Below are 72089 nucleotides of genomic sequence, written 5' to 3'. Positions count from 1 at the left end.
AAACTGAACTGATAATATAATAACTTAAAGTACCTGGGAGTCAAATATAATTGAAGATATGCTTACGTGCTGATAGTGACTCATCTCTCTCTCTCAATATAGTATGTAAAATGGCTGTCCGGCCTTATAAGGCTCGGTATGTATAATTGCTCTGCCATAGTAGGCTCTCTCATAGGTGCTCGGCCATACTAGGCTCTGTATCTCGGCCATTCTGGGATCGCTCATAGGCGCTCAACCACAGTAGGCTCAGTATATAACTTACCATCTGATCAGAGGTTGCCCAATTGGGGTTTGCCCATCGATTATAGCTCGATGGTGGTGTAAATACTATAATACTGTATATATATATATATATATATATATATATATATATATATATATATATATATATATAATCTCTACTCTCTTGGCTAAAAGAATACAAAACTAAACTGAATATGAAGTCCCGATAAGGGAGAATGTTGTAACTTATGAGACTAGGAAAATGTACATACATTCAGGAATATGAACTTCTCTTTATATCTCGTTATCAAACACATGTAGTTATTGGATCATGCCAAAATGAAGAAAGGGTTTAGCCTTAGCATACCTTAACTCCGTTTAGTACTTAATACCTTCCAAGCAATTCTTCAAAAAACTCAACTCAATCTACCACAGTATAAGGAGATTCAAAATCAGTGCTGAATAAAGGCTAAGTCCGCAACTTAAACTAGTAGCTCGTTTACGTAAATTTGGGCAGCATCTTCCCTGTAACAAGGCCCTTCTCCAATACTATATACCAACAATAATAAGAACACAACAATAACAACATGTATGCATCATTTTCCAACCATATCTCTATCACAATATACCACAAAACAACCCACACACCCTAATCACTTCATACATAAAATGACAACTAAAGTAGTGTCAAACAACCTAAAAATGTGACGACGAACGACCAACCCACCATTATGTCATTATGTGGTGTTTCTCCGCACCTTTCTCCTCCAAAACTCTATAAAACATCAGCACAAGAGGCCAACATGGGTGGACTACAAAACAGTCCACTAAAAGTGAAATAAATCGAACTGACGGCTTTCGATCACCGTCTTGTGAGTTCTAACTATTAGGAAATGAATTATCAACCTTCCTAGACATTTAAAAGCTTAAATATAGAAAGTAAGCATTTTCTTAACTATGAAGTACCTTCCAAAACTCAAACTACAAAGAAAAAGAGAGGCGATATAGCGATACTTACGTTGTAGGGATCGTTCTGATGTTATCGCTTCTTGATTTTATATCCGGGATGTTAATATTCTTTGGAACCCTCATAGAGAGCTTAAGGGTAAGTTTTGGGGGGTTCTCTGGTCGTGTTCTATGAAAAATGAAGAGAAAGATGATTTGAAACCCTATATATATCAACTTTTGGAAGGCCAAAGAGGTGCTAGCTTGGCACCCTATCATTGACCCTTCTTCCGACGCTTATATCTTTTTATCCGCATGTCGTATGAACGAACGGTTAAGAGAGTTAGAAACTAAATTCCAAAACCTTCAATTTGGTATATAATATGTACCAAAAGACCTCATATAACACACGAAATGTATTGCTAAAAAAGCTTCAGTGGCACACCTACTTATCACCTATGCAGTCTGCGTAGTCTCGCAAAACTGCACATATCTCTCTACTATGATACCGTATCGACGAACGGTTAAATGCTTTAGAAACTAGACTCGTATATCGTCAATTTGATATATGGATCATCTCGTAATTCCAAGTACATTGGGAGAAATGCTCAGCTACATTTAACCTAATTTTTAGCATATTTATGAATGTAACTTGTGATGATCTTTGCCAACTTTTGTTCCACAAGTCGCTTGACTTCAAAACATAACACACGACTATCATAAGAAAAAAAATAACTCATAGCATAACCTTCTTATCATTTTGAGCACCCTAGTCTCACCCCAAAAGTACATGTTATAACATTCCCTACTTGTCGACTTTCGACGAAACTTATTTTCTTCAATTAGTTTAGCTTCTAAGCCTTCCAACCCTCTTAGTACTTGCAGTCCATGATCTTAAATATTTGTAACCTCCAAGTTAACATGATTAACTTACTTTATGTACTTTCAAAGATAATCTCATTTCAGAGCTTACATCAATTGACTTACAACGTACTCTCACGTACGAAACTATGGGGTGTAACAATATTATTCAAAAGAGAGAAATAAATTTAAATATTTATTATAATGGGATTCAATAAAAATAAAAGATTTTTATCAATGTAAAAAATAGTTATTCCAAAGCAATAATATTAGAGGTATCTAGTATTGCATATTATTCATATAATTATTTAAATATATCAAAATACAACATTTAATATAAGTCAAATATTTACTCTTATAAATATTCAAAAGAGATCCATTTATAGTAGAAAGAATATTCAAAAGAGGAATATGCGAAAAAGAACAAAAATATGATACAAATAAAAAAGAATAGAAAGGTATGGCAAACTAAAAAGGAAGAAGCAAAGGTTAAAGTAATGAGAGACTATTTAAAAAATATAAATTTATTGTAAGAATATTATTGTCGTGAACACATTAATCTTTTACTCATGCTTCTTGAATAAACTAGAATTTGTATCTTCTCCCAAACGCAAAAAAACTAATTCTCCTTTTGCTCAAAAGCACTTTTTCGTTTTGGCCAAACATCTCAAACTTTTCCAAAAGTCCGAGAAGCTAGGCCAAAAGGCTTTTAGTCAAATATTTAATGCTGCTCAAAAGTACTTTTTAATTAATTAGCCAAACACAATCTGCTTTCTAGCAAAAGTATTTTTTTGAAAAGCACTTTCGAGATTGTTTTCTTCAAAATAAGCCAATTTTAGAAGCATGGCCAAACAGACTATTAGTTTAGTTATATTGAAACTATATTCTTTTTAAGTAGACTGTCAACTAATTTAGTTTTGATTAGTAAATCTACACAGTATAATCGTCTCTCAAAATAATAGCCGTATATATATATATATATATATATATATATATATATATATATATATATATATATATATATATATTAATTTACTATTGAGCTTGGAAATAGGCTAATAGCATGTTTGGCCAAGTTTTTTTTTGGGCCAAAAATACTTTTGGCCAAAAATTGAGGTGTTTGGCCAAACTTTTAGAAGGAAAAAAAAAAAAGCTTGAGGAGAAGCAGAAGCAATTTTTGAGAAACAGAAAAATGTAGCTTCTTTCAAAAAATTCTTTTTTGAGAAGCACTTTTGAGAAAAATATACTAAGAAGCAATTTTCAAATACTTGGCCAAATATTAATTACTGCTCAAAAGTACTTTTTAAATTAATTAGTCAAACACAAATTGATTCTCATCAAAAATATTTTTTTAAAAATATTTTTTAAAAAAATACTTTTTAAAATAAACGAATTTTAGAAGCTTGGCCAAGGTATAATATGAAATGGATGTATGGACATGTTATGTTTGGTTTAGTGGGTCCTTTCCATCGAACGGCATCACACCCTCGGTAATTACCGAAAACAAATTAAAAAAAGAAACATAAAAAGGAAAAGCGGTGAAAGCATAAACCCGCCGGCGGAAACGCTAAATCGGTCTTTTCTGTCAGTCTAAAAGCTCACTCACTCTTCCTTACCTCCCGGAGTTAAATCAACAGCGATCTGCAGAACTGAACTCCGGCGACCGTCCGTACATTTCTCAGCCGTGGTGAGCTTCATGTTTCAGTTTCGCGTTTTTCACCTTTGTACATTTATATAACGTAAAATACACACACATATATTTTATGTGTGAGTTTGTATGTATAGATGTTTTGTGTGTTGAATTGTAGATAGAGACGGCGACGGCGACAGCGGGTAATTGGATGGGATATGGCGGAGCCACTATCGCCGCCGGTGAAGGACAACAAGGTGCTCAAAGGAGCTTTTGCAGTGGGTGGAATCATGTCTACTCTCGTCATCTATGGAATCTTACAGGCATGTTGCTTAATATCGTGATCTTTATTATGCAATTATGTGATTAAAAACAAGCATGATCAACACACACACGAGATGTGTTTATGCTTTAATACAAATGAAGATGTTTGACTAAGCATGAAGTTTGAGATATTTTTGACTAATGTATTATATTAGTGGGAGTAAAAGAAAATAGTGAATTAACACCTAAGGATGTGATCTCGTGGTCAATGAAATGGGTCAAAAATTATAAGGGCTCAGCTTTAAATTTTAGCTGAAAAAAATACTAGATGATTTCTTTCCATCTGTCTGAGCCTTGGTGTACAAACTTACCCGCTATCTGTGTTGGTGGAAGGTAGCAGGTATTTCGTGGATTTAGTCGAGGTACGCGCAAGCTGACCCAGACACCATGGTTATCAATTAAAAATAATAGTAGTGAAATAATGGTTGCGATGCTAGCTTGATAGAAAAAGGCATTACAACAAAGTTTAAGATTTCACCCCATGGCTTTGGTCTAGTGGTAATAGTACTACTTGTGATCTGTGCGTTAGGGGCACGTCATAGGTTTGAACTCTGTTGCTAACAAAAGTCTAACATTTAAACGGAGTACGGTGGAGGGGCGGACCTATTATCTACTGAGTCTCAAACTGTGCGCAACTGGTCCTTGAAGATTTCTAGGTTATTAAAAACTGTTTAAGATTTGAACTTTTAATGGATTTCATTTACTGGAAGTTGTGAAAGTTGGATAGAAAAAGAATGGTGTTAAATATGTTGGAACATTCTAAAACAGAAAGAATGTTATATAAATTGAAACAAATAGAGTATGCTTTTTAACATTATGAAAATTTCTAAATGCTTTGAGATTCACTGTATTGCTCCATGCTTATTTTGGTCGGAGAGGTAGTTATAATAATATAATACTGTTGAGGGTTTTAGAAAGAGGGTGCTTGCATGATTGCATGGGAAAAGGAAAATGAGAGGAAACACTTGCCACTTAGGTTATTTATTCATTAGTGACTGAAAACTGGAAAAAAAGCTTTAGTTATTAATGTATACTGCATAGAGCAGTGTAAGATGTCTTTGTCTAATGCGCGTCGGATTTTGTTGAGTTGTACATAAAAGTCCAACATCGGATATACAAAGAAATTCAAAGAGGATTTTGAATGTCTTGGACAACTCGACACATCGCTGATCGGTTTTGTTTTAAATATTTGGATTATTTACTATGGTATAATAGGCAAGCATCGACACACTAATTCTCACACTCGTAGGTCTGCATGGAAGTCCATGTGTGAACCTCAGGTTTGGATTATGTGCAGAAGGGCGTTCACCTGTATATAAAAGTCTCTCATTGGATAAGCAAGTGTATCTAAAGGGGTTGAAAAATGATCGGGCAGCCACTCCACTCATGGGTCTTAAGGTTTTGGTTTGAGTATGTAGATTCTTTTACTAATTCGATAATCCTAAAAGCTTTTGAATGTTTAATATGCAGTTGGAGCAAAGAGAGGAATAGTTTTGGGTATTTAAGCTAAGAGCTTTTGGCAAGTTCTTGTCATATGTGCTTTCATTTTGCTAATTCTATAAGTTTTGAGTGTTCCATTTATTATTGAAAATGAATAAAAGAAACGCTTTTGGTATTATGTTCTAGTATGAAACATTTCCAATTTATGTATTTTAAAAGACTTATCCCCTCATGACTTGTCTTCGGCTCACTGAAATTTCAGTCCTTTATGGGATTGAAACAGGCTTATACATGTGGGTGTAATAACATGATAGAGAGTCTATACAATTTGAAATTGCAGTTTCTAAATGGAAGCGTATGCTGAAATGGTTTCGCGGCATAGTTCCAAAATCTGTTAGTACTCAAGATAGTTAAGATTTGTGCTTACAATGGGGCCCAAAGGAATTTACAAAGGAAGCCATAAGGTGCGGAAGTCCTTCAGAACAAGCTCTGTTCTCACGGCAGTTTTTGATACTTAAATTATAGTCACAAGAGGGACGACGATCTCACATACGAGAAATATACATGTAAAAGAGCTATCGAAGATATAGCTCTCCGCAGAGATTGTGGCGATACAAGTCAGTGTGATTGAGGTACTTCACTTTATTCATCTGCCCATACAGGATTTTGGATGTATGACATCAGTCTGCTGTCTCATGTAATTGAGTACAACAACAACATACCCAGTGTACTCCCACAAGTGGGGTATGGGGAGGGTAGTGTACTCCCACAAGGTAGAGAGGTTGTTTCCGATAGATACTCGGCTCAAGGAAAGCATTTCAAAGCAGTTTTGAAAAAGAAAACCGGTAGTGAAGAAGCCATGGAAAAATAGTAAGGAAAGCATTAGAAAGCATTTGAAAAAAAAGGAGCAATAACCACAGCCGAATAATAAGATAAACGAAGCACATCTGACGTGCTCCTTTTAAGAGGTTTACTTGAGTATAGCTATTGAAATTCCCATCACTAAATGTGTGAAGTGTCAAGAAGGATTATTCCTCAAATCAATCCATAGATGACAAGGATGGAACTGTTTCAGGGGGGTAGCCAAGGATCCTGGCTGTTCAGCATTTCTGTTACAGGCATAGTGTTGGGCGTGACTAGAATGGGGAGTGACTATGAGATCTATGTTGGGTACAGTCAATTTACGTATGGTGTCATGTCTTTTCAAAACGTAGCAAGCAGTTATAAATGTGTAGCTCCTCTACAAGGAAAAAAAAGGGAGCATATGGAGGAGAAGAATAGAGCATAATATTGTATTTGGCAAACCATAACTTATCACAAAAAAATGTATTTAGCAAGCCATAAAACAAATACTCATAAAGGAAAACTATGAATTTTAGGATTTTTCTTCTATCGATAAATTGTCTACATTCGCTTATTCTCCGTAACAGTTTTAATTTCTGCTAAATTTTTTCTATGCCCATATCCTAAGTCTAAGGGCTTAAGGCAAATTAGCACCTACTGACAAGTGACAATATACCTGAATCTGTGTAACATAGGCACCATTTGAGTTCTATGGTGGGAGCCACATAATATGTGTGTGTGTGTGTAACTGTGTACATTTGATAAGTAGGGAGCCACATCATATGCGTAAAACGACTCTGTAAAGTGCATGTTTCTCAGTGGAACTGCCATCAGACTATTCAGAAACAGGTTAAAGCAAATCGTTCTTATGGTGTATCATATCTTGGCGAGTTGTACTTATCTCAGCACCTACAAGGTCGAACATGTCTTCAACTACATCATGGATATGCATTTTTTATTAGTTAATTAAGAATCTATAGCAATGAAGTCCTACTTTAAGTACTTAGACATGTTGGCGTGCTCGTTTAGGCACTTGATCAAAAAATGATTGACAGCTTACTTCAGTTACATAAAGCTGTTGAATAAGTGTTTTCTTTTTTCATGACATCCTTTTTGTTTTGTGCATTCTTATTAAATATGACTGCTACTGAATAATAATGACCCCTCCTGGCTCTGTGATTTATTTATGAACTCTTTTATGTTTTCTGTTGATTCTCATGTAAAATCTGCTACTTCCATAGTTTACATGTTAAAATAGACACATAGAAACATATAACCCCCCCCCCCCAAAAAAAATAAAAAAAATAAAAAAAGGACTGATTTGATTATGTAAGAAGCAACTGTTGACAATTACCTCTGAAGCATCCAGTTCCTTGATCTTTATCCTGCTTTCCAAATTCTTTAATTGAAGATGTAACTAAAAATAAGAATGGGGATCTTCTCTATTTAACATATGTTCTTTTAAGGTTTCGTTTGCACTTTCTTTCTTTAGCTGCATATTTCAGAGAAACGGCATAAAATATATAATAATCTATGCCCTGTTCAATTGGTCACTTTGATTTTATTTTAGTCCCATATTCATAAAGCAACACAATTTACATTCACTTTGGATATTGTGTACTTTTTATTTCCTTGACATGATGATGGAACTTGTACCTGCAGGAAAAGATCATGAGAGTTCCCTATGGCCCTAATAAGGACTACTTTATATACTCATTATTTCTTGTCTTTTGCAATCGGATTAGCACCTCTGCAGTCTCTGCTGGAGTTTTACTGGTAATAGAACACTTCCAGGCTATAAGCTCAAAAGACTTATTCATCTAGTACTGCAAATATACCCTAACATGATTCTAATCACTTGACTTCTGAGAGCCTCTTGACGAGGCAGAGAATGAAGTCTTCAGTATTAGATGTGATTCTTAGGAATTTTGCCACACACTACACTAAGCATTTACCTCCAGTTCTTCTCTGATTTGCAGGCAAGTAAGAAGGCATTGGACCCAGTAGCTCCAATCCATAAGTATTGTATTGTTTCAGTGTCTAACATCCTCACAACAACTTGTCAGTACGAGGCAAGTTTTTTCTTCTTCCTTATGATTACATGAAGTAATAGACAAAGGAGAACAAAGATATTAAGCCTTAAACAAAGAAGATTGTGAAAAACAAACACAAATACGATTTGAACAAAAAGGTTGTTGAAATTTTGGCAGTTGTCAAGTAACAACTAACAAATACTGATAATTTTGATTAATTCTTGCGCAGGCTCTCAAATATGTCAGCTTTCCAGTTCAAACCCTGGCAAAATGTGCCAAAATGATACCTGTAATGGTAAGTTAACTTGCTGTAGACTGTTGTAATTGCTGGAAAAGGAAGTACATAGAATTCCTCTGTGTGAGACTGGTGTAGAATATTTCTAATCAGTTTCTAAAACATTTTCTGTTCGAGTGTTGGCATTGCTGTTTCGAGGCTTCTAGCTATGATGTTTTGTTCCTCAAATTCATCACGCACGTGATAATCGTATCCGTCTACTTTGAATGCTTCACATTTGGAATAATTTTTCCTAGAAATTTGTCCGTCCTTATGAAAATATAACTAGTAGAAGCACTAAAACTAAGGGGTCGGTTGATTGGGGAACAAGTTTTATCTGGTGATTATAAATGACGGGATTATAATACAAGGATTAAATAATGAGGGTATTATTTAGTGGCCTTCACTTTTATTGGTAGATGTTTTGTTCATTGGACTAAAAATGAGATATACAGGGTATAATACACAACTTATGTGTTGGTTTAAACTAGATAAATTGGGGTAAACTTTTTTTCCCAATTTTAACCTTGTCTTGCTTAAATATTTTGGAGAAAAGCTTTTGAGAAGGGTAAATGTGTCATTTTTTAATCCAGGGATTACTAATCCCAGGATTGTTATCCCACATAGAGTGTGGTATAAGAATTATACCACGATTGTGGTATAAATAATCCCAGGATTGCTATACCCGGAATCAGAAATGGTACCAAACGTGGGATACTATAGTCCTATAATTTTTTCCGAGATTATAATCCCTTATCCCTCCAACCAAACGACCCCTAAACTTATAAGGTATTTTCTATGTAAACTTATAAGGTATTTTCTAGGTTTTCTTTTGGTTATTTTAGCACATAGTATATCAATAAAGAAACACCTCATTCGCTGAAGCTTCTAAAAGTAACCTATTTTTCTGTATAATTTATCCTTTTTTTCATCTCGTAGTTTTCCTTTGTCTCTCCTACAATGTTCTGCTTATACAAATTACACTATTGAGTTATGCTTCCCATTTGATACCCATTTCATTTTTCCTTTTGTGTTCATGCAGATATGGGGCACTATCATCATGCAAAAGAAGTACAAAGGGCAGGACTATTTCTTTGCATTCATAGTCACACTTGGCTGTTCGTTATTTATTCTGTATCCGGTAATAACTAGTGTCCTCTTTTCAATTACGTGTTGTGTTTCTCCGAATTGCCATTAAACCAAATTATAACAGGAATTGTTTTCAGAACGTATTTTCCGTGGATCTTTCAAAAATCATGTGCTTTTGTTAACCTTGTAGTAGCCATGATTCATCAGGAAAGGAAGTTATCTAGAAAGACCTACAATCTCATGGAATCCCTATAGATTTAGGGGAGAATAGAATACGCTGAGAGAAAAAGATCCATATAGGCGATACCAACTATTTGGATCAAGACTAATCATGAAAGCAAGCTTCCAATAGGTCCAAGTTTTGCTAGGAGTCCTTTTAATCTTGGTAGACATTCGTATATCAGCAGAAAATATAAAGAACTGCTAATACAAGACAATCTAAATCATTAAATATTGGAAATATGGTTTCAGATGGAGCAAAACGGATAGTGAGGATTGTTATGAGTTATGGCCAATCCTAACTAGCTTGGGATTGAGGCTTAATAGTTATTGTACTGGATCACTAACTACAGAGAGATATGACAACATACACATCCAATGGACAGATATAACGGCCTAAATAAGGTACGAGTACTGAATGGGAGATTACGGGGTTGAAGTTCCTATACTCTTTTTTTTTTTTGGGGGGGGGGGGGGAAGACATCAACGTTTTTAGGCAGCTTGTACTGCAATTCCCTGGAACTTTCATGCTGACCTGAAACACGAGAATGAATATTTTAATGATTCCATATCTTTGGAATTAACTAGAATTGTGTGACGCTAATGTTGTTTACCTTGTGAGGACTGTCTTTTGAGGTCAGTTATTTACAGAATTTACTAGCACCAAACAGAATTATGTACTTCTGATTTTCCAATCTAATACAGGCTTACTAACAGAATTATTGTTTCTGGTACTTGTACTTGTGTTTGGGTTGCCTAGTATCTGCAGTATATTAGCTTGTGCAGTTGTACCCTCGAGGTAAAGTTTTTTACAGTTTGTTTTTGGTTCTAGGCAGAAGGTGATATTAGCCCTTACAGTAGAGGAAGGGAAAGCACCATTTGGGGAGTTTCTCTTATGATGGGTTATCTTGGGTATGAGTTGACATTATCCAACATTTTAAACTTTGGTGGTTATATTAATGAAATGTTAAGTTAAACAGCTGGATTTGCTTAAAATTGACACTTTCTTGAGAATGTGTTCTAGAGATCTAAAAAACTAATTTGCAAGCTTTCTATATCGTACCTTGTACTTTAATGATGTTGTTTAGCATTAAACGTTTCTATAATGTTCTCTCTTTTCCTTCTTTGATATACTGTCTTTCACCTTATTCTGTATGATTTATTGTTAGATATCGAACTCCGAATGCTCTATGCTTGGAAACTGCTATGTTGATCCAAAGTTGGAAGAAGATCACAATGTGCTTTGTACTAACCTTTTGAATGATTAACATGTTATACGTAGAACTCATATTTTGTTAGCTTTACGGTGTACAAAATCTATGTTACTTGGCATATGTACCTATTTCTCAAATTTTAATCCATCTGTTTTGCTCTCCCAATAAATTCTTACAATTCCATTTGCCTAATGCTATTGCTCAACTAGCTCTTTTAATTGGCCCATAGCAGAGTAATACTAAGATAATACCTGAGTCAAAGGAAAGATATCAAAAACTTCACCACCACTAGCAGATACAAAATTTTAACCTAAGAAGCAAATATGCCCCTATCCGATTTTCTCTTTCATTAGTTTTTGCTTATATGACCACTTTGTTCTAAGAGAACATGTGCTTACCAGGGAGAATTTGAGTATTAGCTCCTGTAACATTCACACGGATATGTTGTTGCGTCTTTTTTGCCCCTTGAGATCTCCACCTGTTTAGATGAGTAAAAGGAGCAATGTGGTTATCACCTATTAAAATTGAATATTAATTTGTTAGCTTCTGAAACAAGGCTTTAATAAGCATTTGATCTCACAGGTTTGATGGATTTACGAGCACGTTCCAGGATAAACTTTTTAAAGGCTATGAGATGGAAATACACACTCAGATATTCTACACAACTGTCTGTTCTTGTCTTCTTAGTTTCACTGGTAAGATCTCTTTTATTGCAGTTGAGAAACAGGTCTCTGTTTGAGTGAATATTAAGGAATTCAATCTACGTCTCTAAAAAGATAATACACCGGACAAGCTGTTGAATACTTCTCTAAAGTTAACTATTCTGCTGTTTTCCATTTCTTCTTGCTAAGCTTGCCATCTCCAATAATTTCCATGGTTTGCTGGGAGGACTCACAGTTCTTGTGCTCTATATATTTGTTGATAGCCTTTTAATTGATTCTATAAATTGTCTCAAATGCAAATCTCAAACAACAGCTTATGAGTAAGAAGACTTAGTTTTCCAAGCTTCAGTGTGTTTGGCCTTGAATTGCTTTTCAGTTTAGGTCCGAGACTTTGACTATTCATAGCACTACGCACCAATCAATTTTCCGCAATGTTCTGAATAATATCCTTTCTGTGTACTGCATATTATTTGACCTTTCTGTTAGAGATGATTCTGGATGAAACTCTGGCCAAACATCTGCATTCACTAGGAAAGAAATTCTTGAGAGCTAGTTAAGAACTTAAGATCCAATGATATGGCTGCAGCTCTAGTGAGTTATCATTTTCTCTTAGGATCAGTATGTGGTTGAATGACATAGCTTTATATGTTTATAAGGTGATGTAGGGTGCCCCAAGTTTGTATTAAAGGCATTTTTCTGGTTTATTTTCCGATGACTATATATGACTAGAATTTGCTTTTTATTTTCCATTTAGGTCTAATCATGCAGGGCAATCTTCTCATGGCAATTGATTTTGTATCTCGCCATCATGATTGCTTCTTTGACATTGCTCTGCTTTCGACTGTAAGTTGTTTTAAAATATGAAAATCCTGATTTGTTTAAATAGAGATTCTCTGTTCTTGCTTAACAAGTACTTGTCCAAATTGTGTAGAACTCGTTTCTTTCATTAAAAATGTAACTATCCGTTTGGATTTCTTTTTGCAGGTAGCAACAGCTAGTCAATTCTTTATCTCGTACACAATCCGCACATTTGGTGCTCTAAGCTTTGCCACCATAATGACCACAAGACAGGTAATAAGAAATAGTTTGAGGGTTTGAAAAGGAATGATACTCACCACTTGGTGGACATGTGCCTAACTGATATTGGTGCTGAATTTCATTTTAGTTGGTGAGCATTTTGCTGTCTTGCTTGTGGTTTGCTCATCCCCTCAGCTGGGAGCAATGCCTAGGAGCTGTAAGCATTAACTTCTTTCTCTCTTGGCTTTGGAAGCTGAAACTTCAGTTTTTGTTTTCTGTGGAGAAAAGTTTTCACATTTCATTTAAATTTTTTCAGGTTATTGTCTTTGGGACCCTTTATGCGAGAAGCTTTTTGAATAATAAAAAGAAACTATTAACATCGGACAATACGGAAAATAGAGCTTCAAGTCCACCAAAAGGGAATCCATAACATGTCCTTGAAGGATTCTGACCCTTGCAGTAACTAATTTGTAGTAGCTCTCGGCAACTTAAGCTGCTTTGATTTAAATCTAACTAAAGATGGAATAGATAGGAATTTTATTTTTGGTTACTCCGTGTGGAAGGCTAGCGTGCTGGTTCATAACAACCTGCATCAATGATTTGATATGCATTTGAAAGAAACTTTGAGAGCCTGCCTCATATATTTGCTCTTGTTGAATTACACCCTCGTCAGCTATAGAAGCTATCTGAATTTTGTCCTTCCAAGTCTCTATGTATCCCCCCCACCCCAAAAAAAAAAAAAAAAAAAACACCCCCTATGGTCCTTTAGAAGGGCTTAGTTTTGGGTAGAAGAAACATATACTCTTATCTACTAAACAAGTTGTGAGTTGTGAGTTGTGACCACTTTCTGTATATCTAGACTTCTTCAGCTTGTGGCTTTCTGTGGGATCATTGCTTGTACGTTATCATGTGACTTTTATACAGGGTGTACGAAACCAAACGTCTTGAATTAGCTTACGAAAATTGAAGGATATAAACATGAATGTTTGAAACTACTGTAGCAGATTGGTAGGGAAAATGATAGAATTTATCTATGGTTTTGGTTCTGAATCACTGCTCTGGGCAAATATGTTGTGGATGGGACTAAGACTAATGCGTCTGCTCTTATCGAAAAAAGAATGTCTGATTTTTCGTTCAACACTGGAAAATCTATATGTAAATAGTCAAGGTGTTTGATAACATGGAAGGGGGATTTAAAACCTGTTCTTGATGATTTAAGTACATAGGACAGAACCGCATTGATTCTCAAGTTGGAGGACGAGGTAGACAATTTTATTCCTTCATCTAAAGGAAGAGAGCATTCCTACTCTGAGTAAATGGATGCAGAAAACAAAATTAATTTCCACGTATTAGAAAAGATGTTAGGTGATTTTTACCCATATGTTTAATAGAGTTACTTGATAATTTTTGTTGATGGAGGTAGTTAGGAGTCCATCACCAATAGAACTTGGTCTTGGCCAATCTAGCAGTGCTAACATATTGCAAGTACTAGGAGTGCTAACAATTAACAAATTGCAAGCAAATGTAGTATAAGTTTCAGCAACGAGTTAGTTTCCCTCCATAGATACTTCAATTTAGCATGAATAATTCCCCCTTGAGCTTTTCTAACAATAAAAAGCGTACCTCTTTGACTAGGTCACCTTGAAGTACAATCTATTTAACATTTTTGCCATCATTTATGAGTTTATGTTATTTTTCAGTCTACTGGTGGAGCTGTCTGTTTTGGACCTAAAAGTTGTAAGGATTAGTTTGATTTATAACTGCTAAATAAAAATTTAACCAAGAGATCTAAAAATTGTAAGGATTAGTTTGATTTATAATTGCTAATTGAAAATTTAATTAGTCATAGTTTCAAAATTAATTGAAACTTAGCCACTTTTCATGCGAAAATTTAATCTGAACAAAAATACCCTTAATTAAAATTCAAAAAAAAAAAATCAGAATAATATATTGGAGTTTGAATTTTTTACATATGAACTTTCAGCATAATATGCTGGAGCTTTATATGCAGGAGTTTCATAATCCAGTATATTATGTTAGACTTTTTTTCGTATTTCAGCTAAGGGTATTTTTGTTCAATTTTTTTCTCCGTATTAAATAGTTGATATTTTTCAATTACTTTATAAATAATGACTATTTTTTAATTAGCAATCTGAAAGCTGGCAAGCCCACACCATTTTGACTTTAAAATGTGTCATTAACATCTAAGTATTGCTCCCTTCTTAGCAGAAGTGTACTCAACATCTCTATTTTACCGATACAAAATTGGGTGAAAATCATCTGCACCCTTTAACTTTAGTTTAAAAATCAGCCCCCCCCCCCCCCCCCCAACTTTGAACAATTATCATTCACCACCTTTATCTTACACAATGTCTAATTTGCCCTTCTCATTTTTCGATTTCCTCCTCTATGTGTAATACTCTTTTTTTATTTTATTTTACATGCTATTTTTTATGATTTTTCCTATAATTTAAATGAATTTATACCTTATTATAAATTATTCAAATCATAAATGGAACATCCTTTATATTATTTGTCACATTTGATCGGCCTTCCCCATACCAGAACTGAAAGGAAATACCAGCTCCCAAAGGATTATTTGGTATTTCTTCATAATTTAATGTCCATTTAGTATATATTTAATTTAAAATATCTCAGTGATAAATAGACAATCCTTTAGGAATTTGTTATAAAATTTGCCTTTACTTTTAATAATTATAAATTTTTATATTACTTGCATTGAGGATATGTTTAAGGTTCTGACAATTTTTTATTCTCGATTGTGTAAACAGCTTTTTGAAATTAGATTACTTTGAATACAATTATTGATAAAACAAAATTATTTTATTTTTATTTTATTTTGCTCATCCTTTTTATTATTCAACATCAATGAATTATATGCTTGGTTATTATTTTTTATTTTTTTATTTTGAAAATAGAAGTTAGCCACTACATAATTTGGGGGTGCAAATGATTTTCACCCATACAAAATTTGCCTAAGTGTTGATAGTTTCATCCACATAACCCCCCTCCTGGTCGTCTAAGAAGAATTAACCTAAACAATCGCTCATCCAACATCTTAAATTAAAAATAACCGACATATATATAGTATAAGTATGATTTATATATAATTTATGTATAATCCTGTATACTCAGTAAAAAAAAAAATAAACAATGAATATGACCAGCTATTTGTATATAAATCCATAGAGTTAGAGGTAACCATACACTAGTTGATGAGATTCAACACTAAAAATTTCAAGAGGTAACCTATTTTGGTAGATCCCATTTTGTGCTCACTTAAAAAAAAAAAGTTTAACCGATACCTAAAATAAGATAATTTCAGACAAACTGCTTCTTCTTTGCTTTTCCTCATCGTCCTCCAGTTAGTTGCTATGAAAATAGAGGTGACAGTGAATATACATGTGTTTGTGAACAAGGTTTTATGTGCTTTAATGGTAGTGAGCTGCTATGGCGTTTCTTTTTTTGCTAATGCTTAGAGTTTCTTTTCCTTCTTCTTATTAGTTGTAAAATGAGTTTGCTAGATTTGTTGTTATTTTGACAAATTGATGATTGAGGTTTGTTCTTTAGATATTTGCAAGTTGTGTTTCAAATTTGAGCTTACTTGGAGTAGATTTGGGCGTTGAATCGTGTGCTGAATTGTTGAAATTTGAAGAATAAGTTTTTATTTCTAGGCAATCTACTCTTAAGTGCATGCAACAATTGGGATTCACTTCAGACTAGTAAGTTTTAAGTGGATCTTATGTGTAATTTTTGCGCTTTGAAGTTTACACTAAATAACTTCAGACGTGGTTGTTTGAAGTTTGTACTACAGGGGAGAGAACTTCAAAAGGGAACAATACTTGAAATTTGTAACTTCACATTTGAAGTTTGCACTATCACAAGGACAACTTATGCGAAAACTACCAGAAATGTCTTAGTTCAGATATTTTTGAAAGTTCAAACGTCGTCAAACGCGACGTTTGAAGTGTGTTCTAAAGTAGATAAAGTTACAATTTTTTTTTGCAATGAGAGTATAAGTTAATGATGTCCTAAAATCAAATAAATATGTTCTTCCCCCGATTCAACATGCTTTTACCAGTTTAGCCCACTCCACCGTAGGTAGCATAAACTTGGCAATTTTCTTCTTTTGTTGTCGCCGGATTAACATTAGCAATTGCATGTTTTCTTTTATGTCTGATAATCCAAAGCTACCAGCATAATTACTGAGGAGACAATCTTATAGATGACTCAAAGTAATACTGCCTCCGAGTTAACCTTCATATTCCACAAATTTCATATTAGTTGATAATTGTTTTGGCCATGCAAAACCTCACAGCACCAATTGAAAAATGCTTCCAAACCATTTTAGCCACTGGTCCCGAAAGAAGAAGTGTTCCATGAGTCATTGGCAAATTCCTTGGCTTGTGAATTGTGAAATATCATCTGGTGGTGTAACCTATATGTAAATGAGTTGATTTATTATGATCTCTACCTGCATAATAGGTATATTGTAAGTTATGTATATGCAACGATAATGCGTTTGATATATAAAATATGTTGGAGAATATTAGCATTAAGTGGCTGTAGTTTAGTGGTGAGAATTCCACGTTGTGGCCGTGGAGACCTGGGCTCGAATCCCAGCAGCCACAAATTATTAGTTTTTCGCTATCCACCTTTTCAGTTTGGGCTTCTCTTTTCTTCTTCATTTAGGGTTTTTCATGCTACATTAGTTAGGGCATCTCCAACCCTTGCACCATTTTTTACACCAAAATGGTGCAAATTAATTCCAATCCATTACACTATTTTTTACACCAAAAAGGATATCCCTTTTATATTCTTCTCTCTTCTATATTATATTTTTTTTATTTAAATTTAGTTTCTTATTTCATAAAACAAATCCCTTTAATATAAAATTATTTTATACCATAATTTTTTAAATAATATAAACTATAAGAAAATATTATACATTATATATATTAATGGATAATTCAAATAAAAGTGAAATCATTGATACGATATAATTAAATAAATATTACATTATGATAAAATTTTGGTTTAATTTCTACATAAATATTCAACTTCCAGGATTAGTATGTTGCTCCCATAAATGCTCTATTAATGCATTATGAAATGCAAAATGAACATCTTTGTCCTTATTTATAAATTCATTTTCAGAGGACAAATAAGAATATTTGATTTGATTTTGAAATGAATTGGAAATCCTTAGTTATTTTCCTAAATGATGTTCATTTTTATAGATTGAAGAATGTGCATAGTTATTTACCTAAAGATAAATTTGAGATTATGATGAAATCCATATGACAGTTGAGATTAGGTTGAAATCCATCTGATGGTTGAGATCAAGATAAAATCTATCCTATTATTATCTGGTCAATAATTGTGTCTATTTTATCTTTACAGTAGAGATATTTTACCTAAAAATAAATTTGAGATAATGATGAAATCCATCTGAGGGTTGAGATTGGGATGAAATACATCCGACGGATGAGATCTTTCCTAATATTATTCGGTCAATTATTGTGTCTATTTTATCTCTACACATTGAATAATGTGCAGAGATATTCTACCTAAAGATATATTTAAAATAAGGATGAAATCCAGCCGACGGTTGAGATTAGGATAAAATTCATCCAACGGTTGAGATTGAAATCTAAGTATGTATTAACTCAATTTTTGGCTCATATATATATATATATATATATATATATATATATATATATATATATATATTAAAGTGTCAACATACCCATCCATATTAAGTTGGCTTTTGTTTTTCTTTAACCATATAATCCACTTTTTCTCCAATCACTTGCAAAAATATTTCACTCGATCTGTAAGATACTCTACCAATGAAGATATGCTATTATGCTAAGTTTATTTAGATGATTCCACATCATCAGAACAACCTATTGGGGTGAATAAAGTAAAATTGAAGAGAAAAATTGATGAAGATTTTTATCGGCTACGAAAATGGTTCAATCAGAAAAATAATCGGCTTGTTGAGTTGTTGGCAAAGTCAAGTGAAGACAGACAATGAGATATGAAGATAAAAGATAGAAGTGTGAAACTAAAAGAATTTAAAGAAGATAATAAAATTTTATTGTCGAATTTAGATTCTATTGATGATCCAAATATTCGTAAATTTATTCGACAAGAACAAAAACGCCTAATGAATAAAAGAAGTCAACAATTTCAACAGTCACGGCCACAACAATCCTCTGCCGCATACACTCAATATTTTAATGATATTGGTGGATCTGAAAGCGATCTACCAGAGTATTAATTATTGTTGTAATTTTCTCATCTCATTATGTTATTTAATGTATTTTCAATTTTAATCTATGTCAGTCGCTATTGTATTAAATATCTATTTTTATGTTATTTAATGAACATTATGTTATTTATTAACAACATAATATATTTAATATTTACACTTTTTATTTTTGTGATGGTTATACTTTTTTATATAATTATAACTTATAATAAAATTAACTTATAATTTTATATAAAAAAAATATATACAAAAATTAATTTATAAAAATTATACACCAAAATTAAGATGTAAAATTAATACTATAAAGATATTACATAAAAAGTATAAGTAATTACAAAATTTATAATACGTTAAATTACACGTGTTATATAATAAAAAAAAGTTCCGGTTTCTCTCTCTAGCTCCCACGCCCTCCGACGCACGTTAATCAGACGTTAATCAGCCTGCTAAGAGATTGGATCTGAGTATTAGTCCATCTCTAAGCGGACAAAAAGATAAATCAACTGGGAAATTTGAAGATCTAGCGCGTACAAACAAGTCTATACCAGATCTAGAACCAGTAATTGAGAAGAAAGGGACAACAGAAGAATGGACTTTGCTATTTGCAAGTAACCGTAGCTCTGAGATTGGGTTAAAGTTATCTTATATTCCCCCTAAAATTGTTGATGGGAAAACTGTTGTGCAACTAGAAAAAAAGGATGTTGATAAGGAAATTCTGAAATTGAGATGTGCTTTAATTGTGTATATAATTGGGGAAACTCTGGGATACAACTATATGCATAGATTTGTAAAGCAGAGCTGGAATCAAGTTGCAGAGCCAGAAGTGTTTTACCATGAAGAAGGCTGCTATGTAATCAAATTTCAGTCCATCAATGACATGCATGAAGTCCTTTATTCCGGTCCCTATATAGTTAATAACAAGCCTCTTATCCTGAAACCATGGACTGTGAATTTTGACTTTACAAAGGAATTCCTCACTGAAATTCCTCTGTGGGTGGTGCTACCAAATCTTCCTATGAGTTGCTGGGGTGGTCAAACACTGAGCAGAATTGCAAGTGCAATAGGAAGACCTTTGTATGCCGATGAATGCACTTCCAAGCAAAAGAGGATCTCCTACACCTGTATGTTAATTGAAATCAATATTACTCGACCACTTCCCTCTAGTGTCACTGTGTGGGAACCTGATGGGAGACAGTTTGATCAATCGATATAGTATGACTGGAAACCAGAATTGTTTTGAAGTATGTTTGAAAATTGGCCACTCTTGCAAGCAGAGTGAGGCTGAGCAACATCAATTTGAGCAGCCTAGAACGAGAAGGAGACCAAATGGAAATACACAACCTGCTCCACAAACAGGCCCACAACCATTGGTAAGAGTGATCCAGGAATGGAGAACAAAGGAGACTGCTGAGGTGAGGGAAAATCGTACTGAACAATTAGAAGCAAATAAGCCAACTATAGAGATACATGATCAACAAGTTCTTGAGCAAAGACAACAACCACTACCTATTTGTGAAGAGCAGACAATGGTAACAAGCAAGGAGATTTACGAGGAGGATCAGATACCTCAGAGAAGCCCTGAATTGAGCTGTATCAGGGAATTTCCAGCTTTATCTACCAGTGTGCAAAGAGTGAGTACAACAATAGGGAAATCAGGTAGGAATGAGATTCAGAAATGCCTGCCTACAACAGATAGTGGGCCTACTATACTAGCCCAATGACCTGGTTAGTGTGGAATATTAGAGGGATTAATAAGAGATATAAGCAAAAGGAGCTAAAGTTATACCTAAAGAATAAATTTATAAAACTAGCTGGTCTGCTGGAAACTAGAGTTAAAGAAACCAGAGTCAATAGAGTTTTCAAAAATATATTACCAGGCTGGGCAATTCAATGTAATTACCAAAGTGCAGTGAATGGAAGAATATGGGTTACCTGGGATCCTAATAAACACTGCGTTGATATTGACAGAGTAGAGCCTCAGCTAATCCACTACTTAGTTAAGGGTCGGATGGATGGTTTTGAAGCATATTTTACATTAGTATATAGCTTTAATACAGTGGAACAAAGGAAGGCTCTATGGACAAGTTTGAATAATATCTCTGTCCATATGACCAAGTCTTGGATAGTAAGTGGAGATTTCAATGCCATGTTGTACACATAAGATAGGTTGTATGCAGGGGAGGATGTAGCATATACTCCGCGGGTTCAACTGAACCCATAACTTTCGACGCGGAGTAAAAATTTATATGTAAAAAATCATTAAAATTACAAAAATAGTAGAGATGAACCCATAACTTTAAAAATATAATAGGTTCAATGCTAAAAATTTTAAAAGTTGAACCCATAGAGTTTAAATCCTGGATCCGCTTCTGGTTGTATGGGAATCCAGTCACAATGAATGAAATGACTGACTTCTCAGATTCCATTCATACCCTTTTTTTGAATGAGTTGCCATGGAAAAGAAACTACTATACTTGGTCGAATAAACAACAAGGTGCTGACAGGATACTTAGCAGGATTGACAGAGTATTTGGCAATGATATGTGGATGATGAACTGGGCAATGTGTGCACTGAGTATGACACTCCATTGATATCTGATCACTCACCTATGTTACTCAATATAAAATCTGTAAGACTCAATATTAAATCACCTTTTAGGTTCTTTAATGTGTGGGCAACTCATGAGGATTTTGAAGCAATGGTGGAGAACATATGGAAGAGGAGAGTGGCTGATGATAAAATAGAGGACATATGGAAAAAACTCAAAGCCCTTAAACTATTTTTCAGAAGAATTAACACTGAAGAGTATAAGGGCATAACACAGAGAATTGAGAATTCTAGGTTGGAGCTCATCACAGTGCAGAAAAAGATGCAACAATACTATACTGACAACCTATTGGAACAAGAGAAGTACACACTACAGGAGTTGGAGAAATGGTCTTTAATTGAAGAGAGCATACTGAAGCAAAAGTCAAGGGTAAAATGAATCACTCTAAGAGATGCTAACACTAAGTATTTCTCTGCTATTATGAAAGAAAGAAGCCACAGGAAACAGATTCTGGAGATTACAACTATGGATGGATGGAAGATAACTACACCAACTAGCATCAAAGAAGAGTTTGTCAACTTTTATAAGAATCTGATGGGTTCTTCTACCAAGTCATTGCCTGCAATCAATAAAGAAATTATGCAAAAAGGTCCCAAGCTCACTCATGATCAACATCTCAGCTAAATTGCAGAAGTTTCAGAGGAGGAGATATATGAAAGTCTATGTGCTATCTATGAGGACAAGGCTTTTGGGGTTGATGGCTGCAATTCATGCTTCTTTAAAAAGGCATGGCCTATAATTAAACAAGAGGTAGTGCAAGCAGTTCAGGAGTTCTTCATTTCTGGTAGGCTCTACAAAGCTATAAATTGTACAGCAATCACCATTGTCCCTAAAGTGAGTAATCCAGCAACAACAAAGGAATTCATACCTATTGCTTGCTGCACTGTCCTATATAAGATCATATCTAAAATTCTAGCAAATAGATTATAAAGAATAATTTCTAGTGTCATCAGTGAAGCTCAAGAAGGCATCATTCCCGGGAGGAAAATAGCATACAACATAATTCTATCCCATGAGCTTGTTAAGGCATACACAAGGAAGAACTCCTCTCCAAGATGTATGATCAAAATTGACCTAACAAAAGCGTATGATTCTGTGGAATGGATTTTTTTGGAGAAGGTGATGGTAGAACTGGGATTTCCTAGTAGGTTTCAACAGTGGGTGCTAGCTTATGTGAAAACAATGAGCTACTCTATAATTATAAATGGGGAACCTTCAGAGCCATTCCCAGCAGCTAAAGGATTGAGGCAGGGAGATCCCACGTCTCCTTTCCTTTTTGTAATAGCTATGGAGTACTTGGGTCGATGCCTAAATGGATTGAAAAAGAAGAGTGGTTTTAAATATCATCCCAGATGTTCCAAGCTGGGAATCACTCATCTTAGCTTTGCGAATGACTTACTGCTCTTTGCAAGGGGTGATATGTCATCAGTCACTTAACTGCAACAATGCCTAAATCAGTTTTATGAGGCTTCAGGCTTGAAAGCTAATCAAGAGAAGAGCTCAATCTACTTTGGAGGTGTAACACAATTGGTAAGAGAAGAGATACTGCAGAAGTTAGGATATGCCATAGGTGAATTACCAGTCAAGTATTTAGGAATTTCTTTATCCACTAAGAAGATGTCAATAGCTCAATGACAACCCCTCATTGAAAAAAGGTGGCAAGAATCTCATCATGGACTGCATAAAAGCTCTCATATGATGGTCGGATACAGTTAGTGCAGTTTGTTTTGTTTGGCATCCAAGCTTATTGGTCACAGTTGTTCGTGATCCCGAGGAAAGTGCTGAAGACAATTGAAGCTTACTGCAGGAGCTATGTCTGGCCGGGAGAGAATGTCATCACAAAAAGATCATTAGTGGCTAGGGAGAAGATATGTACACCTAAAAGTGCAGGTGGACTTAATCTAATCAACCTCAAAGTGTGGAACAGAGCAGCAGCAGCAAAGAATCACTGGGATCTTGCACACAAAGGGGACAAAATATGGATCAAATGGATACATGCCTATTATATAAAAGGGAAACAAATTTCTGATATGCCAATTCCTCAGCAGGCCTCTTGGCTAGTCAGAAAGATGATTGAGGCAAGGGATTTGGTGGAACCAATACAAATTCAGAACAAGAGCAACAACAGCATGATCAGACAAATATACTACCTGATGCTTGGTCAATTACCTAGAGTGGAATGAAAGCTGTTTATGATCAGGAATGATGCAAGGGCTAAAGCTAAATTCACCATGTGACTGTATCTTCAGGACAGAATACTGACTAGTGATAGGCTGGCTCGATGGGCAATGCAGGTGGACGCCCTATGCATACTATGCCAATCTTATGATGAAAGTAGAAACCATATGTTTGTTGAATGTGAGTTTGCCAAGAGACTATGGAAGAGGATACTACGATGGATGCAAAGACGACCTTACTGTGCAAATTCATGGAGCCAACATTGGAAATGGACAGTGGAAAATGCAAAAGGGAAATCAAGGAATGCTGTTGTCTTCAAAATGGTCTATGCTAAGACAATGCACATGATTTGGAATGAGAGAAATCTCAGAATCTTTGAGAAACGTAGCAGGGAAGTAGAAGAGTTAGCTAGGACTATTGCATGTGTTTGTAATGTGAGAGCTTCTGCTCAAACTAGAAAACTCCTTCAGCACTTAAATTTTGAGTTAGAAGTAGACTAGCACATAGGATTTGAGGGTTATTGATGTATGTACATGTATAGGTAGGAACTCTTAGATGAGACAGGGGGCTGTGATAAAGCCAACTGTGGTTTTGTAATGTTACATTGGTGATTAATGTACATGTATAAGTAGGAACTCTTACACGTGACTTCATACCATAACAAAAAATGGCCTATGTTTTTAAGTTTTACCCGACCTAGCTCATATTGTACATATTTTGAAAGCACTAGCAAATTCAAAATCTGTGTTCTTACAACCATTGCTTCTAAAAGTTATGGAATTAAATATGTGTTCTCACAACCACTGCTTTCACTCTCTATTCTTCTCACTTCTACTACATATGCTTCAAGGGGTCGTTTGCCATTATTGCTTCTCCCCCTGCATCACCTGGTTGCAATGTAAGAAAATTGAAGAGTAAAAGTGTAACACCCCGGAAAATTTTGAAGTACTTAAGTGTAAAGCCCGGTAAATTTTCTAAAGAAAATAATGTTTCATGGTACCGGACTAGGCTTACGTGCCGCGGTTCAGACTTTTTGGGTTGAACAATGCACCGGAGAGTAAAGAAAAATTTTTGACGAAAAAGCGCATTTATGCGATCCATTATGCGACCGCAGAATCACTCTGCGGACCGCATAATGGCTGCGGAGTGAGGCAGTTAATTGGGCCAGTGGAAAGCAATTATGCGGTCGACTATGCAATCGCATAACTGTTAGTGACCGCATCCACAGACAGATTTTTGATCATTTTGTCAGCAATTATGCGACCGATATGCGGTTCACATAACCATTATGCGGTCGCATATGCGACCGCAGAACCTGTTCTGGAGCTCCTTTTTTGGATTTTAAAACCCAACCCTTCTTCGTTAAATACACGCAAAGGGTCATTTTTGAGCAAATATTCTGATGTTTTAGAGAGAAGGGAGAGTGTTTGAGAGAGAGAGAGAGAGAGAGAGAGAAAACCCTAGGCTAATTATTCATCAAGTCTTTCTCAAATCTTGGAAGATTAACAAGGAAAACCCACAAGTTCTTCATCTAAGAGGTAAGGTTCCATATCCTAATTTTCAATTTCGAATCTGGGTAGAAGATGGTTGATTAGGAGTATGATTCTTGGGTATGAGAGTATTATCTATACATGCATGTACCAAAAAGATTTGTGGAAAGATTGTTGAGCTTAAATAAGTAAGGATTGGGTTGTGTAGTGAAGAAAATCTTGTAGAAGAATCTTGTAGTTAAATTTGTACACCTAGTATTTGATAAAATGCTCAAAAGAGCTGAGACCATGAATATCTTCCTAATTGTTGTTAAATTTTGTTATGTCTCAAAATAGATTGAGATTGCTAGAATTTTCGGAACGTTGTAGTAATTTAAGAAAATCTCAATTGAGGTATGTTGGCTAAACTTTCTCTCTTGGAATTGAATTCCATAATGTTCCCGTGAGTTTCAAAGTATGGGTTGCGTATTAAAATGTTGTGGCTTTGAATCGTATTTCAAATGAAAGCTAGTATGCCAAATTGTATGAAAAAATCTCAATATTCTTAAGACTTTTAATTGCTCATATGTGTACCTAAAGTCTTGATTGGGAATGCCTTATTGTTGATAACCTATAAAGATGGTTGGAAGTGAAATCAGTGAATTGGGGATATAAAATATGGCCAACGTACCAATAGTGAAAGTTATACTTGTGGCCAATGGTGCCGATGAAATGAAATAATGTGAGAAAGATTATGAAATGAGCTTTGACTCAACTATTCCAAAATTGACTTCAATAATATAATTGGCTAAAGGCTTATGAACTCAAGTGATGCCCATATGTGGTTGTTTTAGCTAATGTTATGCTTTGTAAGTCGTTTTCAATGTGTTTTGCGTTCTTACATATTCATGAGTTGAAATTGTGTATGATTTTAACTTGTGCTTCGATTGTCAATCATTTTACTCCATTTATTGAGAAAAAATCTATTGTGTTTAAAGCCTTCATTACTAATGAACTTAAAGTTGTGATTTTCGAAATATTCTACTTGTTGATAATTATGATGATGATCTATGAAAGGGAAGAAATGAAAGTGTGGAATATAAAATACGGCCATTGCGCCATGAATAAAGAATCATATGTATGGCCAAGAGAGTCAATGAAATAATAATGTTGTAAGTGATTGAAAGTACGGATTAGGTGATATGTGGTGTGAAAGGTTATGAGATGTACCTATTTGTACTTTTATTTTAAATGTGTTATGAAACCCTATGGACGGTCTATGAAACGCATAGGTATATTGTGTTATGAAATATTGTGATATGAAATCCTGTGGATGGTCTATGAAACGCATAGGTACATTGTGATATGAAATCCTGTGGACGGTCTATGAACGCATAGGTACATTGTGATATGAAATCCTGTAGACGGTCTATGAAACGCATAGGTACATTGTGTTATGAAATCCATTGTGATATGAAATCCTGTGGACAATCTATGAAACACATAGATGCATTGTGATATGAAATCCTGTGGACGGTCTAGGAACGCATAGGTACATTGTGTTATGAAATCCATTGTGATATGAAATCTTGTGGACGGTCTATGAAACGCATATATGCATTGTGTATAAGAGGTATAGGTGTACGGTATGAATAAATACTATGGACGGTCTACAAAATGCATAAGTGTATAATATGATATGTGAACACTAAGGACGGTCTAATGAGACACATTATAGGTGCCCCTTTTGTTGTCCTTGTTTGTACAGGCTGTTTCAATTATATTATATTATGTGTTCCACGTAGAGATCATCTGGGCATTCTATTTTGAAAGAGGATTTCTAGCTATATACACTAGTGCTATTCGACAGTACTAACGTCCCTTTTGCCGGGGGCGCTTCATCTTTAATGGATGCAGGTGGTTCTACAGCAGGTGGCATTGATTAGTGATAGCAATACACTCTTTTCAGCTGATTTGATGAGCCCCACTTCATTTCGGAGTCATATATCTTTTGTTTCTCATGTACTTTATGGTTGAAGTATAGCCGGGGCCTTGTTGGTGTCATTTCCATATTACTCTTCAGTTGTACTTAGAGGCTCCGTAGATAGGTTGTGGGTGGTATTTGATATTGGAAATTGGATTAGAACTGTTGGTATTTGGAAACATGTTTTTATTAAATCTATAAACTCATACTATTTTGGAAATATTGAATGATGCAGTTACTGGGAATGAAATGGAAGCGGTTAATGAAATCTCTTCAGTATTTAATTATTAACGGAGTACATCTCCTCTTTATTCACGGATGAATTTGGGTAGAATGAAATCTAACAGGTTTGCTCAGTCGGGTTCACTCGGTTGAGCGCCGATCGCGCTCCTCAGTTTTGGGGCGTAACAAGAAGTCCACCACTGAAGGCCATTCAAAGCTTTGCTTTCAAAAATAGGATTTTTTGAGTTTGTTAGTTGTTTGGATTGAGTGTTGTTCCAATTGATTGAAAATATCAAAAGGAGTTCAAATTAAATTTGAAATGTTTTAGAGTAGATTTGAGCAAGATTTGGGTTAAATTTCATAAAAGATGCAAGGAAGAAGACGAAGTTAGTTTTTTGTATAATTGTATATAATTATGTATAATGGTGTATATGAGAGTATAAACACATCTTATACACTATTATACACCTTTATACAAACATCTGTAGATGAACTTCTTTCACGATTTTCAGTTGCAATTCTTGTTCAAAACCAGTCCAAATCTCCATTAAATGACTTCAAATTTTATATACAACCTCCTTATACTATTTCTAACAAGTCTAAATAACACCCACTCCAAATTTCTCACAAAATCAAATTCGAAATTTAAACCCACATATTTAAGCTTGTTAAAAATCTAATTTTCACCACCCAAATGGATTTGGTTTGTTGAGCTAATATTTGAGTCACAATTACTGATTCAAAAATTAACTTAAAAGTTTGAGTAATTTTTTTTAAAAGAATTAATTAGTAATTTCGAGAATCTATTGGAGTTGAATGTTGAATCTTAGCCTATTATTTTTAGGCTAGTTGGTTGTAAATTAAAATATGAGCTACGAAAATTGAAAAGTAGGGAGCCGAGTTGTTTTTATGTGAAATTTTGCCTTTCGTATCAATACCTTTCTTATTATAATTATACAAAGTGACCTATCAGCTATGCTAACTGGTAGACACCCTTAATTTGCCAACACCTTAAATTCTCGCGACTAGCCTTGAAATCCAAAGATGCTTCATGGCGTCTTTGAATTGCTTGTTGTTCTTCACATCACATTTGAATTGTTTGGTATGCTTTTGCAAATAAGATAACTGAAGACGAACTACACTCCCAAAAATAAAATTGACAATAATTTTAGTAAGATTTGATCAATTACAAACAAGACAATTGAAGACAAATTAATAGTGTAAATTTTTATCACATTATCAAGTTATCTAATAACCAATTACAAACTAATTAACTTATGGCCATTGAAGCTCGCTTGAGCTTGAGTTTAAAATTTTGGGTTAATTAGAATTTGTTTCAAGGTGGGTGTTATTGAAATAGATTGAGTATATCTCAAGGAGTTAGAATCTCAATTTTGGGATGATATGATGGAGATTTAAATTGAAATTTGAGCCAAATTCGAAATAGAAGATGAACATGGAAAAAGATGAGATATTTATCTCGCTATGTACCCCTCATATATCATTTGTATATCTCATATGTATTAAATATGTATCCCTTGTGTATAACTTGTATATCAATACATATCTGTGTGTGAGATAAAAGTGAGATACATTTTGATACATGTGTTGTAGATTTTTTTTTTTAAAACTCGATTTGAACTACGAATTTTTACTCCAAACTAGTTAAATCACTACTAATCTTCCGTACCAATCTTCCTCAAATTTTATATATCGCCTAATTTATGTATTTTCACTGTATTTTAGTCATACCCATTGGAAAAATCCGTTTTGCCTAATTTTTTTTTATATCGTATATCATTGATAACGAATTTTGACTCCAAATCAATTCAAATCATCTTCAATCTTTTTTAAGTTTTGTATATTACCTAATATATGTGTTTTCAATGAATTCCAACCATACCCATCAGAAAAAAAATCCGTTTTTGCCTAGGTTTTTTGAATATTGTACTTCATTGGTAGCTTTTTGTTGCTATTTTTGGTAGCATGACTTAATGACTAATTGTTGGCAAGTAGTGTCTATTTGTAGCTTTATTCTTTCTCTGTTTCTTGTTTTGGGGACTTTTTATGGATTAATAAATTAGTAATGTCTAGCCCACCCTGTGATTCTTTGTTTCACCCTGTTATTCTTGTTAGGGTCTCTTTGGTTCATTATTTTCTATAACCCTCACTTTTCTTTCTTCTTAACAATAAAACCACCACATTTTTTTCCACACAATGTATACTACCATTGTAACCTCAGTCAACGTATTCCCTCATAATAATTTACTCCCGTTAACAATTTCAATTGAAAATAAAGACTAATATGCACCAATAAATTGATAAAATGACATATATTTATATAAAAGATCATATATATATATATATATATATATATATATATATATATATATATAAACATCAAATGAAAAATTTAGCTTTTAGACGAAGATCGCCGGAGTTTGGTGCACTTTAATCCCAAAATGATCAAAAATATATTTTTCCTCTGTGGGTGCGCAAAAGTTATTATCGACTGGTAGAAGAGTCGTAGCCAGAGAACAAAAATCGATAACAATGGCAACTGCATTTGCTACAGTAATGAGTTTGTTTTTCAAATCTCAAACCGCTGTTCAATAATTTGAACCTTTGCTTTCAATTTTTGAATTTATAGTGTTTCATCATACTTAAATTGTCTTGATAACACAAATTATTTTCTAGAAGACTTTTGTTATTGCAGGGGTCTCATCGACATCGAAGAGGATGTGGTGGTGGCCGGTGGGTTCCCGGAGAAGGTAATGGGTATGGAGAAAATGACGAAGAGAAGGGGAAAAATGAATAAGACAAATAACTAGAAAATAAGGAGGCGTACAGAGAATATAATAATTATTTGTATTTAGTAGTATAATATCCAATAGAAATATGGCATGCGACTGACATGCCTAAGTACTTCACCCACACATGCATTGTAGCATTTGTAATATCATCGGTAGGATTTTTGCTTAAGTTGCTTAATTCTAGATTCTATAAGATTTTTTTCTAATATAATCAGTAAGAATTAAATTGGCTTAATCAAGGGCAGATCCATTGTCGATGTGGGATTCGCCTAGGGTATCACATACACCTCCCTTAGGGACTCAGTGTCCTCGCTGAGGTTTGCCCCACCACCGTTCAAGGTTGCACGCGGAGTGGCTCTGATACCGTTTTGTAACAGCCTACCCACTAGTGATATTGTCCGCTTTGAGCCTAGGCCCGCACGACTTTAAACTGCGTCACTAAAGTCTAAGCTGTGTCTACTTATATGCCCAACATCTTTTCAGTGTTTTGTCGATTTGGGATTCATCTAGGATGTCACAATAAACTGTAGGACTGTAGTATATTTGGCCAAGCTTTTAAAATCTTCTTATTTTGAAAAATATTTTTTTCAAAAGTACTTTTGGTGAGAAACACTTTGTGTTTTGCTAATTAATTTGAAAAACACTTTTGAGCAACAATTAGTGTTTGACCAAACTTTTAAAATGTACTTTTAAGTATATATTTATTTTTCAAAAGTGCTTTTTAAAAAAAATATTTTTGGGAATTACTTTTTCTACTTCAAAAAAACAACTTATCCTTCTACTCAAAGCACTTTTTTCCTACTAAAAACATGGTCAAACACCTTATCTTTTAAAAAAATACTTTTGGCCACCAAAAAAATACTTTTGGCCAAAAAGGCTTGGCCAAACAGACTATTAATGAGATTGCAAACAGAGAAGACTTATCTCGCTTCCATATGAGTAAGAGGGGTCTTCTCATAAATCACCTTACATTTGCCTATGACATCATTTTATTTTCTAGTGGATGTAGGTACTCTTTAGAACTCATGCCGAAGGATCTAGAGAGATATGAAATGATTTCAGGAGATCAAGTCAACAAGCACAAATCATGTGTAATCCCAGGCCCCCAACTCACAAACTGAAGAGATAGAAAGAATTCGAAGAATTACTAGAATGGAACACAACTTCTTGGGTGCCCATTGTATGTGGGGAGATAAACAATTGCTATATACTCCGATATGATATCTAAACGACTTAGCAGAATCTCAGGGTGGCATGAAAAATTATTATCAACATGGGTAGATCTGTTCTCATTAAGAAAATTCTTTTGGCTCTCTTAGTGCATTTACTAGCCGTTATTCATCCACCAAAAAGAGGTATTAATCCAAAATTCTTCACTAATGCTATTACGTAGATCATTTTTTATGAGCTTCATTGAGGAGAATGCTCTTTCCACGCTTGCAGTAGCAACATGTAGAATCAAAGTAAGCTTCATAAGTAAATAAACATGACACCAAGTTTGATCCAATTTTGTCTTTGCCATCACTATAACAAGATCCTTAATTTTCTTCAAGTTGACAAACTTGCTATCACACGTTCGAGCATAGTCAAAGAAACTATCAAGCTGAAAGTTGAGATCTCGAAGCTTGTTGTCATCAAACTCACTTGGATAATATTCGGCCAATTTTATGATTTTGTCTTTGTCAAAATTAGCAAATGAATTAACCCAATTCAAGCAAGTCATACCAAGGAGTAAGTCACTAGTCACTACTCAAAACGACGATTTATCTCATGAAGTTGCAAATCAATAACTACATCAAATACTTCCCTACTAAAGTGATGTGCATAAGAAACTTCAGACTTCTTACGCTTCGACCTTGGATAGTCTTCATCCATTTTGGGAATGATAACATCATGTTTACCATAAAATGATTAAACCTCATTCATCAAAGACTCCAATTCATTTTCTCTCATCGTTTGCAATCTTATCTTTACAAGGTCAAGCAAGCTCATAGCATTAACGATGTCTTGATCTTTCTATTGTAAAGCTTTGTTCAATTCATTTGTAAGAAGCAACATCTCTAACATCAAGTGCAACAAAAACATAAATTCAAATTCATGAATATTTTTCAAAAGATATTTTACTGCAAATCTCTCAAGAGAATGAGAACTATTCTATTGCATGTCTTTAAACACATTAGTAATCTAAGAAAATATAATCATAAAATTTTCCAAGGTCTTAAAATGGGATCCCAGCGAGTATCATCCGGTCGTTGGAGTTCACGTTCTTGATTCAATCCTTGCCCAGTAATTATTTTTCCAGATTCAAGTAATTCTTCTAGCTTCTCTACTTGGTGTTGTCGAAGTAATTCCCTATGTTTGAAGGATACTCCGATAGTATTCAATGCATTAGTGGCAACATAAAAAAAAATTATTCACATTCGGGTGCTTTTTGGAAAGAGCTACAAGTGTCAATTGCAACTGATGGGCAAAACAATGTATACAATATGCAGATGGGCTTCTTGTAAAATAAGGACTTCAAGCCATTTATTCTTCCTTGCATATTACTAGCTCCGTCATAACCTTGTCCACGTAGATTGGATAATCTTTATGAGTGAACCAAAAACAAATCATTAATTATTTTCTGTAATGATAGTGCAAATGTATCATTCACGTGGACAATACCCAAAATTTGCTCTATCACCTCCCCACTTTTGTTAATATATCGTATAACTAGGGCCATTTGCTCTTTATGTGAGATGTCATTTGATTCATCAACTAATATCCCAAAGAAATCACCATCCAAATCTTTGATGATAACTTTAATTGTTTCTTTAGCACAAGCATCCATAATATCCTGTTGAATTGCTGGAGAAATTATCATATCATTTTTTGAAGCTTTATGTAATATTACCTTTTCCACATTTGAATGCTTATCCCCATGAAGTTCCAAAAGTTCAAGAAAAAATACTTTTATATTCGGAATCTTCACTCTCATCATGACCACGAAATGACAATCCATTTCTTAAGAGAAATCTTACCACATCAACCGAGGCATTTAAGCTAATCCGATTATCACTTTTCGCTTTCTCACTTTGCTTGTGAAAAGAAGATTGAATCGATTGTTCTTGATTTTTCAAATCTTGCATCTTGTTGAAACATTTGTGATGGATACTATTTACTTCACCAACATGCATTCTAAGTCTTTCAATAACTTTGTTCCAACTCTTAAAGCCATTTTTTGTAAATGCATCCCCGCATTACCACGACTTTTAAGTTCATTCTTAAATAAATAACAATACAAACAAAATGCAGCATCAACTTTTATGCTATATTCTAACTATTGAGAATATGGGCCCTTAAACCAATCGGGATTAAATTGACACATTTTGTTCTCAAACTTAGTTTTAGGAAAAGCGTGACCACTCGGTTGACAAGGCCCTTGCTGAATATAATGTCTCCTCACTTCATCTCGAATATTAGGGGCATATTGAAAAATCAGTATTCTTTCTTTCGGATCAGGATTGGGAGATCCCAACTCAAGAACACTATCAACATTTGAAGGAGGAGATGAGATTGTCTCTCTTTGGATTTCAGGAGCTATATTCGAACTAAAAGATGGATGACTAGTATGGGTCATGGAGGTTGTGTGCTGATTATAGGGAGTTAAACCAATGCACAATTAAGGACAAGTTCCCCATTCCCATTATAGATGATCTTTTGGATGAACTAACTAAGCTACAGTCTTTTCTAAGATTGATCTAAGATCGGGTTACCATCAGATTAGAATAGTGCCTGAAGACATCCCAAAAACTGCTTTTAAAACTCAACTTAGGCCATTATGAATACCTAGTCATGCCCTTTGGTTTAACAAATGCTCCCTCTACATTTCAATGTCTTATGAATCATTTATTTCAACAGTTTTTAAGGAAATTTGTATTAGTTTTCTTCGATGACATTTTAGTTTATAGTGTGCACTTACAAGACCATGTACAACATCTCCAGCAAGTATTTGAACTTATGGTGAACAACAGCTTACTGGACAAATACTCTAAATGTGTTTTTGGGGTGGCAAATATGGAGTACTTAGGGCATTTTATCTCAGCTGCAGGAGTTTTCACTGATCCAAAGAAGATTCTGGTTGTTCAACAATGGCATGTGCCTATTACTGTAAAGCAACTCAAAATCTCTCTAGATGCCAAACAATTTGTAATATGGTCCGTCCAATTTTCATTAACTACATATGCTAACTAAGAGAACAGAGGGAGAAACAAATCAAGCCAATCAATTAATGGACAATCATGACCGCAATACTACCAAGACTCTCAAGTCTCATCTTCCACTTCTCTTTCGAAAAGTATCTTTAATTCAAATTTCAAGAATTGCTAGAAATTTCAAGAAAATCATGGAACAGATTGAAACAAAAGAAGAATTCTCTTCAAAAATAAATAGAAATAAAGCTTTACCACTTACCCAGTTACCAGGAAAATCTTCTAATGCTTTGAATCTAACCATTTTATTACAGACAAGAACAATAGTATATAATAATTAACTGACTAGGGTTTAATGTTTTTTAAATTTTGGGATTAGTTTAGGGAATAATATTATATTTTGGGATGGGGAAATCGAGAAAACTCCGAGCGTGGGAACTGGGAATTTGGGAATTAATATTGCTAATTGCTTTAGTGATTTAAAAAATAAAAAGAAAAGTTACGTTAGTAGAAATAGAAAGAAAAGAAATATTTTAAAAAAATTAAACAAAACATTTGGCGGGAGATTCAATCTCCCGACCTTAGGCTATTAGAAATAAGGAGCCAAAACCAGTGCACCACTTCGCCTCTTTTGGCCATTAGGCTATTGGAAATAAGGGGCCAAAACCAATGCACCACTTCACCTTTTTTGACCATGGGTTCCATCAAATATGTATATGTATGTCACGATCCAAAATTCACTATAGGTCGTGATGGCGCCCAACGTCACCGTTAGGCAAGCCAACGGTGAACTACCAACTTATTATTCCTTTTATTATTTTTGAAATTATGAATCTTATTAGATAGAGAAACAAATGCATTAAAAATCGTAGATACATACAATTTAAATAAAATATAAAGTAAAAGTGTGTCAATGTTAAGCAAAAACCATAAACAAATTCTAGAACATCCCAAAATACGGCGTCACAAGTGCATGAGCGTCTGCTAAAGAGTGCAACAATAATACATTTGTCTGGAAAATAAAATAGTCAAGGTAGAGTAAATAAATAAGATGAAGACTCTGAGGGCTGCTGTGCGTAGCATAGAAAAGAAGCTCGCCATAAAGTCCCCTCAACAGTTGTGCCTACGCGCCAGGATGACCACCAAATAAACCTATCAAATCCTACACGTTTAGTGCAGAAGTGCAGTCTGAGTACGTAAATCAACGCATACCCAGTAAGTATCTAGCCTAACTCCGGAGAATTAGTGACGAGGGGTCGACATCGACACTTACTAGTGGTCTAATGAATAAAATGCAGGAATCATAAGCGGGCATAAAATACAACAAGAATCAATAAAATAAGGGGCAATAGATAGGAAATCCGTTAACAAATATCATCAGTTTAAATATCCCCAAGTGCCACATGCTATCTCAACAAATAAGAACCATCAATTAGATATCCGATTTCGGGTCATAAAGAGAATATTATGTAATTTTCAAGTTTAATCTAGAGGATAATCTCGAGGGTATTCAGACTCCTAATAATTTTACGCACGAATTATGTCGAGGTCGTTCGGCCCGATCCATATAGCCGTGTACATTCACTGTCAAGGTCGCACGACCCGATCCATGGATGCATCTCATATATACATATACTGTCGAGGCGTTCGGCGCGATCCCCATGAAGAGAAGAAACTTATCGACTTACGACTCGCGTATTTACTATATAGGGGTCAGAGACGTAACGTAAAAATGCTATTTACCATCAATCGATTATCCTGCCAAATAACTTACGGAATTGAGATTCGATCTAACATGATCTCTATCAGCTTTCACTTATAGTCTTCAAGTAATTAAACTAATAATTAAATTCAAGTAACATAATTTATTGTATGGTAAAGTCCTAGGTCTACCCGGACATAGACATGAATCTAACTATGTACGGACTCTCATCACCTCGTACGTACGTAGCCCCCAAAATAAGTATCACATATCAAATATGTCACCTAGGAGGTAGTTTTCCCCTCATAAGGTTAGACATGAGACTTACTTCGCTCCGAAGTTCTATAACCTGCTCCAACGCCCCTCTAACACCTCTAACCAATGACCATCGATCCGAAACTAGTCAAACAATGTACAAATCAATCAAAATATACTCCAATGCTTATAATTTAACAATTTATAATAATTTCCAACTCCGCTCGAAAAGTCAACAAAGTCAACCCTCATGCCCACATGCCTAGATTCTAAAACTTTTCAAAAATAAATATTAACCATAACACCACGAACTCAGATACATCATTTATTCTTAATTTCATATCCAATTTCGCGGTCAAAATCCAAAAATATAATTTTTAGGTTTTCTTCAAAATCTCCACATTTTTTACCAATTTTCATGTTTAAATCCAAATATAATCCATGTATTTAACTTACAACAAGTGGGAATCACTTACCTTGGGTTGCTTGATGAAAATCTCCTCAAAATAGTTTCCCATATTCGGCTACCCAAGTGCAAAATGAGAGAAATGAGAGCTAAGTCCCGACTTAAAAACAAGTCTGCTCAGGTCCTTCTTCGATGCGATCGTGGAAATACCCTCACGATCGCGAAGGTCAAAAATCCACTGACCAAAAATCCTTCTTTGCGTTCGTGTACCCCACCTCATGTTCGCGATGCCTCCGGGTCCTGATGCTTCTCGTTCGCGGTCATTAAGCCGTGTTTGCGAAGGCTTAACACCTCCAGGCCCTCAGCTCCCCATCCTTCTACGCATTCGCGACTCCCGGTCACGTTAGCGAAGGGAACCCGAGCTTCTTCTCTACATTTGCGACCCCTCTTCCGCGTTCGCGATTAGCATTTCCAAGAAGTCAAAAAAATCTTTCTTCGTGAATGCGTGCATCCTTTCACGTTCGCGAAGAACAAAACCAGACACTAGCACCACATCAACAAATCACCCAACCTTGGTCTGAAACCACCCCGAATCACACCTGAGACCCCCAGGACCCCGTTTAATTACACAAACAAGTCCCAATACCTTATCCGAACCTATCCAAAGGCTCAAAACGCCACAAATAACATCAAAACCACAAATCGACGGTCAAAATTCTTCTATCAACTTTCAAACTTTCAAACTTCGCCAAACGCGTCTGAATTTCACTTAAACATTCCAGTATGACGCCAAACTTCACGTGCAAGTCACAAATCATGATACAAATCGGAACTCTAGACAGACATCGATAACACCAAAATCTACTTCAAACCAAACTTAAAAAATTCTAAAACCTTCAAAATGCCAACTTTCCACAATAAGGGTTGAAATACTCTCGAGCCACCCGATACTCAACCTGAATATACGCCCAAGTCCGAAATCATCATACGAACCTATTGGAACCTTTAAATCCTGATTCCGAGGTCGTTTACTCAAAAGTCAAACCTTGGTCAACTTTTCCAACTTAAAGCTTCCGAATTGAGAAGTTTTCTTCCGAATCAACTCCAAACATCATGAAATTTAATTCCGTCTACACGTACAAGTCAAAAAACATGAAGTAAAGTTACTCAAGGTCTCAAACCGCCGAACGACGTGCTAGATATCAAAACGACCGGTCGGGTCGTTACAATATAATTTTGCCAAATTATGTATATTATATATATACTTTAAGTCGAGGACCACGGATTCACGTGAACTATATTTTACACGGTGGATCCGCAGTGTATCCGCCGCTGATGGTCACTGGTAAGGTTTTTCTAGGATGGATCAACTGAGAAGAGAAAGTTACACTGGGCATCATGGAACTTTGCCAACCTTACTCTGAAGGAGGAACAAATTTCAGAAAATTACGTTCACTATGACTAAATATTATTAGAGAATCCACCTTTTGAAAAAAAAGATATCTAGGTTAATCCCAATCTTGGAATGTAAATGTGAAATATTAAAGAGAAAGTTGCTATACATATTCTATGGAACATAGGTAAAGGAGAGAGGCACTTTTGGAATGATAATTGGATGGACTTTATTGAACTTCCTTCCTGATGGTCTATCCTAAACTATATAAGGTCTATGATGAAGGTCAATGAAGATGGAGTGGGTGGGAAGATTTTATCCGTGATAAATTTATGCAAGTTATAGATAATCCTCAGTTTAATCTTAGTCTTATTAATTATTCCAGATAGACCAATCTAGATAGCTGATATTAAAGGGCAATTTTCGATGGCATCAACATGGCATGTGTTTAATTAGAAAGAAGAAACAAAAAACGTATTGATAGAATAACCTAGCAAAAAGAGGCTCCTTTTAAGATGAACTTCATTGTCTGGACAGTTCTAAGGGATATAATACCTACCGATGCCCTCAAGATGTTGTTGTTACAGAAATCCTAGCTTTGAAACTATTGATCATTTCTTCTACAATGGAGAAATGACCCAGAACATTTGGAAAAAACTTTTTGACATTCCTCCTTCCAATATTAAGTATAGGTAACTATTGATAAACTGGTAGAAATGGTCAAAACATCCTTTGGAATATGTTAAGTTTAATTTTGATGAAAAATGTAGAGAAGGTAAATGTGGAGGAGGTGGTGTTATTAGAGATAGCAGTGGCTCCCTATTCTGTGCCTACACTCTATCTCTAGGCATGGGAACTAGCAATTAGGCTGAAGCTTCAACTCTTTTTTTTTTTGCATTAGCTAGTATTTGAAAACTAGTTTCCAGTCCATTATAGATGTTAAGTTATGTGCCTTAGTGTATTTTGATGATCTAACAAACTTCTTAATAAGAACCAGATTGGGAACTTGTTACACATCCTCAAAGTGCTCAAGAACAACAAGTCTCAAATATAGCACAAGTCCCAACAACTTGAGTCAAAAAAATAAGAGAGGGAACAAATGTCCATCAGTTACTCTAATGACAGTACAAGTCAACTCTTTACATTTGTAAAGTCGCTGCACTATTTTTTACACACGCAACAGTGCAACAGTCACTTCTTTGTGCATGTCTTATACCGGATAATTGCATACATCATCCTAATGATATCACTTGTATATTATCAACATGAGGTAAGTGAAATGGACACACTTGCAGAACCCTAAATCATTAATTCTCTCTCAAGTGTGCCGCAAATTTCAAGTAAGTGAAGAACAAAGCAACAATAGAACCAAGGACCAGATCCCAGTATTAAGTCTATTATAAGTCCTTAGTATTGTTGTGTCTTTGTTAGTGTCATCTTTTTGTAACTCCTACTCAGCTTAATTAGAAGCATTTCTGTAGGAGATCTTTTGAAAAATCATAAACCCTGTGTTTGTGTTTTGTCTAGAGTTAGTCAAAGCGTGTGCTTTGTAATATAGTTATTACAAAAAGGCTTGTAATAGAGTTGTTACAATTAGGTGGGGGATTAAGAGGCTAATTCCTAGACTACAATAGGTTGTAATCTGAAAGTTGCTCAGTTAGTGAAGTTGAAATCCTACGAGGGTAGGTCGTGGTTTTTAATCCCGTGAGCTGGAGTTTTCCACGTAAAACTTTGTTGTGTCTTTTAACTTACTGCTTTGTGTGTGTTCTATGGAAACTGATAGAGAATCAGGTTATCTATACAGTTTGGTGGACCCTAAGTTTACATCAATTGGTATCAGAGCAGGTTCTCTCTACAAGGCTAACACCTAGAAAGGATCCACATGGCTTCTCCACCAAAGTTTGAAGAAAGTCAATCAACCTACAGACCACCAAGATTCAATGGATAGTATTACGGATGGTGGAAGACAAGGATGCACAATTTTATCATGGCTGATGATTTTGAGCTCTGGGATGTCATCTATAATGGCCCCTTTGTTCCCATGAATACCATTGGGGAACCAGCAATGACTGTTCCAAAAACAAGGAAGGAGTACAACGATGTTGACCGCAAAACTATAGAGAAAATATTCGAGCAAAAAGATCCCCGTATGTGGTAATGGTCCAGATGAGTATAACAGAATCTCTGCCTGTCAATCCGGCAAGGAGATTTGTGAGGCTTTCCAAATAGCACATAAAGGGACAACTCAAGTTAAGCAGTCAAAGATCGACATGCTCACTACTGAGTATGAACTATTCAGGATGAAGGATGATGAGTCCATTCAGGACATGTATACTCGATTCCTCTCCATCATAAATGAGCTCCACTCTCTAGGAGAAATCATTCCAAGAAACAAACTTGTCAGGAAGATACTTAACGTACTACCTAGTTCTTGGGAAAGAAAAGTTAATGCCATCATAAAGGCAAAAGATCTTCAAGAGCTAACCATTGATGAACTCATTAGTAATATAAAAACTTATGAAATGAAGAAGAAGAAGGACCATGAAAGAAGAGAGCAAAGGAGAAGAACCTCACCCTTAAGGCAGACAACAATGAGTCAAGTGGTGAGGATGTGGACATGGCCTACTTGACAAAGCGATTTCAAAAAATAGTTCGCAGGAATAGAGGCACTCCAAAAATGGGCAGCTCAAGCAAACTAAGAGGTTATGACTTGTGTCATAAATGTGGGAAGCCAGGACATTTCATCAAAAATTTTCTTCTCCTCAAGCAAGACCAGTACAAGCACAACACAAACAAAGCAACCAAAAGGAACCCGGTTCCTGACAAGAAATTCAAGAGAAAAGATGCCGCTGAAAATGTTATGAAACAAGCTTTTGCTGCATGGGGAGATTCTTTCAGTAAATATGGGGAAGATGATGAACAAGCTGACACCTCCATGATGGCAGTTGAAAGTGAAGCAGCTAAATATGACTCTATCTTTGCCCTGATGGAAAAATCTGACGATGTTGAAGATGAGATAAACTTTCTAGACGTTCAAAGAAATTTGAAGTCTTACTCTCAAAAGAAGCTTATATCCTTGGCCAATATATTAATTGATGTTTATCATAATCTTATAAATGATAAAAATGTGTTAATTGTGGAACTAGGAGAGGTATAACTTGAGAGAGATGATCTGGTAGTCGTAGTGGTTGCCCTAAAAAAGACCATTGAGGTTTTAAAGAAACAAAAATATGTTCTAACTGAAAGAATTGAAAACGTAGATCATGAGAGAGATGACATGTTGGTAGTAGTTATGGATCTAAAAGAAACAATTGAGTAATTAAAAAGGGAAACAGTTTTGGAAACATCCAAAAGGGAAAGGAAGTTGCAAGTGAGGCACACATTAATCTTGAAAATAAACTCAAATTGGTGAAATCTAGTCTGTGTGCCGAACTTGAAAGAAACAGACAACTTCAGAAAAATCTAGGCAGAGTTAAAAATGACCTAGAAAAATCTCTAAAGTAGACCTGGTCCTCTGATACAATCACTGCCATGTATACAAGCAACGGGGGGAACATACAGGGAGTCAGGTTCTAAAAGGAAAGGACTCCCTACAATCCACATAGCAAGTATGTTATTGTCCCTGATAATTGGCTTTGCACTCACTGTGATAACACTGGGCACTTTAAAAAAATCCGTAAGGCTAGAATTCAGTCTCAACAGAAAAAAAAGTTTTTGTTGAAAAGGTAACTACTGCTAAAGAACCTGGTTCCTCCATTGAGAAAAGGGGAATGCCTGCTTGGACAAAAAGAAGTTTAATTCGTCCTTTTCTTCACTACAAGGGACCCAAACTTGTTTGGGTTGCTAAGTGTAATCCTTGATCTTCTTGTGCAGGGAGAAGTGAAAGGAACCAACCAAAGATGGTATATGGATAGTGGCTTCTCTAAGCATATGACTGGAAGCATTGATGATTTCATTTCCCTCAAAGTCCTGCAAGGAGGGAGTGTGTCCTTTGGCAATGGCAAAAAGGGATACATTCTAGGAGTAGGAAGAGTTAGGAAGATGCTCACTCATTCAATTGAGAATGTGTACTATGTGAGTGGCTTGAAATATAGCCTACTGAATGTCTCTCAAATTTGTGACAAAGAAAACAAAGTGGAATTCTTATCCAAGACTTGCATAGTCACAAATCTCGTGACTGGTGAAGTGGTTCTATTGGCAAAAAGATTCAAAAATATCTATGTTGCTAATTTTGAGTCTTTGCATAATGTGGATCTTACATGCCTGAGTGCATGATGTTGAGTTGTGGCACAAAAGATTTGGACATGTAAGCTTTTCACTGCTTAAAAAGTTTGTCAAGAAGGACCTGGTCCGTGGGCTGCCCAAGTCAAGGTTCAAAGATCACAAGGTGTGTGATGCATGTGTAAGAGGAAAGCAAGTCAGGTCCTCATTCAATCCCAAAAATAAAGTAAGCACCACAAGGCCACTTGATCTCCTCCATATGGATATATGTGGACCTATGAGGGTGTTAAGTAGAGGAGGAAAGAAGTACATTTTTGTCATAGTTGACGACTACTCCAGATTCATATGGACCTTGTTTCTCAAAACCAAGGATGAAACTTTTCCAGTCTTTGTTGCATTTGTGAAGCAGATTCAAGTGAAGATGAGGCATAATGTTGTGAGTATAAGGTCTGATCATGGCACAGAGTTCGAAAATACAAAATTCGACGAATTCTGTGCTAAAAATGGTATAAGTCACAATTTATCAGCTCCCAGAACACCCCAATAAAATGGTTTTATGGAGAGGAAAAATAGGACTCTTGATGACATGGCCAGAACTATGCTAATTGACAGCGGCGTAGAAAAAGGTTTTTGGGCAGAGGCAGTCAACACTGCTTGCTACTTGGTGAGTAGGTGCATGATCAGGTCCCTCATAAACAAAACTCCATATGAATTACTGAACGGGAGGAAACCCAAGCTAACTCACCTATGAACGTTTGGATGCAAATGCTTAGTTCTCAATAATGGTAAGGAAGCGCTAGGAAAATTTGATGCCAAAAGTGATGAAGGAATATTTCTTGGATATTCCTCACAAAGAAAATCATACCAGGTCTACAACAAAAGGACTCAATGTGTTGAAGAAAGCATACATGTAATCTTTGATGACTCACACCACTTATGTGGGAAAGGTTCACATGATAAAATTGATCAAGACGGAGAACAGCCAAAGGTTCCTAGAGAAGTCATTGTTATGGCAAATGGAAAGGCTGAATTGATGAGCTAGGTCAAGGAATCCAACGAAGAAAATACAATAGTTGCTTCAGCTGATACAGAAGAACCTGGTTCCTCTATCACAACAACTGAAGCAGAGGACAGAGTTGCTGATGCCGTGCAAGGAACCCCTGGTGGTGAGTAGAGAAGTGGTACTTACCCATCCATAGATGCCAACAACAGATCCCATTTTGAGGAACCTGGATCTTCACACATTGAGATTCAGGTGTCTAACTGGAAGTATAAAAGTTCACATCCTCTCCAAAATGTGATCACTCCTCTTGATTCAGAAATTCAAACCAGATCAAAGACATTCTCAACTTTTCTTTCTCAAATTGAGCCTAAAAACATCAAGGAGGCATTGAAAGATGCTGACTGGATTACTACTATGCAAAATGAACTCCATCAATTTGAGAGGAACCGTGTATGGCACCAGGTTCCTTGACCCTCAGATAGAACAGTTATAGGAACCAGGTGGGTGTTCAGAAACAAGCTTGATGAGTTTGGGAATACAACAAGGAACAAGGCCAGGTTAGTAGTTCAAGGCTACAATCAAAAAGAAGGGATCGACTATGATGAGACTTTTGCCCCAGTTATTCGAATGGAAGACATCAAAATCCTCATTGCCTTTGCATCTCATACGAAATTCAAACTATTCCAAATGGATGTCAAAAGTGCATTTTGAATGAATATTTAAAAGAAGAAGTTTTCGTTAAACAACCACCTAATTTTGAGTGTCTTTAGCATTCTGAACATGTGTTCAAACTTGACAAAGTATTATATGGGCTGAAACAGGCCCCTCGTGCATGGTATGAAAGGTTTTCCAAATTTCTTCTTGAAAATGGCTTTACAAGAGGAAAAATCAACAACACCCTATTTCTTTTTGAAGAAACGGGGGAGGAACCTGCTCATTGTGCAAGTTTATGTTGACGACATCATGTTTGGTGGAACAAATGATTCCTTGTGTGAGGAATTTGTAAAGCTTATGGGAAGCAAGTTTGAAATGAGCATGATGGGGGAATTGAATTTTTTCTTAGGGTTGCAAGTTAAGCAAACCCCTAAGGGAACGATGATAAGTCAGCAGAAGTACATTAAAGAGCTCCTGAAGAGATTTGAGATGGAAAGTTCAAAGACCATTGATAGTCCTATTGCCACTGCCACTCGTCTGGACATGGATGAACCTGGTTCTCCTATGAACAAAACTATGTATAGAGGCATCATTGGTTCACTCTTGTATCTCACAGCTAGCAGACCAGATATTGTATTCAATGTGGGATTATGTGCTAGATTTCAATCAAGTCCAAAGGAATCTAATCTAAAAGCTGCCAAGAGGATTCTAAGGTATCTTAAAGGAACGCATGACCCGATTCTCTATTATCTTTCAAGAGACAATTTTGACCTAATTGGGTATGCTGGTGCTGGTTATCTGGTGGATAGAAAGAGCACATCTGGCATGGATCACTTTCTAGGGTCATGCTTAATTTCATGGGGTACAAAGAAACAAAAATCTATGACTTTTTCAACTGTAGAAGATGAATATATGGCAGCTGCCTCTTGTTGTGCTCAACGGTAGTGGATCAAGCAACAACTGTATGACTTTGGTGTGTTTTCGGATTGTGTGCCACTACTATATGATAAAACAAGTGCTCTCAACATGGCAAAGAATCCGGCTCAGCATAAGCGTACAAAGCACATTGATATGCAACATCATTTTCTCAGGGATAATGTTGAAAAAAGCCTCATGTACATAAAGTTGTGCAAAACATAGGACCAGGTAGAAGATATCTTCACCAAAGCATTGAGCAGAGAGCACTTTGAAAAGAATCGATTGGTATTAGGGCTGATGAAATCAAACAGAGTACCAGGTCCCTCAATGATTGGCTATGAAAGAATGAACAGATAAAATGCTAAAAAGTGTTTTCTAGCAAATTCTAACTCATTTCTATACCGTAGCAGGTAAACACCCATGGAAATTACAGAGTGAACAGAGATGAGGGAAAAGAGGTCTCCAGTCAGAAGGTTGGGAAAATCTCTAAAACTCAACAAGATGTGGTCGACAGTGGTGAAGTATCAGTAGTGCCCGCTCCAAGCTTTGATCTGAATATAGCCACTCCGACAGGTAATATTCCCCCTACATCTTCTGATACTATTTTGGGGGTAAATGAGAGAGAAGCCATTGAGAACATGCTACTGATTTCTATAGAGGTAGGATTGGTTAGAGAATATGAGTGTGATGATAAGACCATTGGATCTCAGGTGGAAGGTGAAAGTCATAGAGTTGAAGGTAGGGAACTGGTGCCTTTTAAAAATTTGGCACCAGTTAGTAGTACTGGGGAAACAATAGAGGGACCTGATCCCTCTACCCAAGAAGAGCACTCTGCTCCTACTTGGGATGAAACCCCTTGCTCCTTAAAAGAGACCCAGAATAGTACTGATCTTGCTCCTTCTCCTCACTTCGATTCTGAGTCGTTAAACTTTATCATTCCTGAGACGAGATCTCAATCCGAAGAAGAAAATGAAAATATTGAGAAAGACTATGATAATGAGACTGTGGCAAGCTTCATTGCTGCCTTGAGTGGTAGGGAAGTTCCCAAAGAGCCCATTCTCAAAAGACCCACCACCAGGTTGCAAAAGAAAGAAGCTTATGAGACTGTTTTGAAGAAAAACAAAGAGGAAAAAAGAAGAAGGAGGTTGGTGAAATGGGGAAAGCTAGTAAATGAAGAGGATGTGCCTCCAACACATGTTGTTGATGGTAAGCTAGAAACCTGTATTTTATCCGTAGTATTGCACTCTAATTACTGCATTTCATGTGTGTTTGAGCTTAAATGATAGTGAATTATACTTATTACGTGTTTTATGCCTTATAGGAAATGATTCTGAGCTATTTAGGTAATTTGGAGCGAAGTTGAGCAAGTTGGAGCTTTGAAGTCTGAGTAGAAGTCCAAGAAATTAAGCCGGGATCATGTTCGGGGATCGAGGACCAAGTTCGGATAGTAAAAAGTGAACACATGAATTTACTCTGAGAAAAAGCCACTACCGTGCCATATGGGGCGCCGTGCGGTAGTGCAAAAGTGGCCCGGCAAGAAATGTTCAAGCTCTCCAGATTTCCTCACTAGAGAACCGCATGGGGCAGCGCGGCGTGCGACGCGGCTGTGCAAAATCGTTAGAGTGATTTCCATGTTCGGCCGGGAAAGGGTCATTTCGTTCGGTCTTGTTTCTACACGGTATAAATACACCAAAAATACAATTTTGAAGACACATTTGACCTATGGGAGATTGGAGAACCAACCAAGGCAAGAAGACTCAAGGAGAACCAACCAAGGCAAGAAGACTCAAGAATTCATCAATACTATAACCTGCAATCGGTGCAATACAAGAGTTTGTATCTAATCATTAGAATTGATATTTTATTTGTTCTTAAAATTATTTGAGATGTATTACTCCATTGTTATGGAGTAATTTCCATTAGGATGTTGACAGATACGGTGTTTCGATAACTTGATTAGGGATTGGATTCTTGATAATTGTTAGAATTAATTGATGGAGCTTTAATTTGTATTGTGACTTATTTATTGTTTTAATTAATCGAAAGAGGAGTTTGAATTTGAATTTCTTCACATCTTATACTCTAGTTTAAATTCATGATTCAAATAGGTAATCGAAAGAGCCTTCTGAATTGTTAATCGAACTAGAAAATAGGAAAATATTCGTGAGAAGTTACCCTTTAAATCATAACCAACATTTGATTGTTGCAATTATTTATTGTGCTTCAATTGGATTAATTACTAAATTAACGTTTAATCGAAGGAGTAACAATAACTTCAAGTGCAATCTGATTATCGGTTGAATTCGTGAGAATCAACCGTATTATAGAGTGAATTAACTAAAGAATTGGATCCCGAGTCAGTTATCTTTCACCTATCTAGTCAAATACCCTTATCCCTCTTATTGATATTTCTTTGATGCTCATATGCTGTCTTTTGTGATCAATTGTTATTTTCTTAATTTTTAGTAGTTCACCGTAGTAACAGTTATCTAATCAAGTGTTAATTTTTCTGGATAGTAATCAACTGGAGATTATTCGAACAATGTTTAAATAAAATCCCTGTGGAGATGATAATAAATATATACTATCTTTGACTAGCGAGTAATAATTTTGTATTGTGTTTTGCACTCGACAAATTTTGGCGTCGTTGCTGGGGATTGACAATCAATAGTGTTTCAAATAGTTTTTAGCACTAATTCAGGAACCAAATTTTACTTTAGTGTATTCACGTTTCTCACTTGTGTGCATGATACATGTTTGATTTCTCTGGTGTATGACTCGATACTCTTCAAAAAAAGTGATACGCTATGAACCAGAGTTGGAGAAACACCAGCAAAAATTGAGAAAAGAAAGAGACTTAACAGAAAAATTATTGGGTCAAACTTCGGCTTAAGATACCATGGTAAACAAAGAGAATGATGGAGTATACTTATATGCAAAAGAGGCAGCACAACTAGAAGCTGCACGGAGAATTGCTGATGAGACCGTCAACGATGATGGGGGCCAAAAATTCAATCTAAATCGACCCTTGGTTAAAGACAAGTTCGAGAATGCAACATCAAGGCCTGGAAGATCATTGGGTGACTATGCTAGTCCAGTCTATAATCAAGGACTGTCAAGGGTCAGACCTCCACCCATAGCAGCAAACAACATTGAATTGAAGCAAGGCTTGCTTCAAACTATCCAAAACAACTACATTTTCAGAGGAAAGGTGAACGAAGATCCTAATACTCACTTGATGGATTTTGAAGAAATCATGAACACCTTCCAATACAATAGAGTATCAAAGGATGCAGTCTACTTAAGGGCATTCCCCTTTTCATTAAAAGATGATGCGAAGCAATGGCTTCGTATCTTACCCACAGGTTCGATCAGGACATTGGAAGATATGACCAAGAAGTTTCTTAACAAGTACTTCTCAGCTGCAGAAATGGTGAAGTTCAGAAGAGAAATCCATAATTTCTGCCAGAAGGAGACAGAAATGGTTTTCGAAGCTTGGGAGAGATTCAAGGAGATAGTCAGAAAGTGTCAGCATAATAGAATTGATTTGTGGATGCAACTCCAGGATTTCTGGGATGGGCTGATACCGTCTTCGCGACAAACTCTGAATAATGCATGTGGATGACTACTAATGAAGAAAATATCGTTGGAGGTTGTTTAAATCCTTGATAAATTATCTGAGGATGATAATTGGTTTTGTTTGATTTGTTTCTTGCTTTCTTAGACAATATGGTCTGTAATCATAACTCTGAATTCTATCGGTATGTAATAGTTAGTAATTAATTGTTTAGTTTCGACTCTTCCCGATGATGTATTTCGTCGACTGGCTTCTTGAGGGATTTGAAGTCGAACGAAAAAAATAAAAAAAAATTAAAATATTTGAAAATCCAAAATATGTCTTTTGTTTTATTTTATTCTATTTTATTTTACTTTCTTAGGTAGTGTAGTAATTCTCCCTTAGTTTTTCTTTGTGCCGCGGTTCTTTTCTAAGGGTTCTACTTTAACCGGGTGTAGTTAGTTTTTTGTTTATTAGGAATAAAGAATCTTGAGTCAGTGCTAATTTGAAGCAATTTTCCTTGACTGCATATGCCTTGAGAGTAGTGAGTGCCTTAGTCGTGATGCCTAGGCTCAGTTCTTGACTCATAGATAAGTGCCTTAAATTGCTTGATCGTAGCTCTGCTTAACTTCTTTGACTAGAGAGTCGGGAAAGATCCGATCCTGGGTGAGTTAAGTGTCAATATGTGTGTGAGGTTGTTGTGATATTCTGTGCATGTCAGTGATGTCTAGAACTTGCCTCGTGTGTTTGCAACGCAAAATAAAAGTCTTATTCAGTCTAGGAAGTGATATAGGCATTTCTTTATTGAGCCAATTATATGTTTGTGACTCGCCTAATTATTTTGTATCCTAGTTAGCCTCTTTGAGCCTAAAATCCCATTTCTTTGGAAACCACACTGCAATGACCTCTTTGTTTGAACTGACTATCTGTTTGAACCGTTTACCTCTCTTGAGCACTTAAAATATTTATGAACTTATTAAAATCTAAGAAGAGTTATGGTTGGGATTTGGAGTGGATCTATAGAAAAGGAGAAAGGTGCACTGTTTGAAAAGCTTGTGGGAGCCATTTGTAGGGAATTGAAAAATAAACAAGAGAAAAGACATTCAAAACTTAGGAAAAAAAGAGAAAGAAAAAAAGTTGGTGTGTATATATTATAAAGAAAATTATTCCTTGCTAGTGGTAAATCTTGCTTTGTTTGTGCTTAAACAAATTGAGAGCCTGATGTTAATATGATGTGAAGGTTGGTGTTTGGTTCTACATAAGTGTGGGGCTTGAATTGGTGGATTATATGTATTAAAGTGCTCAGGGAGGTATAGTCACTATTATCCAAATATATCCTACCTGTCTCGCATCCTACATTATAACCAAATAAAGTCCTACTTGATCCTGGACTGAATAAGCTCAATTACTAGAGTATTACACTACGGGAAAGCTTATGGTACATTCTCTGTGGCGCATGAATTTTATTTCTGAGAGTGAGTGAATTCTTTCTATTTTGAGTTTCTAATTGTTCTTGAACTTTATTGTATATGGAACTACTCTCTATTATTTGTGTGAGGGCACATGACTTGTGAAGGTAAGGTAAAGTCTTTGACCTCTGTGTTAGAGTAAGTGAACAAGTTGTTTAATGAAAATGTCGTCCCTAGGTGAAGTGCAGTTTGATTGGTCGAAGATGAGCAATAGTCTAAGTGTGGGATATTGATGGTAGGCTAGAAACCTGTATTTTTGCCATAGTATTGCACTCTAATTATAATATTTTATGTGTGTTTGAGATTAATTGATAGTGAATTATACTTATTACGTATTTTATGCCTTATAAGAAATGATTCTGAGCTATTTAGGTAATTTGGAGTGAAATCGAACAAGTTGGAGCTTTGAAGTCTGAGTAGAAGCCCAAGAAATTAAGTTGGGATCACGTTCGGGGGTCGAGGACCAAGTTCGAATAGCAAAAAGTGAACACATGAATTTACTCTGAGAAAAAGCCACCACCATGCCGCATGGGGTGCGACGCGGTAGTGCAAAAGTGGTCTGACTAAAAAGGTTCAAGCTCTCTGGATTTCCTCACTAGCGTGCCGCATGGGGCAGCGCGGCGTGCAACGCGGCTGTACAAAATCGTCAGAGTGATTTACAAGTTTGGCTGGGAAAGGGTAGTTTCTTCCGGGCTTATTTTTACACGGTATAAATATGCCATAAATAAGATTTTGAAGACACTTTTGACCTACGGGAGATTGGAGAACCGACCAAGGCAAGAAGACTCAAGAATTCATCAATACTACAACCTGCAATCAGTGCAATATGATAGTATGTATCGAATCAATAGAATTGATCTTTTTTTTTGTTCTTAAACTTATTTGAGACGTATTACTCCATTGTTATGGAGAAATTTCCATTAGGTTGTTGAGAGATACGGTGTCACGACCCCAAATTTCCTCCGTAGGATGTCGTGATGACACCTAGTCTCTAAGACTAGGTAAGCCTATCAATGCAGAATAACAATAGAAATATGAAATAAATAAGTCTGCAATTCAGATAATTACAACTCCCAAAACCCAGTAGAAATAAGTCACAAGATTCTAAGAATTTATCCTCAATGTCTCTATATATGTCAGAGTCTAAAGAAAATAAGGAAACAACATAATAAGGGTAGAAGGGGACTCCGACGCTGGCAGATATACATCGAAGTCTCCATACACAGGTAGCTCACTGATGTTTGGGCTGGTAAGATGTACTTAGATCTGCACAAAAAGATGTGCAAAAGCATAGTATGAGTACACCACAGCGGTACCCAGTAAGTGCCAAGACTAATCCCTGTAGAGTAGTGACGAGGTCAGGTCAGGCCCTACTGGAATAATAAAAGACATGGTAAAATGTATAACAATATAATAAAAATAAAATGACAATGGGAATGAATCAAGTAAATAGTATGTCACCATTTAACTACACAGAATAAGGGAAAATAATACCTCGCGGAAAAAAAATAGAATTTTTCAACTTTAAGAAAATCACAACAATAATCAGAGGCAACTACGGCCATAAATAAATATCAACAAGGGCACTCCCGAGGTACCGCCTCGTAGTCCCAAATCATAAATAAATTCATAATATCTCATTTTCTTATATCACCGCGGGAGCCTTCACAATATATTTTAAAGAAAATATTTTTTCCGAAATAGCATCCCATGTTTTAGCCACCCTTATCACATTGCATGACTTCTAGTAGTTCCCCTACTAGCCACGCGTATCAAGCCACCCTTATCTCAATGCATGCGTTTCAACACCCAGACCTTATACCACCGCATGCATATCAATATCATAATATATCACAATTTGCACCTCAAGTGCCCAAATATTTCAATTTGCCTAAATATACAACATCAACAATATTTTCCACAACAGGGATCTCACGGCTCAATCACAATGAGTACAAAATCTCACAAAATATTCGGGAATAAATAACACAGAAAAAAAAAATTCAAAATTTTTAATACATTTCCTATGTACCAAATTTAAAATATAAAATACTTCATATTAATAATATTTAAATTAAAAAAATTTCCACCTTCAAATAATGCACAGAATAAACAAAACCAAGTTTCAACTAAACAGGTAAAACAATTAGCAGAAAAAGGTCAAGCAAATTTAAAGTATAAAAAAAATCAGATCAATGATGAAAAATATAACAAGATAAAATAATTTAATTAATATGCAACAACGATCTACACAATTTAAAAATATAATCTTTCACATTTAGCCCGAGTACACACTCTTCACCTCTGGTACGCGGCTTTCAACCCATTACAATTATCACATCAATACCAATCCTAGGGGAAATTTCCTCCACATAAGGTTAGACAAGTCACTTACCTCAGACCACACTCAATCAGTCAAGTAGAATGCCTTTTCCTCGATTTTTCGACTCCAATCGGCTCAAATCTAGTCATAATTAATTCGATTCAATCAATGCAAATTATAGGAATAAATTCCATAAAACAAAATACAATTTTCCCATAAAAATCCGAAATTTCACCCACAAATCAACAGAGGAGCCTACATCTCGAAACCCGACGAAAGTTACGAAATATGAACGCTCGTCTAACCATACAAATTTTACCAAATTCCGAATCAACTCGACCTCCAAATCCTCAATTAAAATCTATGAAAATTTCTATCATTTTCAAACTAATTCACTGATTTAGGAATAAAAACAATAATAGATTAGGGTATTTTAACCAAAATTAAGTTAAGAACACTTATCCCGTTGTTTCCCTTGAAAATATCCTAAACATCGCCTCTTCCAGAGCTCCAATTCGTCGAAAATGGAAAATGGGACGAAGTCCCATTTTCAGATCTTAAACATTCTGTCCAGGTTTGCATTTGCGGACATAACTTCGCATTTACGAATGAACAATACCTCCCATGAACAGTGTTTTCGCAGTTGCGATAAATGGTTCGTAATTGCGAATGAACAGTGTTTTCGTAATTGCGAATGAATAATATTTTCGCAATTGCGATAAATGGTTCACAATTGCGAATGAACAGTACCTCACCAGAAACCAGCAAACTCAAATTTCTCTGATATGATCCGAAACCACCTAGAAACTCATCCAAGGAGGTTGAAGGCACGAATGCCATTCTTGAAGGGCATCTTAGTGAGGCCAAGGAGGCACCTAGTTCGAGCAGTGCACAAGGCATAGAGGTTTCTCGCCTGACCAAAGAAAATATAGATCTCAGGAAACAGGTCGAGGACTTGAAAGATTGGCTGATTAATGAACAAGTGTCTGCAAATGCTCAAATGGACTTTCTTCTCAGAAGCCTTGCCTCCCCATTCTAGTGCCCCTTAAACAGTTCCCTTTCTAGTGTCTAGTTGAATGATGTTTGTCCTACCTTAGCCCTTTTTTTGTGGTTTCTATGACTGGTACTTTAATTTTTTTTTGTATGGACTTTTTTGTAACAAAGATGCTACCATCTCTGCTTTTTTCTCCTAAAATTATTGAGCATCTCATCTTTTACTACGCTTGTTATACTCTTACGCTCTGTTTTTATCCATGTTTTGTGCACACATATGGCCTGAGTTAACTTTGCTAAACTTCATTTTGTGTTTACTTGTGTCTGATCTTTTTATGATGCCAAAAGGGGGAGGAAAATTGAGAAGGGGGAACAAGTCTTCAGGTTCTCAGGGGGAATAAAGTCTTCTTGTAGAAAAATCTGGCTCTCAGGGGAACCTCAATTATAAGTTTGTCATCATCAAAAAGGAAAAAATTGTTAAGTTACGTGCCTTTGTGTATTTTGATGATCTAACAAACTACTTAATAAGAACCAGATTGAGTCAATAGAAGCAACATTACTCCACGGAGGTTCATGAAAGAAGCTGGAGAGCTACAGAAATATAAGGAGCAAACTAATTTCCGAACATGTGTTCAGCGAACCCAACCAAACTGTTGATAGACTTACTAGCCTAAGCCATGATTGTCAACAGTCAAAACAAATTCATACTTTTGATGAACTTCCATCTTGAGTTAAGGATATAATGACTATGGATAGACGAAATATGACATCCATAAGGACATCCAAAAGGAAGAAAACAGAGATCACCTTTCAGCCAACTTAGATCATGATATTTTTGTATAGGTGTAAAGCCTTTTTTTGGAGGAATTTTAGTTTTTGTATAGCTTGGTTTCCTCGTACATTTTGGTTACATGACCTGTGTATATAATTACCAATAGCATTACCTTTATCTCTCAGTCGTATAAGGATAGCTTCCTCTTTCCTTCAAGTAGTAACAGGGATTTCTGGACATAGTTTCAGTCCCTCAAAACTTTAATACTCATTTGTTGAAGATGAATAAAAATACTTATTTGGGTTTAGGAAAATATATACTCATTGAAAAATAAAATTCCTAGATTTTTTGAATGTTATATATCATTAATAACGAATTTTGACTAAATAAAAACCAAATAACCTTCAATCCTTCTAAATTTGTATATTGCTTCATCTATGTGTTTTTAACGAATTCCAACCATAAATATTAAAACAAATTCTTTTTGCCTAGGTTTATTGAATGTTATATATCATTGGTTATTTTTTTTTTTGTTGCTATTTTTGGTCGTATAACTTAATGGCTAATTATAGGTAAGTAGTGTCTATCTGGAGGTTTTAGGCTTTCTTGGCCTTTTACAATGTTGAATTTAAGAAAATATCTTTTTTAGATCTCTTATGTGTAAATGAAAGATCTCTTATGTGTAAAAGTAAATCTCTCATGTGTAAAAAAAGAAGTAGGGTCATAAAACTAAAAACAAGTTTGTAAAAGGCCAAAAAATCAATTGACCCGTCTATCTGTCGCTTGTTTTTGTAGTTCTCTCTTAATGTTAATATATTCTAAACAATGGCGTAACCAGGAATTCCATCAAGGGAGCTCAAACTTTAAGCAAGTCAATATTTTTTTTTATGGATGAATGGTGTACCAATATTTTAAACCAAACTACGCAACATTTAGCTAAACAATAAAAATATTTTTACTAGAACTATAATCTTATAAATCAAAACTTAAATAACAAAAAAATAACATTAGAAATTTTACTAATTAAACTAAGCATAAAACCAAAGGAAAGGGGAGTCGAGATGATTTGTAGTTTGTAGAGAGCTTTTGTTGAAGGAATTGTTGTAGAGCTTGACTTAATTATAAAATTTATTTAAGAAATAACTTTTAGTTAAAAAATACTTTTAAGATTAGTTGTTTATTTCTATACAAATTTTAAGTTTTAAGAGTTAATTTTTATATACGGTAGAAACTGAGCTTATCTATTGCATGACAGATCGGGGATGAACACTACTAGAAATTCGGTAAAAATCGACTAAAAAAACCGACCAACGTTGGTCGGTAATGGCCAAAAACCGACCAAAACGCGACCATTTACGTGTGGACGGTATTTTTGTGGTCGGAAAGGAATACCGACCAAAGTTGGTCGGAAATTACCGACTAACTTTGGTCGGTCAATTAAATTAATAAAAAAAAATATTGCAAAAAAAACCGACCAAAGTTGGTCAGTTTTTTTCGACCAAAGTTGGTCGGTATTTTAGTTATGTAATAAAAAGATTCACCATCTGGGAATCGAACCGGGGTCTGTACTGTGGCAGGATACTATTCTACCACTAGACCATTGGTACATTTTGTTTTAAGACTGTCTTTTATTTGATTTATACTCTTTAATTGTATTTTCGTACGAAAATAACCGGCCAAAGTTGGTCGGTTTTATTAAAAAATAAAATTACCGATCAAAGTTGGTCAGTTTTTTTAAATGACCTGCCGAATTAACTGACCAATTTTGGTCGGTTTTTTTAATATTAATTTTTATTTATTTTAATTAAAAAATCGACCAAAGTTGGTCGGTTTCTTGAAACATAAATTTTGCGGGACTCAAAAATAGTTTCCCGCATTTTTGCGTCAAAGAAAACCGACCAAAGTTGGTCGGTTTCGTAAAAAAAAAAAATTAAAATTTTTTGAAAAACCGACCAACTTTGGTCGGTTTTTTGACCGACCAAAGTTGGTCGGTCGACTTGGTCGGTTTTTGCCGAATTTCTAGTAGTGGAAACATAATGGATTGAAGATTGACCCTGGGGTTCCATCGAACCTAGGCACGAGGTTAGAACATGCGTCTTCAAGATTATCGAGTCCGAAACCCCGGAACTGACCACGACTCCGAATTAGCTCAAGAACACATTATCAAACCAAAATAACGGAAGACCGAAATATCCATAACCGGTCGGATATCACGGCAAAAATCTCAGCAAGTATCAATAAAACCGATTAATTAGCAAATTATGAGATTTTTTACCTTATATAGATTTGTACCTAAAGTAGGACTCCTCTACTATATAAAGAAAGTCTGATTATTTGTAAAGGACATTGTGACACGTATCCCAAAGTAGTAAACTGTTATTTCTAGTCATTATTATCTTATTACTCTATTTTGGCACCGATTGTAGCATCTTTGACTCGAGGGTGACCAACCTTCAAGGCCAAGATTGTTCAACCTGCGTGGTTTGCATTTACTTTTTTATCATTTATTTCAATTTGAATCTGATTTCTCATTTTTGTATCAAGTTAGATCACGTATCCTTAAAATCGTGTATAAATTCAATTGTTATCCGATTTTGAGGGTAAACAGTTTGGCGCCCACCGTGGGGCTAAGGATAATAGTAGTTATTTGATACAAATCTACATAACACACACTGCTTTATACTTGCTCTTTGAAGTGTCTTTGATTCCACGCTAAAATACAAAAATGTCAAATTCTCAATCAGCACCTCTGCAAGTCTCGTCACCAAGGTGAAAATAACAACATAGCGCCCAATAACGAGATACCACCTGCGGATCCCGCTGGAATTCCAATAGCGGATCCGATTGACGCTAATTCACATGTGGCTATCGATGCAAACTTGCCTACCGACTCCAAAATAGTATTCGTGGTGGAGCCCGATCGACAACTCAAAATACGCAGAACATTGAAGGAGACGGGAACAGTCTACGAGTGATCTTCGAAATGTTGCAGGCTCAACAAGCGGCGATAGCTCAGTTACAGAACCAAAGCCGTGCAACGAGTAGGGTTGCGCCCGATCATCCCCGGGAAGTCACCCGCGGGGATGAACCGGTCATAGAAAGGTCGAACGAACACGAATCGGGGGCTAACCCCGAGATCATAAAAATGCTCGAGGAGCTGATAAAACAGATAGAATCGAGGAAGAAGAAGATCGAGGCTAGCGACAAAAAGGTAGAAACTTACAATTCCAGGGTAGACCAAATCCCAGGAGCACCTCCGATATTGAAGGGCCTGGATTCCAGGAAGTTCGTGCAAAAACCTTTTCCACCGAGCGCGACTCCGAAGCCGATCCCCAAGAAGTTCCGTATGCCTGAAATACCCAAGTATAACAGAACGACCGACCCAAACGAGCATGTAGCCTCTTATAAATGTACTATCAAAGGGAACGATCTGGAGGACGATGAGATCGAGTCTGTTCTGTTGAAAGAATTTGGGAAGACCCTGTCAAAGGGAGCTATGATATGGTATCACAATTTACCTCTTAATTCTATTGATTCATTTGCTATACTTGCAGATTCTTTCGTAAAAGCACACATAGGTGCCATCAAGGTTGAGACTAGGAAATCAGACCTTTTCAAAGTCAAACAGAAGGATAAGAGATGCTCAGAGAGTTCGTGTCCTGGTTTCAAATGGAACGAATGGATCTTTCGCCAGTCGCCAATGATTGGACTGTTCAAGCTTTCACTCAGGGATCTAATATTCGAAGCTCGGTGGCTTCACAGCAGCTGAAGCAGAACTTAATAGAATACCTGGTTGTTACATGGGCTGACATGCATAACCGGTATCAATCAAAAATCAGAGTCCAAGATGATCAACTCGGGGCCCCTTCGGGGTCTGTCTATCTCGTCAGAACCCTTGACAGAGTCAAGAGAGATATCGATCATGAATCAAGGCTAAAAAGGGATCTGTATCAGCCGTATAACAGAGATCGCACTACTAGAAAAATGCAAATTTTCCAGGGAAATTTCCCACAGATATATTATCAGTGGCATTTACCACGGAAATGTAAAAACATTCAGTGGAAAATGAAAAAGTTTTCTTTTACCTTTTTTTAAAAATGTTCCCACAGACTTTTTAAAAATATAAAAAATTATTTTAATATTACCACTGATGCAATGGGAAGCTCAAAATTTTGAATTCTTATATTTGGTCCAAAAACCCGCGATCTTAAAAAGATTTTCACCAAAACAATTGAATTTATATAAGACAATTCCCACAAATTTACCTAGTGAATCAGTGGGAAAGTAGTTCCTATTACATTAGGTATACCCCTTATTTTTCTTCTCTTTTTCACTCTCATTCTTCTCTTTCTCTCTCATTCTCTTCGTAGACTAGACCTTTCCCCCATTTTCAGAAATCAGTGAGCTTTCGGTAAGGACTCTCTATCTATCTATCTATCTATCTATCTATCTATCTATCTATCTCTCTCTCTCTCTCTCTCTCTCTATATATATATATATATATATATATATATATATATATCTCGCTTCCTCCCCCTTTCTTTCTCCCTTTTCTGATTTTACCCTAAATGCCTAAAAATCTAGGGTTCCAGTTTAAGTTGGTCCTTCTGCTGGTGCTAGCGGTGCAGGTCCCAAGTTCGAGGAAGTTGATTAAAGTAGAGAATACTCAATTTAAGTTGAAAATCTAGTTGTAGTGGTCAATAAGAGATGTAGTTTTAGATGTATTTAATTGTCTGTCTATATTTTGTTGCTGTATCTGTGAAGGTTCAGTCTTTTGTCCTGTCATTTGGGGTTGTGTTTACATGATCGTGTCCTGTACATTTTCCCCTGCTGATAATGCATTTTGCTTGAGTGATTCTTGAATTTTGTCAAATTTAGCGGATTTTTACTGTCTTTATTTTCTGTCCTACTAGTAAAGAGGAAATGACGAACTATATGATCTCAACTTGTGAAACAATGAATATACTGAGATAATAATTGTGATCCAAAGTTTAAAGTCTTAAAACATCTAGGCATTACCAATCTAGATACTAGAACCCACAACTATTAGACTATATAATTGTAATCTATAGTTCTTAGTCAAAACTGCAAAACCAAAAATGCCAAATCCATTATCACAATGCGAAGAATTTTCCACCGATTTCTAAACCGATACAGGAGAGTTTAACAGAAGTTGGTATGGCTTGAATGCATACTAAAGCAGATTGAAGATAACATTCCAAATCTCCTAAATCTATCTTTTGTGTGTGTAGTTGGGGTGTGACAATATTTATGTGCTGGTTATGGTGTTAGTTCCGTCCAATTTCATGGCTTTTTGTCTGGCAAATTTAAGTTTTTAGGTTTCAAGACGTTTGCAGGTTCTTGAATTTAGTTCTCTTTATTTTCCCGTCATTTAATTAGAACTACGGGGTTTGGTTAAACAAGATATTAAGGACCAATGTAGTGAACTTTAATTTGCAGAAGTGTCACGCGGTATTGATATTTTAGTAGATTTCTATTGATTTTAGGTTACAACTCCATAGTTTTTGTTAATCTTGATGTATTGAAAATTTTGCATTACGTGTAATAGTTTTAAACACTAGCTTCATTTTATTATTCTCTTCTGTTTAAGTAAATCAACAAAAATTCCTGGCGTTACCTCTCAATCTTGACTGTGTTTGACCTATTTAGTTTTGATGACACAAAATACTCTGTTATTTAAGCATCATCAATTGGAAAAGCTACAACGGAAGGGAAAACCTAGAATGGCAATACCCTCTATTCAAGCTAGATTGCAAGAGAAGAGCACACTCTTTCTCAAAGCTATAATCTCTTTTTCCTTCATCTTCTAGTTTTCGATACTCTTCCACTATTTCCTATGATAGTGGAAACGTTGCTTTTCTATCCTTGTGCATTAATAGCCATTTCTCCAAACAGTTTTCATGGAATATATGCTTACAAGTTTTCATTTTTTTTAAGTGACTAGAAAGTGAAGATACAAAAGTGTGAAAGAAGACATAATCAGGTTATAAGTCTTGAGGTAACTTCATTTGCTAATCTCTAAGTTGGTTTCAGCTGTTAAATGTAAGTTAAGCTGTTAAATTGCTAGAACAACTATATGAATTTATATTGCTTTTACCTTGATAAAAAATCCTTTATTGTGAATATTATATCTATCCTCCAAGTTTAAATTTATTTATGGATGATAACCAATGTGTTAGAATCTTGGTTTGACTTTTTAAACTGATTCCAAGAACTTAATAGGAGCATTTCTATGAAAAAGTACTTTTCATTCATAGTAATTTGATCTAGAACTATAGCCTTTTCTTGACTTATAAAAAGATGAATAAAAGTGAGTTCATTAAGATATACTATTCATAATTAATTGTAAACTAAGTGAGTTTTTTAAGGTATACTATTCAAGATTAATTGTAAACTAACTTGAAAAAAATAAATTGTTCTAAGTCTATTCTTTTGTTTGTGTGTATTTGTGTACTAGATGGAACGTGAACATCGTAGATGGATGTACGATTGGAATCATCCTAATCGTTGTGGATTCAAGGAAGAATTTATTGAAGGTGTTAAAGGATTTATTGCTCATGCAAAAATACTTCCTGAATTTCGTAACGAAGGAACAATTAGGTGTCCTTGTATGAAATGCAAGTGTACAAAGTTGTTACAACCAGAAAATGTTAAAGTTCATCTTTAAAGCAAGGGATTTAGGAAAAATTATTATGTGTGGACTGTTCATGGAGAGAACTATTGTAGTGTTGGTGATGTTCATTTTCAAAATCTAGTTAGTGGTGAGAGAAGTACACAAATGGAGAATAATGTTGAAAATTCTCGATTACATGAAATAGTGTCAGATGCTTTTGGTTTTTACCCAGGGGTTCAATCCCAACAAAATATTGTTGAGCCTCCCAATAATGAGGCAAAGCGCTTCTATGAATCATTAGAGTCGGCTAGTCGTCCACTCTATGAAGGCTCAAAGCACTCTGAGTTATCTGTTACAGTTAGATTACTAACTATTAAATCAGATTGGAATATTTCTTAAGCGGGCATGAATGCTATAATTGGGCTCATGAGTGAAGTTAGTCCGAACATTAACTTACGCAATGATTACTATAATGCAAAGAAATTGGTTTTCAAGTTAGGACTTTCCTCAACAAAAATTGATTGTTGTAAAAATAGTTGTATGTTATATTATAAAGATGATGCGGCTTTAGAAGCGTGCAAATTTTGTAGACTGTCTCGTTTTAAGGAAGTCACAAATGCCAAAGGTAAGAAAGTTGCATTTAAAAAGATGCATTACTTACCAATTATACCTAGATTAAAGAGCATGTATGCATCAATGAGTTCTGCTCCTCATATGAGATGGTACCATGAAAATAAAAGGCTGCCTGGTATTTTGTGTCATCCTTCGGATGGAGAAGCGTGAAAGCATTTTGATAAGATGTTTCCAGACTTCGCTAATGAACCAAGAAACGTTAGGTTGGGTTTGTGTGCAGATGGATTCACTCCATTTTCTGTCTCTGCTGCACCATATTCATGTTAGCCAGTCTTTGTTACGCCATATAATCTTCCACCTAAAATGTATATGACAAGTCCATATTTGTTCCTAACTTGTATAGTTCCGGGTCCAAGTAATCTAAAAGGTTCAATTGATGTATATTTGCAGCCGTTGATTGATGATCTAAAATTATTGTGGCATGAAGGTGTTGAAACATACGACATATCAACTAAGCAAAACTTTAGATTACGTGCTTCTTTGATGTGGACTATTAATGATTTTCCTGCGTATGGAATGTTGTCTGGGTGGTCGACTGCTGGAAAGTTAGTCTGCCCCTACTATATGGAAGATACAAAAGTATTGACTTTGAGACGTGGAGGTAAAAACACATGGTTTGACTGTCACCGGCAGTTCTTGCCAATGGATCATGAGTTCAGAAAAAATACTAGTGCGTTTATGAAGAATCAAATAGATTATGATGAGCCACCACCAACCTTGTCAGGTGAGGAAATTTGGGAAAGGGTTAAAGATCTAGCTAAGGTAACGGAGTCTCCACCAACTAGAATACCTGGTTATGGTGTTGATCATAATTAGATTAAACAAAGCATATTTTGGGAGTTACCTTATTGGAAGTATAATCTTCTTAGACATAATTTGGATATCATGCATATTGAGAAGAATTTTTTTTGATAATTTATTTTATATTGTTATGGATGACAAGAACAAGACAAAAGATAACTTGAAGGCCAGGATGGATTTACAAGAATACTGCAGGCAAAGAGAATTAGAACTAAAGGAAGTAAATAACAAGATGGTGAAGCCTAAGGCTAGTTATACATACACTTTGGATGATAAACGAAAGATCTGTGACTGGGTTAGGAATTTGAAGATGCCCGATGGGTATGCGTCAAACTTATCCAGGTGTGTTGACATGAAATAAGGAAAGTTGATGTATATGAAAAGCCACGATTGTCACATTTTCTTGGAATCATTAATTCCTATTGCATTTAGTTCATTGTCTGAGAGAATATGAAAACTCATCACAGAGATAAGCTTATTTTTTAAGGACTTATGTTCTAACACATTAAGGGATGAAAACCTAATTTTCATGGAAAGTAATATTCCTTTAATCATAAATAAACTAGGAAATTTTTTTCCATGTGCTTTCTTCAATATAATGTAACATCTCCCAATTCACCTTGCACAAGAGGCACGACTTAGAGGACCGATTCAATGTAGATGAATGTATCCCTTCGAGAGGTAATGACCATTAATTATTTTCTCTTTATGTATTTTGGTAAAAAGAATTCCTATCTAAAAGTGTGCAATGCAGGATTATTGGAAAATATAAACGGACCGTGAAACAAAAGGTCAGGATTGAGGGATCAATATGTGAAGCGTATCTAGTTAGAGAAACCTCTCATTTTTTTTCGTATTATTTTGAGAATCATGTTCCATGTTTGAGAAATAGGCTGAATCGGCATGATGAAGGCGATAATGATCCTTTGGCACCCCCTATATCCATATTCAATCAATTGGGTAGAGGTCCGAGAAGTCATTAAAAAAGAAGTTGGACTGATAAGGAAAAAAATCGGCTACAACACATGTATTACTGAATTGCCCCGAAGTTCAACAATTTTACAAGTAGGTTTGAAATTATACTATTGACCTATGTACATAATCTGTTCTTCTTTTAACTAATAAACATTGTAAAATGTCTGACAGTTATTTTGCGAGTCAGTTCGGCCATGCTGATGTTTATCCTAGGTTTTCAGAGTGGTTTAGAGATTACGTAAGTGTTAATTAATATGTAACAAAATTTTCATTATTTATACACTATATGTTTTTCTAACTTCTCAATTTTCTTCAACTCTATATAGGTTCATAATCTAAATAATGGTATATATGATCCTTTTTTGCGTGATATAGTTTGGGGACCTACCCTACAAGTCAAAACCATGTCTACGTATTTTATCAATGGATACAAGTTTCATACGGAAGAATGGTCTAAGAATAAGAAAACCATTAATAGCGGGGTATGGGTGAAAAGTGGTGATGGTGATCAAGGTGGGGATATTGATTATTATGCTGTGCTCCAGGAGATTTTAGAAATAGAGTATGTTGGTTGGCCAAAGAAAAGGTTGGTACTTTTTCAATGCAAGTGGTTTGATCCCACACCAAATAGAGATACAAAGGTACACGCACAATACAAAATAGTAGAAGTTAAGCACGCGAAGGAGTACGAAAGCTATGATCCATTTGTTATAGCACAAAATATGAAGCAAGTGTATTATGCTCCTTATCCGTCGACGTGTAAAAATAAGAATGAATGGTGGGCAGTTATTAAAACTAAGCCAGTTGGAAGAGTGGAAGTTGAGGATTCACATGTTGTAGCGTGCCAAAATGATATATCAAGTGTTCAACAAATTGTGGATAATGAATTAGAATATGAGCTACATAGTGAAGGCATATACGAAGAAATTGATCTGCCAGTTGAACAAAATTATGGAATTGGGACATCTATGGCCAATGCGGAGGAAGATTCAGGTGATGAAAATGAATTCATTGAGGAGGAAGAATTTTCTGATGAAAATAAAAGAAGCGAGGAGGATGAAACTGATGATGAAAATGTAACAAGAGATGGCAATGGAATGGATGATGAAAATGAAACAAGCAATGATGATAATTGACATGTTTGTTTTTTTAAACTTATGTAATAATTATGCTTTTAAATTTGTTACTAAGAAAATTAACATACTATTTTTTTCTTATGCTTGTATTATTCAAATGGCTGCTGGAGAAAAATCAAAGAAGAAGAAACAAGGTTTACGTAACTTAGGTCGTCTCCCTACCTCTCCACCACCTGCACCTTCTGGTCTGCATATGCCTCCACCTACATGCCCGTCTTCAGTTCCACCTCCCTTATACTCTATACCACACCTAGGATATACTGCTCCGTCCTCTGCCCCTTACTATTATCATATGTCTTCCCAAGACATAAATGGGATGTTTTCATCTAGACCTTCTTGCCCATCTATGCCTACACCTAGACCTGCCATACCCCCATCATCTACTCCAGTCATTCCACCCCATGGCATTCAATCGTCATCGTCTCCCGTTATTCCTTCATCATCTTCCCCCGGCATACCTCTTATTTTTCCCCTAGCATGCTCACATCTTCTAGTCGGCGTGCAAAGCACTCTTTCATGCCTTCATCTGAATCTACTCCATCTTTATCTCCTAGTATTTCTAGGATGCGTATTGGAGTAGATAGCCCTCCGACGTCCCCATGAATTGATAGTGATTCAGTTATACAGCCTCCTATACATGCTCAGGATCCTCCAAATGTTGGAAGGTTAGATGATCTCGGGAGGTTGATTATCATTCCCGATGGAGTTAGGTAAGTATTATTTGTTTATTTTCTAATTAATTATAAATCTGGTTTCTAACATGTCTAATTTAATGCAGGTTTCATCTTTGTACTCAAGCTACAAAAGCTGTGGTTGAATCAATATGTTCATTTTATCATGGACCTTGGAGATTCTGGTAAGATGTTCCATGGAATATTAGGGACAGGATATTTGATGAATTTAGGGTAAAATAAATTATTTTATTTTTCAACTCATATTTAACCAATCTAACAAATTAATTATTTGCAGATGAAGTGTGCTTGGCTAGTTGAACGTGAGGTAGAGGTACGAGGCATCTTTTTTAAGATATGTGCTGATAGGTTGACTGATATGCTTCGAGAAGCTCGAGATATGAAAGAGATGCCAGGTTGGATTACTGAGGATATATGGACTAAACTAACTGAGTATTGGGCCTCTACAGAATTTAAAAAGAAAAGTGAATTGGCAAAGGCGACCCGTTTGTCCGACAAAGGTGGCTCCTTGCACACGGGAGGTTCAATAAGTATGGGGGCTCATCGAAGAAGATTGGTATGTTTATTATACTAGTCAAGTCCTGTGTTTATACAATTAAGTTACTTATAAGGTAATTACTATAAGTAAATCTATGAAACAAACACTAATTGGTAGTTGGTCATCTAAAATGAAACAAGAATCTTATCTTGGCCAAGATTACTATAAGTAAATCTATGAAACAAACACTAATAGGCCAATATTGTGTAAGAGAGCATGTGGAACTTGTTGTGCTAGATGCAACTGTGTTCCTCCTGGCACTTCGCAACACTGAAACTTGCCCTTGTTATGCAAATATGACTACTCACGGCAACAGACGCAAATGCCCTTAATTTATTAAAATCCTCTGCCACTTATTGTTTTCCTCAGACTATGCTATATGGTCCTGTCCATATTGTATCAATAAACAAAATGTAGTAAATGTTTTTACGATATTCGTTTTTGTGTCTTTTCTTTTTGAGGAATTGTGTCCTCTCCTCTTTGTAAGTTAATACATTTGTAATGCTTTGTATTCTTGTTTGTATTATATGAGATGAGGAATAAATGAAGTTTGTGTATAAATTTTTGATATTCTTCTGTTTAAGGAAGTTTCTTTTTCACATAAAACCATCCAAGCAGAGTACGTATTAGTGTGAACATCTATTACTAATAACAAAAAACTCAAAACACTCAAGCAGGTCAAACATTACTTTCAGTATAATTTTGAAGTTTCATAGACATAGCACTTTAATTTGAGAACAGTTAACTGATCTTTTTGAAGTTTCATGGACATAACACTTTAATTTTGCTTTTTTCATGTATTGTTTATCTCTTATGCATCAACCAAGAAAAGAAATTCTCTAGCAATAGCTACTGTACTTGTAAATATTTAATGATTTGTTGAAACAAACAAATTTTGTCCCTAGTGAAAAAATATAGAAATTTAACAAAATGAACTTACTGCATTAAATGGTATTTAACAGGAAAAGTCTTTAAAAAGAGCAGTTACTCAAGATGAGGTATTTGAGTATACACATATGAAGAAGCTAAAGGATGAAACAAAGACAACTTGGATCGAGCCACGAGCCGAGACAACCTATGTAAGATTTCAAGTTACTTTTTAATATTTTTCATTGATTAAATTTGTTCATCTAATAGTTGTAACTTTTTTGCAGAATACTTTCAAACAATCCTTGGAGGAGTTCATTCAAAGCCAACCAACTGATGATCAAGGAAAGCTAATCCAACCATCCCAGGAGAATTATATGGACTTGTGGATTAAGGCGGCTGGTGGCGTACTTAAGGGAAGAGTTTACGGCCTTGTATCAGAGTTTAGTTCTAGTCGTCGGTCTATTGGATCTGGTGGCTCTTCTTCCTCAAGGTCCTCGATTAATCAGGATGAGTTTGAACTATTGAATAGAAGAATAGAAGAGATCACTGAGTTGTATGCACATGAAAGGGCTGCGCGGGAGGAGAAGGCAAAGCGAAGGGAGGAAGAAGATACGCGGAGGGAAGAAGAAATGAGGCGTAAGGGTGCTGCATTTATACGTGTCACTGGTGACGTTGAAATCCTCAAGGCCCAGCTAAATTCCCTCTTAGCATCTGGTGCATTTTCTCTACCACGTTCTCCATCGCGCTCTAACAAGACTAAGGAGTAGTTTCTTTTGTTAATCTGATTTTGGGTGGACTATGATGTTGGATATTATGTATCAATTGGATAAGATTGAATGCTGAATTTCTTATTTGAATGTTTAGTTGCATTATTGGTTTCTAGTATTTTCAGTTTTGGTTAGTTGTTAATTAATGAAATGGATCGGAAGATGCTGAATTTTGTGTGAATGTTTAATTGTATTTTGGTTGTTGGTGGTTGTATTTTTAGTTTGGCAGGTGGTGTAGTATAAAAAGCAGCGTTGTGCACAGAAATAATTTCCAGATTTCCCACGGCATTCCCACTGAATCCGTGGGAAGGTTCGTCACTTTAGTTACAGAACTTGCATATTTCCCACTGATATCGGTGGGAAAGTTCATTATTTATTTTTCAGAATTTGCATTTATCCCACTGATATCGATGGAAAAGTTCATACTTTTATTTTCAGAATTTACATGTTTCACACGGATATCGGTGGAAAAGTTCATACTTTATTTTTCAGAATTTGCATATTTTCCACGGTTGTCAATGGGCAAGTTCATACTTTATTTTCAGATCCCCATGCATTTTTTCCATCACTTTCCTGGCTAATGTATTAAAATTAATAAAAATTACTAATAAAATTTCTCACTGATTGTTGGTGGGAAACTTCATTATTTTTTCTATTAAATATTCTCTGGGAAAATCGTGGGAAATTTTTCACCTCTTCTCTGGGAAAATATTTCAGACTAAGCGTTTCCTGGTGATCCATTTCAGTGGGAGTGCGGTGTGAAAACTCGATTTTCCTACCAGTTTTCCACTGATTTCGCCGTGGAAAAACCATGTGTTTATAGTAGTGTCGGAGAAGCAGCGGATCCGGGCAAAACTCCATGAGAAATGAAAGGAGAAATAACCGAGGTCAAAGCAGTTGGGGACTTATGACCAAAAATGGCTTCGACAGGTCCACAGACGCACCGAGGCTATCAGAATATAACTTCACTGTCGATGCTGCCGCCATTGTATCAGCTATCGGGCGCTTCAAAGATACTAAATGGCCTCAACCTCTTCAGTCTGATCTAACCCAAAGGGACCCTAACCAGATGTGCAAATATCATGGCACTCACGGTCACAGAACGGAAGATTGTCGACAGTTGAGAGAGGAAGTGGCCCGTCTTTTTAACAATGGGCACCTTCGGAAGTTCTTGAGCGATCGAGCCAAGAATCATTTCAGGAACATGGATTCTAACAAACAGGCAGAACAAGAAGAACCTCAACATGTCATTAACATGATCATCACAGGGGTTGATATCCCACAAGGGCCGATGTTGAAACGCATCAAATTATCCATCACTAGGGAGAAGCGAACTCGAGACTACATACCGGAGAGAACTTTATCTTTCAACGACAAGGATGTGGAAGGGATCGTTAATCCCACAATGATGCACTGGTAATATCTGTACTCGTAAATAAAATTCGGGTTAAACGTGTGTTAATTGATCCAGGTAGCTTAGCCAACATCATTCGATCAAGGGTCGTGGAGCAGCTCGGTCTATAAGAACAAATCGTGCCCGCAGTTCGAGTTCTGAACGGATTCAACATGGCATGTGAGACCACTAAGGGCAAAATAATGTTACCCGTAAACACCTACGGGACTATCAATGAGACTAAATTTTATGTGATCGAAGGGGACATGAGGTATAACGCTTTATTCGAGAAGCCATGGATCCACAACATGAGGGTGATGCCCTCGACACTACACCAGGCACTGAAATTCCCTACACCTGACGGAGTCAAAATAGTCTACGGAGAACAGCCGGTTGCGAAGGAAATGTTCGCGGTCGAGGAGGTGATACCGGCATCTACAATTTCAGCATCGAAAGGTCTAAACCAGATGGTAAAGAACAGGGCCAAATAGCAATAACTTATGTCATCTTCGGTAGATTCGGACAAATAAAAGGAAGTCGAGGATGATGATTATGGGGTTCCCAGATCTTTTATAGCCCCTGATGATTCCGACGCCACTAAATCGATGGTCGAGGAGCTGGAACAAGTCATATTGTAAGAAAGCTTGCCCGATTGAAAGGTATACCTTGGCACAGGGCTAAGCTCCGATCTCAGGGAAAAACTCATTCAATTTCTTATAACTAACGAAGATTATTTATCTTGGTCCCACCTCGATATGACAGGAATCCCGCCAGAGATAATCACTCACAAGCTAAGTCTGGACCCAAAATTTTACCCGGTTAAACAAAAGAGAAGACCCCAGTCCGAGATCAAGCATGATTTCATCAAGGATGAAGTATCTAAACTTCTTAAAATAGGGTTTATTCGGGAGGGTAAGTACCCGGATTAGTTAGCAAACGTAGTGATAGTCCCTAAAAAAGGGAATAAACTAAGAATGTGTGTACACTACAAAGATTTGAATAAGGAATACCCCAAAGACTTTTTTCCTTTGCCCAACATCGACCGTATGATCGATGCCACAGCCGGCCACGAGATCCTCAGTTTTCTCGACGCCTATTCCGGGTACAACCAAATATGGATGGACCCGGGTGATCATGAAAAAACTTCCTTCATCACTAAACACGACACATACTGTTATAACGTAATGCCATTTGGATTAAAAAATGCCGATACTACTTACCAATGCCTAGTAAATCGGATGTTCGAGGAACAAATAGGAAAATCAATGGAGGTTTACATTGACGACATGTTAGTTAAGTCATTGCGAGCAGAGGACCACTTAAAACATTTGCAGGAAATCTTCAGTATACTGAAGCAGTACAATATGAAGTTGAACCCAGAAAAATGTGCGTTTGGCGTTAGGTCGGGTAAGTTCCTCGGTTTCATGGTATCCAATAGGGGAATCGAGATCAATCATGATAAAATCAAAGCCATCGAAGATATCATGGTCGTGGACAACGTAAAGGTCGTGCAAAGGTTAATCGGGCGAATAGCTGCCCTGGGGAGATTTATTCTGAGGTCGTCCGACAAGAGCCACCGATTCTTCGCACTGTTGAAGAAGAAGAACAACTTCTCGTGGACCCCGGAATGCCAACAAGCTTTGGAGGAACTCAAGAGGTATTTATCGAGCCCGCCCCTGCTTCACACACCGAAGACGGACGAACCACTATACTTGTACTTGGCGGTCTCGGAGATAGCGGTAACTGGAGTCCTAGTTCGGGAAGAGCAAGGTACGCAATTTCTAATTTACTATGTTAGTAGGAACTTAGGTGAGGCCGAAACTAGGTACCCTCGCCTAGAAAAACTAGCGCTCGCTTTGTTAAGCGCCTCTAGGAAGCTAAAACCGTACTTCCAATGTCACCCCATATATGTCGTAACTACTTACCCATTGAGGAACGTTATGCATAAGCCTGAACTCTCGGGCCAATTGGCCAAATGGGCCATAGAAATAAGTGGGTACGATATTGAGTATCGACCTCGGACCGCCATTAAGTCTCAAGTTTTGGCAGACTTTGTGGCCGACTTTACACCGACCCTAATATCCGAGGTCGAAAGAGAGTTACTGGTTAACTCAGGAACTTCCTCGGGAATTTGGACCCTCTTCACGGACGACGCCTCAAATGCAAAATGTTCCAGACTTAGCATCGTACTAAAGCCACCAACAAGCAATATAATTAGGCAATCTATTAAGACTGTGAAATTGACTAACAACGAGGCTGAATATGAGGCCATGATTGCAGGCCTTGAGCTAGCTAAGAGCTTGGGGGCAGAGGTGATCGAAGCCAAGTGCGACCCCCCCTGTGGTAAACCAAGTCAATGGAACATTCGAGGTCAGAGAGGAACGAATGCAAAGATACTTGGACAAATTACAGGTGACATTACATCGGTTCAAAGAATAGACTTTGCAACACGTACCTCGGGATCAAAACAGCGAGGCCGATGTCCTCGCTAACTTGGGGTCGTCGGTCGAAGACGACGAGTTCAACTCGGGAGAAGTTGTACAACTTATGAGATCGGTGGTGGAAGAAGGCCATGCCGAGATCAACTCGACGAGCCTAACTTGGGACAGGAGGAATAAGTACATGGAATATCACAAATTCGGTAAATTTCCCTCGGAGCCAAAAGAGTCGAGGGCCTTGCATACAAAGGCGGCCCGATTTAGCATGTCTGAAGAAGGAACCTTGTTCAGAAGAACATTTGATGGCCCACTTGCAATATGTCTAGGGCCGGGCAATACTAAGTATGTTTTGAGGAAATCCATGAAGGTACCTGTGGAAATCATTCAGGCGCCGAATCGCTGGTTTGAAAAATAATCAGAGCCGGTTATTACTGGATCAACATGGAAAAAGACGCAAAGGAGTTCGTTTGAAAATGTGATGAATGCCAAAGACACGCTCTGATGATCCATCGACCCGGGGAGTTGCTGCATTCGGTTTTGTCACCATGGTCGTTCATGAAGTGGGGAATGGACATCGTTGGCCCCTTTTCGTGGGCACCCGGTAAGGCTTAATTTATATTATTTATGACTGACTACTTTTCTAAGTGGGTGGAAGCTTAGGCGTACGAGAAGGTCAAGGAGAAGGAGGTCATCGATTTCATTTGGGACCACAACATATGCCGATTTGGAATGCCTGTCAAGATTGTATGCGATAATGGGAAACAGTTCATCGGAAGAAAAGTAACCAAATTCCTTGAAGACCACAAGATCAAAAGGATCATATCAACACCCTATCACCTTAGTAAGAATGGACAAGCTGAATCTACCAACAAAATAATTCTCCAAAACCTTAAAAAAAGGTTAACCAACGCCAAAGAAAGATGGAAGGAAATATTACCTGAAGTCCTGTGGGCATACAGTACAACCTCGAAGTCCAGTACCGGAGCTACCCCATTTTCTTTGGTTTATGGC

The 72089-nt window shown here is 36.1% G+C and overlaps 4 protein-coding genes, 2 long non-coding RNA genes and 2 other non-coding genes across 9 annotated transcripts; 6 read left to right on the top strand and 2 right to left on the bottom strand.

Annotated features, from left to right (window-relative positions):
* Positions 1-3528: 3528 nt before the first annotated feature.
* Positions 3529-13768, top strand: LOC104096780 (UDP-galactose/UDP-glucose transporter 5B-like). Of its 2 annotated transcripts, none has more exons than XM_009603197.4 (12): positions 3529-3715; positions 3814-3981; positions 7928-8041; positions 8245-8337; positions 8528-8593; positions 9615-9713; positions 10713-10792; positions 11677-11789; positions 12511-12599; positions 12741-12827; positions 12922-12990; positions 13090-13768. In XM_009603197.4, the coding sequence occupies exons 2-12, from the start codon at positions 3877-3879 to the stop codon at positions 13201-13203; spliced, it is 1029 nt and encodes a 342-aa protein (XP_009601492.1). In that variant the 5' UTR covers positions 3529-3715; positions 3814-3876; the 3' UTR covers positions 13204-13768. The 2 variants fall into 2 exon arrangements, with proteins under 2 accessions (XP_009601492.1, XP_009601491.1); XM_009603196.4 differs by having other exon boundaries at positions 3531-3715; positions 3837-3981.
* On the top strand, positions 3989-6732 carry LOC108945260 (uncharacterized). Its single transcript, XR_001969392.2, has 2 exons — positions 3989-6054; positions 6149-6732. It is a non-coding gene; the product is annotated as an uncharacterized lncRNA (long non-coding RNA).
* A 3585-nt stretch (positions 13769-17353) lies between the features above and the next one.
* TRNAH-GUG (transfer RNA histidin (anticodon GUG)) lies at positions 17354-17425 on the top strand. Its single transcript has one exon. It is a non-coding gene; the product is annotated as a tRNA-His (tRNA).
* Positions 17426-31673: 14248 nt separating this feature from the next.
* On the bottom strand, positions 31674-32069 carry LOC138906159 (uncharacterized). Its single transcript, XM_070194683.1, has one exon. It carries the CDS (start codon positions 32067-32069, stop codon positions 31674-31676), a length of 396 nt encoding a protein of 131 aa, XP_070050784.1.
* An 8900-nt stretch (positions 32070-40969) lies between these two features.
* Positions 40970-43987, top strand: LOC138906158 (uncharacterized). Its single transcript, XM_070194682.1, has 6 exons — positions 40970-41443; positions 42166-42366; positions 42623-43019; positions 43287-43501; positions 43556-43679; positions 43833-43987. The coding sequence occupies exons 1-6, from the start codon at positions 40970-40972 to the stop codon at positions 43985-43987; spliced, it is 1566 nt and encodes a 521-aa protein (XP_070050783.1).
* Positions 43988-48524: 4537 nt separating this feature from the next.
* On the bottom strand, positions 48525-48631 carry LOC117276881 (small nucleolar RNA R71). Its single transcript, XR_004507140.1, has one exon. It is a non-coding gene; the product is annotated as a small nucleolar RNA R71 (small nucleolar RNA).
* Positions 48632-60142: 11511 nt separating this feature from the next.
* LOC104096781 (uncharacterized) lies at positions 60143-67365 on the top strand. Its single transcript, XM_033656285.2, has 3 exons — positions 60143-60220; positions 66573-66689; positions 66765-67365. Exons 2-3 carry the CDS (start codon positions 66627-66629, stop codon positions 67245-67247), a joined length of 546 nt encoding a protein of 181 aa, XP_033512176.1. The 5' UTR covers positions 60143-60220; positions 66573-66626; the 3' UTR covers positions 67248-67365.
* Positions 64956-65625, top strand: LOC138905743 (uncharacterized). The gene is made up of 3 exons (XR_011413581.1): positions 64956-65090; positions 65159-65285; positions 65350-65625. It is a non-coding gene; the product is annotated as an uncharacterized lncRNA (long non-coding RNA).
* Positions 67366-72089: the final 4724 nt, after the last annotated feature.

Source organism: Nicotiana tomentosiformis, chromosome 2 (assembly GCF_000390325.3).
Source record: "Nicotiana tomentosiformis chromosome 2, ASM39032v3, whole genome shotgun sequence".
NCBI classification, from domain to species: domain Eukaryota; kingdom Viridiplantae; phylum Streptophyta; class Magnoliopsida; order Solanales; family Solanaceae; genus Nicotiana; species Nicotiana tomentosiformis.
This window is presented reverse-complemented; position numbering and strand designations above follow the sequence as displayed.

Coding starts and splice junctions, on each gene's coding strand:
- LOC104096780 (XM_009603197.4), top strand. CDS start 3,877: ATGGCGGAGCCACTATCGCCGCCGGTGAAGGACAACAAGGTGCTCAAA. Junction 8,338..8,527: donor CAACAACTTGTCAGTACGAG/GCAAGTTTTTTC, acceptor ATTCTTGCGCAG/GCTCTCAAATATGTCAGCTT. Junction 9,714..10,712: donor CGTTATTTATTCTGTATCCG/GTAATAACTAGT, acceptor TTTTGGTTCTAG/GCAGAAGGTGATATTAGCCC.
- LOC138906159 (XM_070194683.1), bottom strand. CDS start 32,069: ATGACTTGCTTGAATTGGGTTAATTCATTTGCTAATTTTGACAAAGAC.
- LOC138906158 (XM_070194682.1), top strand. CDS start 40,970: ATGGGCAGCTCAAGCAAACTAAGAGGTTATGACTTGTGTCATAAATGT. Junction 41,444..42,165: donor TAATTGTGGAACTAGGAGAG/GTATAACTTGAG, acceptor CTTCTTGTGCAG/GGAGAAGTGAAAGGAACCAA. Junction 43,680..43,832: donor CGTGCAAGGAACCCCTGGTG/GTGAGTAGAGAA, acceptor CTCTTGATTCAG/AAATTCAAACCAGATCAAAG.
- LOC104096781 (XM_033656285.2), top strand. CDS start 66,627: ATGAAGAAGCTAAAGGATGAAACAAAGACAACTTGGATCGAGCCACGA. Junction 66,690..66,764: donor CACGAGCCGAGACAACCTAT/GTAAGATTTCAA, acceptor ACTTTTTTGCAG/AATACTTTCAAACAATCCTT.